The 72,089-nt window shown below is 39.1% G+C and overlaps 3 protein-coding genes and 1 long non-coding RNA gene across 4 annotated transcripts; all 4 read right to left on the bottom strand.

The window, feature by feature from the left end:
• Positions 1–17,080: 17,080 nt before the first annotated feature.
• On the bottom strand, positions 17,081–18,484 carry LOC114278570 (endochitinase-like). Its single transcript, XM_028220653.2, has 3 exons — positions 17,951–18,484; positions 17,678–17,837; positions 17,081–17,589 (listed from the first exon to the last, which is right to left on the bottom strand). The coding sequence occupies exons 1-3, from the start codon at positions 18,387–18,389 to the stop codon at positions 17,190–17,192; spliced, it is 999 nt and encodes a 332-aa protein (XP_028076454.2). The 5' UTR covers positions 18,390–18,484; the 3' UTR covers positions 17,081–17,189.
• Positions 18,485–31,420: 12,936 nt separating this feature from the next.
• Positions 31,421–32,014, bottom strand: LOC145791247 (uncharacterized). Its single transcript, XM_082871578.1, has one exon. The coding sequence runs from the start codon at positions 32,012–32,014 to the stop codon at positions 31,421–31,423; it is 594 nt and encodes a 197-aa protein (XP_082727704.1).
• Positions 32,015–44,094: 12,080 nt separating this feature from the next.
• LOC114265349 (uncharacterized) lies at positions 44,095–45,671 on the bottom strand. The gene is made up of 4 exons (XR_014328682.1): positions 45,544–45,671; positions 45,353–45,428; positions 45,022–45,129; positions 44,095–44,713 (listed from the first exon to the last, which is right to left on the bottom strand). It is a non-coding gene; the product is annotated as an uncharacterized LOC114265349 (long non-coding RNA).
• Positions 45,672–45,763: 92 nt separating this feature from the next.
• Positions 45,764–50,583, bottom strand: LOC114265338 (uncharacterized). Its single transcript, XM_082867918.1, has 4 exons — positions 49,150–50,583; positions 48,582–48,742; positions 46,191–46,251; positions 45,764–46,080 (listed from the first exon to the last, which is right to left on the bottom strand). The coding sequence occupies exons 1-3, from the start codon at positions 49,330–49,332 to the stop codon at positions 46,218–46,220; spliced, it is 378 nt and encodes a 125-aa protein (XP_082724044.1). The 5' UTR covers positions 49,333–50,583; the 3' UTR covers positions 45,764–46,080; positions 46,191–46,217.
• Positions 50,584–72,089: the final 21,506 nt, after the last annotated feature.

Genomic DNA, 72,089 nt, shown 5'->3' with positions numbered 1-72,089 from the left:
CCTTTTGTTGTCATGCCCATGAAGGGCTTTGATGTTATTTTGGGTATGGGCTGGCTATCGTCATACTGGGCTGTTATTGATTGCTACCGCCAGAGGGTCACTGTTTGTACCTTGAGCGGGGAGTGTTTCCATTTCTTGGGGGATCGGGTTGGTAGTGTATTGCCACCGTTGTATGATCCGCGAAGGCGGATTGAGCTTAGTGGTCTACGTGCTAGCTTTTTGAGTGGTGAGTGTGATGAGACCCAAATTGTATTGCCGAGGGTGGTTTGTGAGTATTCAGATGTTTTTCCCGAGGATCTCGTTAGTTTGCCACCTCACCGAGAGATAGAGTTCTCTATTGATTTAGTGCCCGGCACAACGCCGATTTCTATGGCACCTTATCATTTTGCCCCAGCCGAGTTGAGTGAGTTGAAGATTCAGCTCCAGGAATTGCTAGATAAGGGTTTTGTTCGCCCTAGTGTTTCACCGTGGGGAGCACCGGCCCTCTTTGCTAAAAAGAAAGATGGTGCCTTGAGATTGTGTATAGACTACCGGAAGTTGAATCGGGCTACGGTCAAGAATAAGTACCCTATGCCCCGTTTTGATGATCTGTTCGACCAGTTGAAGGGTTCCCGTTGTTTCTCTAAGATAGACTTGAGATCGGGTTACCACCAGTTGAGGGTCAGGGAGGAGGATATTCCTAAGACGGCATTCTGTACGCGGTATGGCCATTATGAGTTTCTGGTAATGCCATTCGGGCTTACCAATGCACCGGCAGTCTTTATGGACTTGATGAACCGGATCTTCCGGGAATTCTTGGATTGATTTGTGGACATTTTCGTGGACGACATTCTTATCTATTCGCCTTCTGAGAAAGAGCACGACGAACACTTGAGAGTGGTGCTTGAGTTGCTTAGAGCCCATAGGTTGTATGCCAAGTTTGGGAAGTGTGAGTTCTGGCTAGGAGAGGTCAAATTCTTAGGCCATGTGGTATCCAGGGAAGGGGTGTCTGTTGATACATCCAAGGTAAAGGCAGTGCAAGATTGGGCACAGCCTAAGAGTGTGTTTGAGATCCGCAGTTTTCTGGGATTAGCTGGGTATTACCGTCGATTTGTGAAAGATTTCTCCAGGCTAGCTTCGCCGTTGACTAGATTGACACGAAAAGGGGTCAAGTTTGTGTGGAGTGAGACTTGCGAAAAGTCGTTCCAAGAATTGAAGGTTAGATTGACCACCGCTCCGGTTTTGATTATTCCGGAGAGAGGATTGGGTTATGCGGTTTATTGTGATGCCTCACGAGAGGGTTTGGGTTGTGTGTTGATGCAAGAGGGGAAAGTGGTAGCTTATGGCTCACGTCAGTTGAAAATACACGAGAAGAATTACCCTACACACGACCTAGAGTTAGCGGCAGTGATCTTTGCCTTGAAGATTTGGAGGCACTACCTTTATGGTGAGAGGTTCGAGGTGTTCTCGGACCACAAGAGTTTGAAGTACCTGTTCACACAGAGAGACTTGAATTTGAGGCAGAGGAGATGGATGGAGTTCATTGAGGACTATGATTTTGAGTTGCACTATCACCCGGGAAAGGCCAACGTAGTGGCCGATGCCCTTAGTAGGAAATCCATTAGTGATGTAGCTTGTATAGCCATCCGGGAATGGGAGATGTTGGGTGCACTTGGCGAGTTTGACTTGCTTCTGAGTGAATCAGCTGAGGCTGCGGCCTTGTTCTCTGTTGTTGCGCAGCCTACACTTGTGACCCGAGTGTTAGAGGCACAGAGAGGCGACCTTGAGGTAGAATTCCTCCGAGAGAAGATCCCAAATGGGAAGGTTGAGAAGGGTTTGACGATGTATCCCGACCTGAGTGTGAGATACCGATACCGTTTGTTTGTGTCGGAGTCTTGCCGAGAGGAAGTACTCCGAGAGTTCCATCATTCACGTCTTGCGGTGCATCCAGGAGGCACTAAGATGTATCGGGACTTAGGTCGCCAATTTTGATGGTGGGCTATGAAGAGAGATGTGGCTGTTTTCGTGTCGAAGTGCCTTACTTGCCAGCAAGTGAAGGTCGAGCATCAGAGGCCAGCGGATTTGTTGCAACCCTTGCCTATTGCCGAGTGGAAGTGGGAGCATGTCACTATGGACTTCGTTATAGGTCTTCCGAGGACTCAGCGGGGTAGTGATGCCATTTGGGTGGCTGTAGACCGGTTGACTAAGTCGGCGCATCTCGTTCCCATGCGCGTGAGAGATTCGGTAGATCATCTCGCTGACTTGTATATTCGGGACATAGTGAGATTGCACGGGGTCCCAGTGACGATCGTCTCAGGTAGAGATCCTCGTTTTACTGCTAGGTTGACCTTTAGTACGGCTTATCACCCTCAGACTGACGGGCAGTCCGAGCGTACTATTCAGATCCTTGAGGATATGCTTCGAGGTTATGTCCTTGACTTTATTGGGACGTGGGAGAGGCACTTGCCCTTGGTAGAGTTTGCCTACAACAACAGTTTTCAGTCTAGCATCGGTATGGCACCGTTTGAGGCCTTGTATGGCCGACCGTGTAGGTCTCCAGTGTGTTGGGCCGAGGTGGGTGATGCACCTTTGTTGGGTTTGGAGTTGGTTAGGGAGACGACGGAGAAAGTTGAGCTTATCCGTAGGAGGCTTGTTATAGCCCAGAGTCGCCAAAAGAGTTATGCCGACCGTAGGAGGAGGCCTTTGGCGTTTGAGGTAGGTGATCATGTCTTCTTGAAAATATCACCTAGGCGAGGTTTGATGAGGTTTGGGAAGAGTGGGAAGTTATCCCCTCGGTTTATTGGTCCCTTTGAGATCCTTGAGAGGGTTGGCGAGGTTGCTTATCGTTTAGCTTTACCGCCGCAGTTGTCCGAAGTGTATGACATGTTTCATGTGTGTATGCTTCGGAAGTATGAGCCGGATCCGTCCGACGTGTTAGATTGGACCGACTTAGAGGTAGATGAGGATGCCTCGTATGAGGAGAGGCCGGTTCGGGTCTTGGACAAGCGGGATCAAGTCCTGCGTGGCAAGACCATTCCTTTGGTGAAGGTTTTGTGGAAACACCACGGAGTGGAGGAAGCCACTTGGGAACGTGAGTTGGAAGTCCGTGAGAAATATCCGGACTTGTTTGTTGATGTGTAACCTTGTATTGGTAATTTGGTAATATCGTTGAACTTTAAGAACATTGCATGTGTCTTAAGTTGTAAAACATTGTGAATGTTTTGCTTAATGGAAGTTTGTTTTAACATTGCGTATGTAAAGTATATTGTAGAAATGCAAGCATGATGATAATGTTGCATGTATTATGGAATTGTGGAAAATGAGTTGAAATTGGTAAATTTCAAAAGAATGCATGTTGATAATACAGGTTGCTATGAATAATGTGTTATGCCTCTTGAAAAGAGATGGGATTGACCGGCAATGGGTCGGGTTGTTTAATATTATGTTGTAATATTGTTGAGAATTGAGAAAATCTTGTTTTTGAAAAACTTGTATTTAATTTCGGTGACGAAATTCTTTAAGGGGGGGAGGTTATAGCGATCCCGGTTGTCCCTTTACTGTTCTGTTGTATTTCGGACTCGGTTCCGTGATGTTGGTAGTGGTACACCTTGTTGTCATCCTTTAATTCCACTTGATTGAGTTTTAGGATGTATTAGGCAGAGTTGTTACAGGTTGGTTAGGCTTTGGTTTCAATTCTTTGTTGCCTAGTTTTTAGGAGGTCCGCTCGAGCGGGTCTTATTGCGCTCAAGCGGAGATTGCACGCTCCCAATTTTTCGTGTCCCTGCAAAACTTCTGCAGGTGTGAATTTTACAATCGAGCGAGTTTCTTTACGCTCGAGCGGTGGCGCTCGAGCAGGTACTTTGGCGCTCGAGCGGGTAGTACCTTTGGGTGTAAGTTCTGGGAGGGGGAAATCTACGCTCGAGCGGACTGGTTTTCGCGCTCGAGCGGATGTACTTTATTCTTGTGTCTTGGCGCTCGAGCGAGTCTTATTGCGCTCGAGCGGACCTAGTTTTTTGTTCTTGACGCTCGAGCGTTGTGTTCTCCGCTCGAGCGAGAATGTCGTATATCAGTTGGCAGCTGGCATTTTAAAATCACTTTTTACATTCACACACTCTCTCTCTTACTTTTCCAAAACGCCATTTGAGGGCTTCTCTCTCTAGAACCTTGTCTTCTCTCTAGGTATTGATCTAGTTGGAGTTGTTTCCTCACCTTTGGCCTTTACAAAAAGGCTGTTGATCGTCGAGGGCTATCTTTTGATCCGAGAAACTTGTGATTTGGAGCAACTTCGTTTTTATCATCTTCTTTGTTGGGTGTCAACTTTTGAGGTAGGGATTCCCACTCACTCTTATGGTCTTTGACCTAGATTTTTGGTTGTTTTGATAAAGTGTTGAAGTTGGGAAATTTTGGTACTTAGGGTTTCAAAATGTGTTAAAGAGGGTTTTGTGATTTTGGGCTCATAATATGTATTTTGGGTTTCAAAATAGTGTTATTGTTGTGGGTTGTAGAAATATAGACCATTGGGTCAATATTGGAAAATGGGGTAGAAAACCTTAATTGGTTGTATAAATTAATTGGTATGATTAATTTGAGAAAATGGTGGTTATATGGAATTGAGTTGGAAATAATGAAATTGACTCATTATATGGTTGAATAGTGGAGTTAGATTTATTAATCACTCACTTTTGAAAACATTGATATTTTATCTGTTGGAGCTTTTATTATCTGTTTAGAAATAATTGCTTGGGCTACCGGTGGAGGGTAGTTTTGATTGTTGTAGACAATGCATGATGATTAGGCAAACTAAAACTAATCAATTGGATATGTCATAAAGTATGACGGTTGATAGAATACATTAACGTTATGCATTGATTGATTGTGCATATGACCTTTGTGTATATACGTTGTGTGTGCGGGAGGAGATATGGGATGTACTCCACGGTTTAGGGGAAGATAGGGGATGGACCTCTAAACCGGATTTTGTTTGGGAAGAGATAGGGATGGACTCCACTGATACAGCTCATATGTTTGTCAGATAATGTGTTGATATAGCTCATATACTTATCTTTGGAAGCGTTGATACAGCTCGTATGCTTATCATTGGAAGTGTTGATATAGCTAATATGCATATCTGTTGAAATGTAGATACAGCTTGTATGCTTATCTGTTGAGATGTTTATACAACTAATATGTTTATATATTGTAAAATGGGAAATGTTTGATATGAGTTACTGTCTCATAGAAATGGTTGGCCAAGTTCTGAGCCGTTGATGTAAATTGGGAAATTGATAAGAAAGGGAAATCGAGATGAAACGTGAACATGGTGGTCATGAAATGGAAATGGGTTATGAATTGATTTATGGAAATTGAACATTTATCAATTGCTAATGTCTTAGTCATTGCTCATCCTGTGTTTAGCATATCTCTACCGGGCGTTGGCTCACCCTTTATGGGACATTATTTTCAGGTACAGGTAGTATGCCACCTCCAAGGTCATAGCTTGGATGATGATGAGAGTTGAAGACTCTTTTTGTTTATTTTGATGTATTACATGTAAATTCAAGCCAAGGGCTTAATATGTATTGAGTTAGTACTCTTTCTTTGTAACCAAGTGTTAACTTGGAAAGCTGTAAGCCCACAGGGCATTTGCTTTTGTTGTTAACATGTAATACAGTTGTAAGGATTACTCTGATGAATAGAAATGGTTGGTTTTTTTTATATCGATGCATGTCTAACGTGATGGGTTTTATGTATTATTTTGAGGGCGTTACAACTTGGTATCAGAGCATACCGAGTTTGAATACTTTGGGTACGTGGGAAGTGATTAGGATCACAATGGGTTTGTCTCGCTTGATAGAGACTTGGATGTAGTGTCATATGCTATGTGTTTAATTGATAACATGCTTATGTGACTATGTGGGTATGGAATTTAGTTTCTAGGATGTTGATTGGATCCTTGGGTTTCTAGGAGTCTTGTTGGAAAGGCACTTGATCAATGCTATTTCTAACTGGAACTCTAGTAACGCCTCGGGACTATCATTATCCGAAAATGAAATTCGTAAGTGCTTATGTGTTTATGTGCTTACGTGGAGTGAATTACAGTTGTCCATGTTTTAGGACGCGAGTGTTTAGTTTTGGCACATTTATGAATGTGCTAACGTTCTTCGTTACCTTTATTAGGATATCAGGACGAGGACGTGGTAGACGTCGCAGACGTGGTAGGTAGGAAATGCCTTTACCGGATGATATTCCGGCACAGCAGGAGGGGGTTGGCCAGGCCAATGTGGCCGAGCCAGCAGGTCAGGAGGCTATGGGCGCTTTAGCCCGAGGGATAGCCGATGCTTTGAGGGAGTCTGTCGGTATTTTCCAAGCTGAGAATCCAGTTCAGGCCCAGGTTGTTGAGGCAGGGCCTTCCTTCTTGAAGAGGGAATTCTTCCGGTCCAATCCGGACGAGTTCGTTGGGGACCCGAAGGAGCCACTTAAGGCTGACGAGTGGTTGGAACAGATGGAGAAGACGTTCGAGATGCTTGGCATCGAGGACGGGGCTTTAAAGGTGACCTTGGCATCCTTCCAGCTGAAGGGAGATGCAGGTCAGTGGTGGAAGTACGAGAAGGGCAGTGTTGGTGGTGCATGGGAGGCGTTTGTGAATGCTTTCCAGGAGAAGTTTTTATTTGCAGCTGCTAGGGATGAGCTGAGAGAGCAGTTTTGCCAGCTTAGACAGCAGGGCTTGTCAGTGGCCGAGTTTGAGGCTACTTTTACTAGTCTGTCCAGGTTTGCACCTGAACTAGTGGCGTCTGAGGAACGCCGTTGTTTTGAGTTTGAGCGAAAGTTGAGGCGTGGACTCAAGCTGAGGGTTGGAGGGTCCTTTATCCGAGAGTACAGACGTTTGGTTGATGCTGCTGCTCATATGGAGATCATGATGCAGGAGGAAGACGAGGGGTAGAAAGGCTCCAAGAGGAGCCAAGATGGTCAGGGTGACGGTAAGAGACAGAGGGGTTCTAACCCTCATTAGTCTCAGGGTGGTTTGGCTAGATCAACCTTTCCAGTGCCGAGTACGGGCTCTGGGAGAGGTAGTCAGGGAGGCTTGACTTGTTTTGCGTGTGGCCAGCTGGGTCACAAATCTTCGGTTTGCCCGTAGAAGGGAGGGGGTCAGCGAGCTGCTTCTTCTTCAGTTAGACCTCAGGGCCAGAGTCAGGGCAGGGGCTAGCCTTTGTCTTGCTATCAGTGTGGTAAGCCTGGACACCTGATGAGGTTTTGCCCACAATTGAGTGCTACTTCAGGTGCGTCTGGTTCTAGGCAGACGTAGAGTTATCAGCCAGCTCAGTCTGTGCAGGGCTCGAGGGCCAATCCGGGAGCTTCGTCATCCCAGTCAGTGCAGCAGTCTTTTGCTCCTAGAGGTGAGTAGGTGGATCAGGGGCCTACAGGGCGCGTGTATGCTGTTACCGCGCAGGATCTAGTACCGGCTCCATCAGTTGTGAGAGGTACCTTCTTGTTTTGTAACTCGGTTGCTAATGTATTGATTGATACGGGTGCATCTCATTCTTTTGTGTCTGCTGCATTTGCATCTGTTTTGGAATTGGAGTTGGCACAGTTAGCATCTCCTATATGTGTGGTATCGCCTATTGGTGGTGAGTTGATCTTGAAACAAGGTGTTAGAGGTTGTGATATAGAGGTCGCCGACCATAGGCTTCCTTTTCCTTTTGTTGTCATGCCCATGAAGGGTTTTGATGTTATTTTGGGTATGGGCTGGCTATCGTCATACTGGGCTGTTATTGATTGCTACCGCCAGAGGGTCACTGTTTGTACCTTGAGCGGGAGTGTTTCCATTTCTTGGGGGATCGGGTTGGTAGTGTATTGCCACCGTTGTATGATCCGCGAGGGCGGAGTGAGCTTAGTGGTCTACGTGCTAGCTTTTTGAGTGGTGAGTGTGATGAGACCCAAATTGTATTGCCGAGGGTGGTTTGTGAGTATTCAGATGTTTTTCCCGAGGATCTCGTTAGTTTGCCACCTCACCGAGAGATAGAGTTCTCTATTGATTTAGTGCCCGGCACAGCGCCGATTTCTATGGCACCTTATCATTTTGCCCCAGCCGAGTTGAGTGAGTTGAAGATTCAGCTCCAGGAATTGCTAGATAAGGGTTTTGTTCGCCCTAGTGTTTCACCGTGGGGAGCACCGGCCCTCTTTGCTAAAAAGAAAGATGGTGCCTTGAGATTGTGTATAGACTACCGGAAGTTGAATCGGGCTACGGTCAAGAATAAGTACCCTATGCCCCGTATTGATGATCTGTTCGACCAGTTGAAGGGTTCCCGTTGTTTCTCTAAGATAGACTTGAGATCGGGTTACCACCAGTTGAGGGTCAGGGAGGAGGATATTCCTAAGACGGCATTCTGTACGCGGTATGGCCATTATGAGTTTCTGGTAATGCCATTCGGGCTTACCAATGCACCGGCAGTCTTTATGGACTTGATGAACCGAATCTTCCGGGAATTCTTAGATTGATTTGTGGTCGTTTTCGTGGACGACATTCTTATCTATTCGCCTTCTGAGAAAGAGCACGATGAACACTTGAGAGTGGTGCTTGAGTTGCTTAGAGCCCATAGGCTGTATGCCAAGTTTGGGAAGTGTGAGTTCTGGCTAGGAGAGGTCAAATTCTTAGGCCATGTGGTATCCAGGGAAGGGGTGTCTGTTGATACATCCAAGGTAAAGGCAGTGCAAGATTGGGCACAGCCTAAGAGTGTGTTTGAGATCCGCAGTTTTCTGGGATTAGCTGGGTATTACCGTCGATTTGTGAAAGATTTCTCCAGGCTAGCTTCGCCGTTGACTAGATTGACACGAAAAGGGGTCAAGTTTGTGTGGAGTGAGACTTGCGAAAAGTCGTTCCAAGAATTGAAGGTTAGATTGACCACCGCTCCGGTTTTGATTATTCCGGAGAGAGGATTGGGTTATGCGGTTTATTGTGATGCCTCACGAGAGGGTTTGGGTTGTGTGTTGATGCAAGAGGGGAAAGTGGTAGCTTATGGCTCACGTCAGTTGAAAATGCACGAGAAGAATTACCCTACACACGACCTAGAGTTAGCGGCAGTGATCTTTGCCTTGAAGATTTGGAGGCACTACCTTTATGGTGAGAGGTTCGAGGTGTTCTCGGACCACAAGAGTTTGAAGTACCTGTTCACACAGAGAGACTTGAATTTGAGGCAGAGGAGATGGATGGAGTTCATTGAGGACTATGATTTTGAGTTGCACTATCACCCGGGAAAGGCCAACGTAGTGGCCGATGCCCTTAGTAGGAAATCCATTAGTGATGTAGCTTGTATAGCCATCCGGGAATGGGAGATGTTGGGTGCACTTGGCGAGTTTGACTTGCTTCTGAGTGAATCAGCTGAGGCTGCGGCCTTGTTCTCTGTTGTTGCGCAGCCTACACTTGTGACCCGAGTGTTAGAGGCACAGAGAGGCGACCTTGAGGTAGAATTCCTCCGAGAGAAGATCTCAAATGGGAAGGTTGATAAGGGTTTGACGGTGTATCCCGACCTGAGTGTGAGATACCGAGACCGTTTGTTTGTGTCGGAGTCTTGCCGAGAGGAAGTACTCCGAGAGTTCCATCATTCACGTCATGCGGTGCATCCGGGAGGCACTAAGATGTATCGGGACTTAGGTCGCCAGTTTTGATGGCGGGGTATGAAGAGAGATGTGGCTGTTTTCGTATCGAAGTGCCTTACTTGCCAGCAAGTGAAGGCCGAGCATCAGAGGCCAGCGGATTTGTTGCAACCCTTGCCTATTGCCGAGTGGAAGTGGGAGCATGTCACTATGGACTTCGTTATAGGTCTTCTGAGGACTCAGCGGGGTAGTGATGCCATTTGGGTGGTTGTAGACCGATTGACTAAGTCGGCGCATTTCATTCCCATGCGCGTGAGAGATTCGGTAGATCATCTCGCCGACTTGTATATTCGGGACATAGTGAGATTGCACGGGGTCCCAATGACGATCGTCTCAGGTAGAGATCCTCGTTTTATTGCTAGGTTGTGGCAGAGTTTGCAGAGTACCTTGGGCACTAGGTTGACCTTTAGTACGGCTTATCACCCTCAGACTGACGGGCAGTCCGAGCGTACTATTCAGATCCTTGAGGATATGCTTCGAGGTTATGTCCTTGACTTTAGTGGGACGTGGGAGAGGCACTTGCCCTTGGTAGAGTTTGCCTACAACAACAGTTTTCAGTCTAGCATCGGTATGGCACCGTTTGAGGCCTTGTATGGCCGACCGTGTAGGTCTCTAGTGTGTTGGGCCGTGGTGGGTGATGCACCTTTGTTAGGTCTGGAGTTGGTTAGGGAGACGACGGAGAAAGTTGAGCTTATCCGTAGGAGGCTTGTTATAGCCCAGAGTCGCCAAAAGAGTTATGCCGACCGTAGGAGGAGGCCTTTGGCGTTTGAGGTAGGTGATCATGTCTTCTTGAAAATATCACCTAGGCGAGGTTTGATGAGGTTTGGGAAGAGTGGGAAGTTATCCCCTCGGTTTATTGGTCCCTTTGAGATCCTTGAGAGGGTTGGCGAGGTTGCTTATCGTTTAGCTTTACCGCCGCAGTTGTCCGGAGTGTATGACGTGTTTCATGTGAGTATGCTTCGGAAGTATGAGCCAGATCCGTCCGACGTGTTAGATTGGACCGATGTAGAGGTAGATGAGGATGCCTCGTATGAGGAGAGGCCGGTTCGGGTCTTGGACAGGCAGGATCAAGTCCTACGTGGCAAGACCATTCCTTTGGTGAAGGTTTTGTGGAAACACCATGGAGTGGAGGAAGCCACTTGGGAACGTGAGTTGGAAATCCGTGAGAAATATCCGGACTTGTATGTTGATGTGTAACCCTGTATTGGTAATTTTGTAATATCGTTGAACTTTAAGAACATTGCATGTGTCTTAAGTTGTAAAACATTGTGAATGTTTTGCTTAATGGAAGTTTGTTTTAACATTGCGTATGTTAAGTATATTGTAGAAATGCAAGCATGATGATAATGTTGCATGTATTATGGAATTGTGGAAAATGATTTGAAATTGGTAAATTTCAGAAGAATGCATGTTGATAATGCAGGTTGCTATGAATAATGTGTTATGCCTCTTGAAAAGAGATGGGATTGACCGTTAATGGGTCGGGTTGTTTAATATTATGTTGTAATATTGTTGAGAATTTATAAAATCTTGTTTTTGAAAAACTTGTATTTAATTTCGGGGACGAAATTCTTTAAGGGGGAGAGGTTATAGCGATCCCGGTTGTCCCTTTACTGTTCTGTTGTATTTCGGACTCGGTTCCGTGATGTTGGTAGTGGTACACCTTGTTGTTATCCTTTAATTCCACTTGATTGAGTTTTAGGATGTATTAGGCAGAGTTGTTACAGGTTGGTTAGGCTTTGGTTTCAATTTTTTGTTGCCCAGTTTTTAGGAGGTCCGCTCGAGCGGGTCTTATTGCGATCAAGCGGAGATTGCACGCTCCCAATTTTTCGTGTCCCTACAAAACTTCTGTAGATGTGATTTTTACGCTCGAGCGAGTTTCTTTACGCTCGAGCGGTGGCGCTCGAGCAAGTAATTTGGCGCTCGAGCGGGTAGTACCTTTGGGTGTAAGTTCTGGGAGGGGGAAATCTACGCTCGAGCGGACTGGTTTTCGCGCTCGAGCGGATGTACTTTATTCTTGTGTCTTGGCGCTCGAGCGAGTCTTATTGCGCTCGAGCGGACCTAGTTTTTTGTTCTTGACGCTCGAGCGTTGTGTTCTCCGCTCGAGCGGGAATGTCATATATCAGTTGGCAGCTGGCATTTTAAAATCACTTTTTACATTCACACTCTCTCTCTTGCTTTTCCAAAACGCCATTTGAGAGCTTCTCTCTCTAGAACCTTGTCTTCTCTCTAGGTATTGATCTAGTTGGAGTTGTTTCCTCACCTTTGGCCTTTACAAAATGGTTGTTGATCGTCGAGGGCTATCTTTTGATCTGAGAAACTTGTGATTTAGAGCAACTTTGTTTTTATCATCTTCTTCATTGGGTGTCAACTTTTGAGGTAGGCATTCCCACTCACTCTTATGGTCTTTGACCTAGATTTTTGGTTGTTTTGATAAATTGTTGAAGTTGGGAAATTTTGGGACTTAGGGTTTCAAAATGTGTTAAAGAGGGTTTTGTGATTTTGGGCTCATAATATGTATTTTGGGTTTCAAAATAGTGTTATTGTTGTTGGTTGTTGAAATATAGACCATTGGGTCAATATTGGAAAATGGGGTAGAAAACCTTAATTGGTTGTATAAATTAATTGGTATGATTAATTTGAGAAAATGGTGGTTATATGGAATTGAGTTGGAAATAATGAAATTGACTCATTATATGGTTGCATAGTGGAGTTAGATTTATTAATCGCTCACTTTTGAAAACATTGATATTTTATCTGTTGGAGCTTTTATTGTCTGTTTAGAAATAATTGCTTGGGCTACCGGTGGAGGGTAGTTTTGATTGTTGTAGACAATGCATGATGATTAGGCAAACTAAAACTAATCAATTGGATATGTCATAGAGTATGACGGTTGATAGAATACATTAACGTTATGGATTGATTGATTGTGTATATGACCTTTGTGTATATACGTTGTGTGTGCGGGAGGAGATAGGGGATGTACTCCACGGTTTAGGGGAAGATAGGGGGTGGACCTCTAAATCGGATTTTGTTTGGGAGGAGATAGGGGATGGACTCCACTGATACAGCTCATATGCTTGTCAGATAATGTGTTGATATAGCTCATATGCTTATCTTTAGAAGCGTTGATACAGCTCGTATGCTTATCATTGGAAGTGTTGATATAGCTAATATGCATATCTGTTGAAATGTGGATACAGCTTGTATGCTTATCTGTTGAGATGTTTGTACAACTAATATGTTTATCTATTGTAAAATGGGAAATGTTTGATATGAGTGGTTGGCCAAGTTCTGAGCCGTTGTTGTAAATTTGGAAATTTATAAGAAATAGAAATCGAGATGAAACGTGAACATGGTGGTCATGAAATGGAAATGGGTTATGAATTGATTTATGGAAATTGAACATTTATCAATTGCTAATGTCTTAGTCATTGCTCATCCTGTGTTTAGCATATCTCTACCGGGCGTTGGCTCACCCTTTATGGGACATTATTTTCAGGTACAGGTAGTATGCCACCTCCAAGGACATAGCGTGGATGATGATGAGAGTTGAAGACTCTTTTTGTTTATTTTGATGTATTACATGTAAATTCAAGCCAAGGGCTTAATATGTATTAAGTTAGTACTCTTTCTTTGTAACCAAGTGTTAACTTGGAAAGCTGTAAGCCCACAGAGCATTTGCTTCTGTTGTTAACATGTAATACAGTTGTAAGGATTACTCTGATGAATAGAAATGGTTGGTTTTTTTTATATCGATGCATGTCTAACGTAATGGGTTTTATGTATTATTTTGAGGGCGTTACAACTTGGTATCAGAGCATACCGGGTTTGAATACTTTGGGTACGTGGGAAGTGATTAGGATCACAATGGGTTTGTCTCGCTTGATAGAGACTTGGATGTAGTGTCATATGCTATGTGTTTAATTGATAACATGCTTATGTGACTCTGTGGGTATGGAATTTAGTTTCTAGGATGTTGATTGGATCCTTGGGTTTCTAGGAGTCTTGTTGGAAAGGCACTTGATCAATGCTGTTTCTAACTGGAACTCTAGTAACGCCTCGGGACTATCATTATCCGGAAATGAAATTCGTAAGTGCTTATGTGTTTATGTGCTTACGTGGAGTGAATTACAGTTGTCCATGTTTTGAGACGCGAGTGTTTAGTTTTGGCACATTTATGAATGTGCTAACGTTCTTCGTTACCTTTATTAGGATATCAGGACGAGGACGTGGTAGACGTGGCAGACGTGGTAGGCAGGAGATGCCTTTACCAGATGATATTCCAGCACAGCAGGAGGGGGTTGGCCAGGCCAATGTGGCCGAGCCAGCAGGTTAAGAGGCTATGGGCGCTTTAGCCCGAGGGATAGCCGATGCTTTGAGGGAGTCTGTCGGTATTTTCCAAGCTGAGAATCCAGTTCAAGCTCCAGTTCAGGCCTAGGTTGTTGAGGCAGGGCCTTCCTTCTTGAAGAGGGAATTCTTCCGGTCCAATCCGGACGAGTTCGTTGGGGACCCGAAGGAGCCACTTAAGGCTGACGAGTGGTTGGAACAGATGGAGAAGATGTTCGAGATGCTTGGCATCGAGGACGGGGCTTTAAAGGTGACCTTGGCATCCTTCCAGCTGAAGGGAGATGCGGGTCAGTGGTGGAAGTACAAGAAGGGCAGTGTTGGTGGTGCATGGGAGGCGTTTGTGAATGCTTTCCAGGAGAAGTTTTTATCTGCAACTGCTAGGGAGAAGCTGAGAGAGCAGTTTTGCCAGCTTAGACAGCAGGGCTTGTCAGTGGCCGAGTTTGAGGCTACTTTTACTAGTCTGTCCAGGTTTGCACCTGAACTAGTGGCGTCTGAGGAACGCCGTTGTTTTGAGTTTGAGCGGAAGTTGAGGCGTGAAATTGATAAGAAATGGAAATCGAGATGAAACGTGAACATGGTGGTCATGAAATGAAAATGGGTTATGAATTGATTTATGGAAATTGAACATTTATCAATTGCTAATGTCTTAGTCATTGCTCATACTGTGTTTAGCATATCTCTACCGAGCGTTGGCTCACCCTTTATGGGACATTATTTTCAGGTACAGGTAGTATGCCACCTCCAAGGACATAGCTTGGATGATGATGAGAGTTGAAGACTCTTTTTGTTTATTTTGATGTATTACATGTAAATTCAAGCCAGGGGCTTAGTATGTATTGAGTTAGTACTCTTTCTTTGTAACCAAGTTTTAACTTGGAAAGCTGTAAGCTCATAGGGCATTTGCTTTTGTTGTTAACATGTAATACAGTTGTAAGGATTACTCTGATGAATAGAAATGGTTGATTTTTTTTATATCGATGCATGTCTAACGTGATGGGTTTTATGTATTATTTTGAGGGCGTTACAGTGTTGTTTTGATTAAAGATATATGTAGCGATTATAAAACGCCATAAAAAATTAACGAAAGTGGTGTTTAAAAAGGCGCCGTTAAAAAAATGCTGTTCAAACCCATTTTTCCTGTAGTGAACCTTGCCACATGCATCAAGTCTTTGTGCAAATCCAATCCAATCCAATCCAATCCAATCCATTCCATTCCATTAAATTGAAAGGCCATTGGCACACACTCCATCATAAGCCACCTTGTGTTGTGGTGGTTTAACCTTGCCACATGCACCAAGTCTCTGTGCAAACCCGATATTAAGGCCACTAGCACACACTCCATCGTATGCCACTTTATATTATGGTGGTCCAATCTTGTTACATGCACCAAGCCTCTATGCAAACCCAACATTACATGCATCTATTGAGCCCAATATATATTGTTTGAAATTCATATCCACCTAAAAGTCTAAACTTGTAAGTAGAGAGTCATCTAATGTATATTAAGACTCACTCTTTTAACCTTTTATCTAGGAGCCTCTATTCTCATTCTACTTTGTTCCAAATGCATTCACTTCTTTGTCTTTATTATACATAGAATGGCGTGCATTTAGAATAAAGTGTAGTAGGAATAGTAATGATGTGGACTCTATCTAATGTGTATTTAGAATAAAATTGAATAAAAATAGCGGCTCCCTTTATCTAATGTGGACTCTACTTTTATAAATATTCCAACAAGTGAGAGTTGCCTTACAAAAATAATAATAATATTTACATTCCACTGTTAACTCTTCGCACTTTAATTTTTGTCTTTTGGCGCATCAAAAATGGAGTGGGAAAATCCTTACCTATAAAAACATTCTATCCCAATTTTTTTACATAGATTTTTTTAATGAATTTTATTTCAAATTTGGTCCCCTTTTCTTACTTTTCATTTTTAGCGTCGTCTACACTAGAAGAACCTAAAACTAAAAAAAAATTAAATATTTACAAATGTCACTTTTTTAGTATTTACCAAACAATAACTCAAGTACAATATTTTCTTTCTTTTTTGTTGGTTTATTTATTTATTTACTTTTTTCACCATAGCGTGGTTGGGTGTTCCAATTGGTGGAGAATTTTTACAGGGAGGCATGTTCGGATACTTTATTTCATGTCCAATTGATATTGCACACATGATAAGTGGAAATAAGTAATTAAATTTGTTCCAAAATTGTAACAAGTCATAAGTATTGATTAATATTCAAAGTATAATCACAAGTGTACGTCTCTTGTACAAGTATAAAAAACTAATCAAAAGACTTTTCTAACAAAATTTTGGGCTAGTGATTAAGAATGTTGAGGAGGGAAACTCTAATTTTGATCAAACGCCTGAACAAGTACTCTAGTTCTTCGAGATCTTCAATACTCAGTTCCATCTTCGCCAATTGATTTTGCAAATTTGCATTGTTACTTGTGCTTTTCTTGTGACCGATGAGTGATTGCAATACACAATCAAATTTCTCAAAATCATTTGTAGTATTGTTTGTTTCTTCATTTAGCGATGCTACAATCTTGTGGCTTATCAATTTGGAAACCAAAGAAAAGCCACCTAGTCTTGATGTCAGTTCTTTTTTTTTTTTTTTTTTTTTTTTTGAGATTTCTTGTTTCTTATTAATGGTTAACTCTTATTTTGCTTGCATGGTTTTCGTCTATTTAAATTTTTTTCTAAAGAACCTTTGAGAAAGCATTAGAGCTTTTGTTGAGTAAAGATGTGAAACTATGTGGCCGAGCAAACCAAAGCTTGAGAAGGCCATTGAGGCAATATAGGCACGACAAATTTTATGGCCGAGCTTCAGTACAAGAAATTCAAAGTCTATGCATCCATTAATTCTTCCATTGATAAAGTTTGAACAGAGCACATACAGGTTATATCTAACCCACACATATATTGTCTGATGGTACCAAGTATAGTGTAATGGAGAGGAAATAGTAGCCAATTTTGTAGTAATTCATGAATGTTCATAAAAGTAATATATATTTGTGGCCAACTTTGATTTTCATTGTGATGTGTGACATTTTAATTTGTTTCTGCTGAAAATATTGCAATCACTCGGAGCCGGAACAGAAAAAGTTGATAGTCATTATTATTGTGCACACTTATTTTAGTTTAGTACAACAGTGGCTTGTGCAGTTTTGAACTGATTGCAACAACGGTAGGGAAGTTGCAATTACATAGAGTCAAGCAAGAGTCCGGTTCCGAAAGGCGACTGGTTGTAGCAGTCAAGGTTGTCACCGGTGCTAACATCAAATATTTCATCACTACAGTACCTCTGATAGAACCCTATGCGATACTTAACAATTGAATCCTCGCCATGACCGCATTCAAGACCGCCATTTATGATGTTTGTGATGACACCGTACCCAGGAACCCGACCTGCCAATTGGTCAGCTGACGTTGGCGTCCAATTTCCAATGATGACATCGTGGCACGAAGGCTTCGGGTATTGTGGAGTCATCCAAAACCATAGAGCCGTCTGGAATGAGATGACTGGGTCAGTTTCTACTAGATCTGGGTTGTTCAAGAGGTCCAATCCCAAGGCCTCTCCTGCTTGTCCATAGTTGTAATTGCTGAAATTAATATATATGAAAACATAAAGTCAAAGTATTTCCCTGATTAATAATAAAAAGCAAAAGCAGAAGCAAGCACTTGACTTACTAGGAAAGTTGGATTGGGCCTCGGCCGTAATATTGCTTGCCGGGAGCACAGGGCCATTGAGTTTGAGATCCTTGATCGCAGTAGTCACTAGGCGGGTTTAATTCTTTAATAAAGCAGTATCCCCACAAGAAACGCCCACCTGGTGCAGCATCCCAGCCACCTAATAATATCATACACATACATTAACCAATCCATATTCATCACTCATTCAATCAATCGTGTGTGTGTGTGTGTGTATGGCCACGGGAAGGGAGTGAGGATGGACTAAATAACCAGTAGTTTGCTGGGAAGTTTGGCCGAAGAAAGCTGCAAGCTCCCTTTCACATGTATCGGTGTCGCCAGTGGTGGCAAAGGCAGGGAAGGACTCGGCCGCGGTTATGAAGGCGTCGTAGGTGTAGAAGTCCTCGCCATTGCAAGTACTGTAGTTTCGATTTGGAAACATTAGATCAAACATAGTGCAAGTAATGAGATTGGTGATATCGCCACCACTTGGCGGGGAAGGAGGAGGAGGAGGAGTGACGGAGCATTGGCTTTGGCAACCAAGACCACAATAGTCATATGTGGTGCCACACCAACCATATTCGCTGCAGCAAAGCCCTCCTGCGCACAGCGCACCCTCAGCTTGACTACCACATTGCTCGGCTGAGCCTTTTGTAATTAGTAATGCGGCCAACAAACAGAGCATTGTCAAGGCCCAAGACCTCATTTTCATTTCTGTTTCTGATCTAAGTTTATGTTAAGGTAAGTGGTTGGGGTTGTCTGTTTATATCGGGTAGTCCTAGGAGGGTTTACAATAATGGTTAGATTATCACAATTTTTTATTATATTTTACTTTATCATCTAAACTCCTGATCTAATAATTCATGCATAATTTTAATAAAACATTAATATATGAAATAATAAAGAGTAATGATATGCTTTATAAATATATATATATATATATATATATCATAAAAAAATTTATGAAAAATTTTCATTCTTGAATTAATTTGTGATATTTTATTGTCTTATATGTATAATCTAAGAATAAATAATTTTTATAAAAATTTTCATGGTATTTTTTTTTTATTTATAAAACTTAACCTTAATAATAAATATGAATAATCACACTCATTTAAACGTCTAAATTAGGAGTGCAATTTAGGCGGGCTCAACCTGAGCAACTCGAACTCAGCCCTATTTTTTTTAGAGTTTGGACAAGATATTTTCAAATTCTATACGGACTTGGGCAAATATTCAGAAACCCGAATTAAATTTGGGCGGGCTTGTGTAAAGATATCAAATAACCCGAGCAATCCGAAATCCGAATTATTCATATATAGATATATAAAAATATTAAATATATATATATAAATTATTAGACATTACATGATATTAAAGTAATCTAGATTATTAAATCATATTGAATATATATTATATATACAAATAGCATAAAATCTTTTTTTTTTTTATTTTCACTCATAAATTATAAAGAGTACTATAGCAAGATCTCTCTTACATTATATAAATTATTTGTTTTGATGGTATTAATGATTTTGTATATAAAAAAAATGTAAATAGAGTTAAAGTTTAATAATTTAATAATGTAGCTGGAAAAAAAAAATTTGAAATTGATTTACAATTCGAGCAACTCGAGCAATTCGGGTTTAACTCGGGTCGGGCTTGGGCAGGCAACCTCAGGTTACAATTCAGGCTTAGATAGATCTCAGCACAATTTGGGCTGGACTTGGACAACCTCCCAACCCGACAAAACCCGTCCGAGTTGCACCCCTAGTCTAAATACACAACTATCGAAGTGAGTGTAACATTACTTTGTCAAAAAAAAAAAAATTTTATTTATTTATTTTTTGTTACAGGAAAATCCTTCCGCTCGTTCGCAGGTTTAAGGCAGCGCCCCTTGCAGATATCACTAATCTGGAAACTTGCCCTGACCTCACACGACAAGCTCCCTTTAAGTCAGAACTCGCGCAACGGGAGAGCATTGAGCCCACACCAAGTGCAATGAAGTTGCTTAAGGCTAACCACCTAACAAACTGTGCTACGCCCAGAAGATTGACCCAAGGGAATTTTGAACTTGAGACCTTAGAGCTTAATCCCCAAGCCTTTGCCAAGTTCCCAACCACCCTTAGGTTACTTTGTCAAATTTTATTTTTGTTTGTAGTGGTTTTTTTCACATAGCACGCGATGCGCATGGAGACACAAGTGGCTTGTGGAAGTAAAATTATGAGGACTTCAAAATGTTGAGTAGTATTGCATTCAACAATTTTTGTCAAGCCCTTAAATCTCTGTAACTCTTTAAAGGCAGTGGCTTCCCTCCGGTCCCAAATTAGACTAGAGGGTACTGTTGGGCCCATGGGGGCTACCACGAGTTCCGGTTTGATAATCCAAACCGTTCAATGTGTACAACTTGTCAAGTACTATATGCCTATAAAAAATCATGTTAATCGGATATTGATAGCTATCTCATTGGATCCGTTTTCTATCAATCATTTATTTATTCACCATTCATTTTTTTTAATACAAAATTGATTTGATCACATTGCTATTGATATCCGATCAATATGATTTTTTACAAGTATATAGTACTCGACGAGTTCTACACATTGACAGTTCAGATTATCAAAATTGGACTCATGGTGGTCCCCCACGGGCCCAACAACACCCTCTAGTCTAATCTAGGACTGGAGGGAAGCTAGGCCCCTTTTTAAAATATAGTAATTTTAATACAAGTTTTAATTAATGTAAATACTTTGAGATAGAAATACTCAACCTACATGGTTTTCTATAATAACAGTCTTTCGTACATTTTTCTTCATTCTTTTCTGATTTTTCTATTTTTTTTTTCTTTTTAGAAGCTTTGTTTTTTTATGTTCAATGTATAGAACTCGTCGAGTACTATATGCCTATAAAAAATCATGTTAATCGGATATCGATAGCTATCTCATTGGATCCGTTTTCTATCAATCATTTATTTTTTCACCATTCATTTTTTTTAATACAAAATTGATTTGATCACATTGCTATTGATATCCGATCAATACGATTTTTTACAAGTGTATAATACTTAACGAGTTCTATACATTGAACAGTTCAGATTATCAAAATTGGACTCATGGTGGGCCCCCACGGGCCCAACAACACCCTCTAGTCTAATCTAGGACTGGAGGGAAGCTAGGCCCCTTTTTAAAATATAGTAATTTTAATACAAGTTTTAATTAATGTAAATACTTTGAGATAGAAATACTCAACCTGCATGGTTTTCTATAATAAAAGTCTTTTGTACATTTTTCTTCATTCTTTTCTGATTTTTCTAATTTTTTTTCTTTTTAGAAGCTTTGTTTTTTTATGTTTATCACTGTTTTCAGAATATGAACACATATGTATTTATATATATATATATATATATGTTGTATTATCTAACTTGTAGGTGTTGATTTTTGACCACACAACCAAAAGGGAAACTCAGCTGGAGAACACCAGCAGAATAGAATGAACTAACTACCTGCCAACAAGGAGATGAGAATTCTACGATGATTCGTCCACCTGGGGGCACTCCAATGATTAAGTCAGTAAACTTTATCTCTTATAGATATCAAAATAGTACTTAAACTCCCAAGAAAAAAACTTACCATAGACCTATGATGGTGCCTTACTTTTGTAATCAACAATGACCTGATCACCTAGAAGACTTACTTTATTGGACTTAGGCTCAATATTTATCTTGGACTCTTGGCTAGATAAGGATAAACTCCTTATGAGCCTTATCCTTATCCAGACTGTGATCATCCCCTGTTCTAGGACTCTTGTCCCTTATTCAGATGCCTCGGGATTCCGGCATTACCGCAGAACATCACGGCAACGCCGTGATCACCTCGGCAATATGACTCATCTATGTGGCACCTTAGTCGACATCTCGGACCATCTTGGCCACATGGCGTCATTCACAAAATCCTTCTCCACAACTGCCCCCTAGGTTCTATTACCTCGGCAACTTGAGGTAGTGCAACCTATATTGTTTGTCCAACCAACATGTCGACTCAAAACTCAAATACTACTCTAACCGAGATCATGACTCATTGGCTTTAAGTAATTAAGATTCAACTGCCAACTTTATCAAGAATCAAGGACCAAGAACCAATTTCTTTTAAGTATTTCAATCAAGCTTGACCTCCAACCGAGGTTCCTACTCTATTATTTCAAGAATTTCAAGAGTTTCAAGAGTTTTAACTACGCATGAGGTGTTACACACAGTCATTTCAACCATTTCCTCAACATGTCCCATCCTTACTGGCCCGTACCGAACAAGCGTTATCAAATCACGTCATTTCTGCCCATGTCGCTTGACAGGTATCTCGCCCAAGGTACTTTTATTACATTTTTTCATCTTTTCAGTTTTCGACAAAACTCCCTCTTTCTCTCTTTGCCTTCTCACTTTTGGAAATTCAATTTCTCTTTCACGTCTCAAAATCTCTCTCACTATCAAACCTCTCTCAAACTGCCATTACTGTTCCTTCGAGCTTCCAGCAATCGTTTGTTTATCACCTTCGGCGATCTTCCCATTACTCCGTCACCACTTGACTCCAGCGATTACGAATCTAGTGGCCATTCCTTCAGCTCTATTTTGTAAGCCTTCAATTTCCTTTTTTTCATTTTTTGTTCTCTACCATTCTTGACTTTCTAGTCTTCAATATTTTCCACTCTTTAATTTGCCACATGCCTTAAATTGTATTTGTAATCACTTCTGTGTTCCTATTGAATCTGTATTCATACTTGTACTCTGTTTTTCTTCATTATTCCTGTACACTCCCTTATACTCATTCGTTAAATGTCATGAATTGATGCTCACAAATTTGACAATGCCTTTGTTTCGCACTTCTTGATTCTGAATCATGTCTTTCTTCAAATTTGGTCGTGTTCTTGAACCACTGCTCCATGCCACTGCACTTGTCACATTGTTATTTTTCTCTATGTTTTTCTGAATCATGCTTATTTTCTACTTTTCTTTCTTTGTTTCTAGATTTTGGCTTCGAATATTGTTCACTTGCATGGATTCCAGGTTTGGGTTTTGACTTAGAAATCATATACTTAGGAAAACTGAAACAAATCCTCCCTTAGATCTTTAAGAACCCTTACCCTAGTGCTCATTAGGGTCTTGCCGAGGTCTTTGAACCCACATTAAACTCTTTTTACACAGACAACAGTACACAAATCACCCTAGCTGAGATCATGGGTATGTTTAAGTGAAGAATAGATTCGCCGACCAAACCTGAGTATTTTCACCAGGAGTTCTCTATCCCAGTCAATGCTCATCTCAGGTTGGCCAGCAAAGAGGACTCTATGATACCAAGAGAGGCCTTCTACCCCTTTCCAATAGTCTCCATTATCGAGGATGGAATCAGACTCCCCTTTGACATTTTCTTTAGAGAAGTCCTTCGCTTCTTTAAACTCAACCCCATACAGTTAGCAGTCAACACCTTTAGGGTCATCAACGATGTTGCTGAGCTAGCATGCCGGGAAAAGGCTAGGATAACTTTGTTCGACCTCCAATATTGTTACACCATGTGTGGCCTTAAATCCAAAAGTGAATATACTTACTACCTGAAGCCTAGATCCACCAAGTACAAGCTCATAGCCGACCTTCCCGACTCCAATAAAGGCGTTGGAGATGATTGTTTGATTGTCTCGGGAAACTGGGAGTTCGCGTCTAATGATGATCTCCATCTCTTCCCATTACGCCGAGGAGTTCTTAGAGAAGATAAGGGTAAGAACTTAGTCACCCCATAGTTCTATTTCTGTAGTAATTTATTTATCTTAAATATATTAATGTTTTCTCATTGTTTCTACAGCTCTTCTCCAGCCATCAAAGAATTTTTGCCAGGAGTATATCGAAAGCTAAGATCTCATCCAACTTCTAGGTCTGCCAATCAAAAAATGCAAGGCACCTATTCTGTTAAACTACATGCCGATATATCGGCCCCTGCTTCGCAACGTTCCCAGAAGAAGCTAAACTCCGCCTTTCATGTCCACTCCACCAGCTACATCTTCACCTAGGCTAGACCAGGCATCCAGTTCGGATCTTGTTGAATAGCTCTCACCCTCTGTCGGAGCCCAACTCGTTCCATCATTCCAGCGCTAATGTCGATATCAAATTTTGCACGGTCCTGCCAGTCGAACTCTAGAGTGACCATTGCCACCACTGTCGAGAAAGTGGGTCACAAACTGATAGTTACAAAGGACCTACTAGCCAATTTACCCAACGCTATATCTATGCAGTCCACTGCACATTCTCAACCTAAGCCGAAGCCGAAGTCGAAGCTAAAACATGTAACGAAGGCCAAGGCAAAGGTTACTATTACTCACATTCCTTCTGATTCTAAAAAGGATCTAGAAGACTCTATCCAAATATCCAAACTAACCGACACCGAGAAAAGGCCAGCCGAGGCTGAATCATTCAATGCATCACTCCTGAAGGAGAAGAGATAGGAGGGCCCAAGGGTTGGGAGCAATTTTCACCTTGACGATACATGGGCGCCAGAGGTCCTTGTTGGTGACAGGCCCCTTAAGACCAGCAATAGCACAGTGGAAAGCCTGGAAATTGGGGCTGCGTTGTCCACAGTCGGTCTCCTACCGGCCAATATGAACCAGGTCGCTGAGTTCAATTAATATGAAAACTTCGCGATTATGATGTGCCACTCAGTCTTGGTAAGTTTCTTAACTTCTTCCTTGCTATTTTCAATTTTCAATTCCTTTATTTAGCCAATTTTTCTAACTTGTTCCTTTTCTTACAGGCAATCCAGTATGTCCACTCCCACGTAGTCATGGTTGAGATGGTGAAGAAGGACCTTATCAAAAAGACATAGGAAACTGCATGTCTCCTTGCTTCACTTAACAAAGTTGAGACCTGCATATGGAGCCTGCTGGACAAAACAAAAGCTACCAAAAATGCTTAGAACAAAGCCAAGGCTAAAGCTGAAGCTGAGGAGGCCGCCACCGAAGTCACCAAGACCGATGCCAAGGCCACTGAGGTCAAAGCAACAGAAGTCAAGGCCAAACTCAAAGAGGCCATCGGGCCAACGAAGGCTGAGGTAATGGTGGCCGATGAGAAAGCGTTCAATGAGGGGCAAGCCGCCGTACGTGACCAGTACAAGGCCCAAGTCAATCTAGCCTGCAACAAAGGCTATTACCTTAGCTGGATGGTGACACTCAAGGAGCTATCCATGCCCGATGACTCGTCTCTTCGAGACATCAGCCGACTTAACTTGTTCTTTCCCCCCTCGCCTGACCAGTTAGAGGCTGAAAAAGAGGTCGCCTTTGAAGATGATGACGCCGAGGCTGAAGAAGCCAGTGTGATCGAGGTCACTACTAGGGCCAAGTCCTCAACTCTTAATGATCAAGTCCTGGACTTGACCGAAGATGAGAAAGACAAGGTCTCCAAAGGCACCTCCGTCCAGAAGGCTACCCTTGAGGCCGAGATCCAATCTGCCGAGAAGAGTCTAGACCAGAGCTTGCTTGAGATTGACGTCGAGATTGCGGCCGAAAAGTCTGCTTAATTGTTTGCTGAGGCTGAAACAATGCCAATTGCTGAGGTAGCACAATATAAAAAAGATGTTGAAGACCCTTAGGATTTTTTTTTTCTTTTCTTGGACCTTTTGGAACTTTGTTGTTTTAAAATCCTTTGTGTTTGAATAATTTTCTCTTTTGTCGGGCCATAGTGCTATCTTTTGTAACTAAACAAGTTATCTTTTATGCCAGGCCGATGTGCCTTTTTTGTGTTTGAACAAGTTGTTTCTATGAATGCAAATCTTCTTTTTTCTTCTAAGTGTCGGATGTTTTCCATGTATGCTCACTGCATTTTCTTTATGCCTTGCATATTGTTTCATACGTAGAATTTTTTTGATCTCTCCAAGTCTGACAACTAGGCTCCTCACCTCAAATACATCCATATGTCGAATTTAAAACTGCTTAATCATCTTGGACAACCATGCTACTATTATTTATCTCGGCCAAACAGCACTTATAAAAATTTCCAATCAACTTTTTACAAGTATTGTTTCTTCACTAGTAGTAACTGTCTTCTAGCAAGACTTCATCTTTCCAACTCTAACAACCTGACTGGGTATCTCAGACAACTATGTTTTGGGTATAGTACAGTACTATCATCTCGGATTGACTTATCTCGGATAGTATCACTTGTCAATGATCTCGGATAACTTCAACTTGGAAAATTTCTTAAAAAAATTCCACTAGTGTTATGCTCATTCCCACTTCTTGCCCCCTAATGTGAACCTAAGTACCACTTATGTTCATATTAAGGATTCATCACATGGTTATTTCTTAAGTCTCTCTTAGACATTCTTGGCCGAGGTCAGCATGCTTGGCTAGCCCAAACGAAAAACTTAAGGCTTAACCTTAGTGCACCAAGGGTACCATACTCCTCGGCTATCCAAACTGACTAAGTCATGGCCAGTTTCGTCATGTTTCTTGTCAAAACATCGAAAACCTAGTTAAACTCTACCACCGTGGCAAGTCTAAGTTATTCGTTATGCTCCATGTCGAAACATCGAAAACTTAGTTCAACTCTATCATCATTGCAAGTCTAAGTTATTCGTCATATTTCATGCCGAAACATCGCAAACTAAGTTAAACTCTACCAATATGGAAAGTCAAAGTTATTCGTCATACCGAAACATTGCAAACTTAGTTCAACTCTACCAAGATAGCAGGTCTAAGTGTAGACACCCCATTTTTGACCGTCCTCAAGACTTGGACGTCACCGCTTGGAACACTCGGTGATTATCCATGTTTGTGTTCGTTTGGAGTTCCCGGAAGTCCCGGCTCGCGCGTCCTGCCTCAGGATCTCCGAACTCGACCATTTAGTGTCCGGTTTCACACCGAACACTTGTGTTTTGCCTTGGAGGGGTAGGGAATGCCTTGTGAGGCATACCCACACACCACCGGCAGTGGCTAGAGGCCACCGACTGGTCTTTTTCTTCCATCGGCACTATTTGTTGCCGGTCGGCACATTTTATTGCCGGTCGGCATAGTTTGTTGCCGGTCGGCACTCTTTTTTGTCGAAATAACATTTTTGGGCAGCCGACCACTGTTCATCTACTTTATGGAGATATTTTGTGCCAGTTGTGATAGCTGGCACCAACTCTGCCTCCCGCCATACACGTGTATGGAGGGATCTCCCTCTAAGCAAGCTTGTTGTATAAGCTTTGCAAGAAGGAGTCTTATAAGAGGAAGGGCTTTCCTCTTTGATCTAGGTTAGAGACTTAGAAGCAAAAACCAGAGCTTAGAGATATAGATACATTCTATCTCTATATCTCCCTCTCTCTCCTCCTTTGTGTGTGTTTCCTTGGCCTAAAGGTGGATTTTACCTTACTTTTGCACCATTACACACACTATTTCACCTTGCTCCGAGATTGAGGGACTTGGGGGGTTGATTCTTGAGTTTTTGGACTGATTTTGATCAAAAGAAGAGGGCTGGACCATTTGTTCTTCAAAGGTTCTTCAAGGGTGAGCATCTTGCTTTATATTCCCCAAACTTGCAATAGTCTTTTACCTATCTTGCTTGTTGATTTAACTTTTGTGTATAACATAAAAAAGGCTTATATTTTCATGCTTTAGAACTTTCATTAAGGTTGTTTTGTGTTTTGAGTGCAAACTCACCCTATTAGGCCTTGTTTGGCCCCTTTTGATGTCTCTTTGGTAAGGCTTTGTTTACTTCAGTGTTTTGATCTCCTCATCACTGAAAAACAGTGTATTTTTTAGTGGTAAAGAAGGTGGTTTGAAGTCTTGCATAGGGGAGGGACACCCCTCTCCCTTCATTGTTTTGTTTCCTTGCCTTTTGGCTTAAAAGGGTAGCATGTGTGCATGATCATTTTTGGCCTCATTTCAGAAGTTTTTTGGGTGTTTTAGGTCATATGTAACCTCTGTTTTTGGCTGGATTTGTGCCTCTTTGTATGCTTATAGTACTTGCTTTGCATTGCTCCATTTGGCTTAGAAGTGCATCTCATGATTAGGCCATGATTCTTACATGTGTTAGCTTAGTTCCATGAAGATTTTGGCATTGTTTTACCATGTTTAAGGTCTGTTGGACATCCATTTCAGTCATGCTTGCCTTGTTTGATGTCATCTCTTTGTGTTTTGGCTTGTAGGCTTTGAGCATTTTGACCTCTGGCATGTGTAGTTTGACCATCCTTATGATTTGGCATCATTTAGGATCCTATTTCAGCCCAAGAATCATGTTTGTATGTGTGCACGTATGATCTCTTTTATGCCTTGAGGGTGTGCCCTCTTATGCCTAGAAATGAGTCTTGGTGGTAGCATTTCATGGGAGGCATTTTAGCTGCCATATTAGGAGGCTTTGGAGTCCCATTTTGCATGTAAAACTCTGTCTTTACTTGTCTTAGTCATGCCATGAGTAGTCATGTTGGTGGGGGGGTGAAATGCCATCTTTTCATGCCTTAGCCTTGGGACCATTGGATTACTTGTTGGCATAGTTTTTTTGTTGTCCACCCTTTTTAGGCACTTTTGGCCGCTGTTTTAGGGTGGTTTAAGGTCTGCCCCTTTATGGTTCAAGGCCCCATTGCATGCTTGTTTCATGTTTGTTGCATGGTTGCTTCATTAAGCCTTGTAGTATATTAATCCCATTGTCAAATTGGTCCATGTTTGCATCACATTTTGCACCTTGCATGCTTAGCATTGCATATTTGTCATGGTAGTTGCATAACATTTGCTATGTCTTGCATGATTGGCGTCATGTTGCATTTGAGCCATGTTTGCATAACATGCATTGCATTACTTGGTTTGGGGTGTCAAACCAAGTGGAGGGATCAAGGGACATTCATACTTCAAGTGATGTAATGTACCTTGATTCTCGGTCACCGGGGCCTTTGACTTCGACATGATAAGGCTTCGGATCTCATTTGTATGTTGCATGCATCTTTACATTAAGTGGCAAATTAGATCCCTTGGGTTATCACGCACCATTGATGGCTCGAGGATCGAAGGTCATACTTCCTTGAGCTCAAAGCATGATAGGAAGCATGACCATGCTCACATGTGTCTGAAAACCCCATGCCATGCACTGTCTGTTCTCTGTTTGCTGTCAAAACTGTCTTCTGCAGGAAATTTCTGCCGACCGGCAGAATTCAGTGCCGGCCGGCAATCTTTGAATGGTCGATAAATCAAAATAATGCCGATGGAAATCCTGGACTGCCGGTGGGAATTCTGCCTGGCCGGTGGTTCCCTGCAACATGCAAGGAACCTGTTCTGGAGTTTTGGCGATTTTCAGAGAGACAGAGCAGTACAAACAGAGGTGGCAGGGGTACGGTACGGTTTTTTCGGGCGAGCCGAGTTCCGAGCATGCATCATCTGCGCATCCCGAGGCAGAGGCTGCGGCCACCCTCTTCTTTCTTTTGCATCCTTTCTTTTAATTAATTAGAAATTCTGTAATAATTTTATTTGCTTACTATTTGGGACTGTAATATTTATTTGTACCCTCCGAGTGAGGGCAATTATGTAATAAGTGTGCGTGAGTGTGTGTATGTCTTCCAACCTCACGTCTTTCTTCCCTTTTATTTACCTGCTTATGATGGTAGATTAGGGCATGTTTAATTTAGCATACCTTATGTTATGCATGCGTGCATTCATGCATTTGTACTGCATGCATTAGGCTCGGTACATCACGCTAACTGCATTTGTACTTCAATTTACAAATCGAATATGTGATAATTGATCGCATTACATACGCCATGCTTAGGTTAACCGAGCCTATCTAAATTGCATCCTGTATGTGTTGCATTAGGCAATTTAACATGAACTAGGACACGTACGTTTTGATAACTAGTTTACTGTTTTGGCACGGAGTACGATGTAAGTATTTATGCTTTAGCATCTCGCATGTGTGTGAATGTTAACATGACAGCATGCTTGCCATGCGGCTAAATGCTTATGTGTTAAACTGTTTGAATGCCTGTGGGTGAAGGTTGGATTGTTTAAGTTGGAAAAACTCATTGAAATCTGTGTTTTAGCCTACTTGCGAGTAGCAAAATCCAAAGTATTTCCAAAGCAAACGGATATGCAATGTTTATTCCCAAATTAGACAATCTAGTCTATACTTGTTTGCTGCGCGCATAACATAGTAATTCTAGGCTAATAACCGGAGTAAGAACACATAAACGTTTTCAAAATAGAATATCACGGTTAGTAGAGGCCGGTCTTCGGACCGGGCGAGAGGGGGTGCTCATAGCTGACCTTCCCCGATCGTACCCAAGTTCCCGAGCCGAGGCAACTTTGGTGATAACGGACACGTGGCCTTTGGCACCGAGTCAGGGTTTCCTAAATTCCCCCTTAATAAAATATTTAGGTGGCGACTCTGTATCTGGCAAAGCAGTCCATGTTTGGCACTTCTTTCAAAATCTGTTTTCTCAAAACGACTTGCCGGATTTGGACTCTTTGGTTCAGATTTAGAACCGTAACAAAATTGAGTCCGAACTATAGCGGGGTCCCTCGAGGACGTGTTACACTAAGTTATTCGTCATGTTCACCATGGGAACATCATCATAAGACTATTCAGTTTTATCGCACAAGTTTCAACAATATTTCATAAAAACAAAATCGAGCTAGCATTTTGTTAATACTTTAACTAATAAAATCTTTACATAAATCTCAAAAAATAGAAATTAATGGTAGAAATACTTTAAATTGCTTGTGTTCCACGGTCTTAGCAACTCCTTTCCATCAATGTCTTCCAGCCGACAAGCAATATTGCCGGTGAACAAGATTATTTGATATGGTCCTTCCCAATTTAGGCCAAACTTGCCCTCCCTAGGATCCTTCTTATTGCCGACAACCTTTCTAAGGACGAGATCCCTAATCTGAAACTCTATGGGATTCACCTTTTGTTGTATGCCCTAGCAAGCTGCTGCTGGTATGGCCCTAGCCAAATTGATGCTCTCTCTCTTCTTGTTTTCCTATTAGATCAAGATCTCGGGCAAGAAATGCCTCATTTGTTCCATTCTCCACTCCATGGGTTTTGATTCTAGGAATGCCGACCTTTAAAGGGATAACTGCTTCGGTGCCGTATGCCATGGCAAAGGGTGATTCTCCAGTAGATCTTTATCGGCGTAGTCCGATATGCCTATAAGACATTAGGCAATTCCTCTACACACTTGCCCTTAGCAGCTTCTAGCCTTTTCTTGATTCCATCCAAGATGGTCTTGTTGGACGCCTCTGCTTGTCCATTGCTTTGGGAAAAGCTAGGAGTAGAATAATAGTTCTTGATCTTGTATTTCGCACAAAAGTTTTTAATCAACTTGCTATCGAATTGAGTGCCATTATCTGATACTTTGGCTCTTGAGATTTCAAATCTAGTGATTATGTTTTTCTAGATAAAATTCTTCACCTCCACATCTCGGATTTTGGTTAAGGGTTCTGCCTCTACCTACTTCGTGAAGTAGTCAGTTGCTATTAGTAGGAACTTCCTTTGACTGGTGGCTTGGGCAATTGCCTAACAAGATCCATGCCCCACTGGGCAAATAGCCACAGACTGGAAACTAGATTCAGATCTATAACTGACTGGTGTATCAATGGTGCAAACCTCTGACACTTTTTGCATTTTCTCACATAGACTTTAGCATCCTTCTGCATGTAGGGCCACCAGTATCCTTGAGATATGGCCCTATGAGCAAGTGATCTGCCCCTAGCATGGGTTCTATATAAACCCTCATTGACCTCCTACAGAAAGACCTCAACCTGGGATGGATGCACACATCTCAGAAGGGGTCTAATGAAGGACCTTCTGTATAGATGCCCTTTTGTCGACAAGCAGAACCTGGCCGACTTCAATCTAGTCTTGTGCGCTTCTTTTCGGTTTGTTGGGAGCCTGCTATCCTTGAGGAACATAACTATGGCGTCCATCCAGCTCGGACCCATCTCCACGCACATTGCTTCGTACTCTGTTATTAGGGGCACTATACTTGGTCTTGACAAATAATCAACCATTATTGTCCTTGCCTTACCTGACTTCATTGCGCTGATGAGGTTAACCAATGTATCGGCATGGTTGTTATCATCTCGGCTAACCTGTTGCAGCTGATAGTTTTGAAAACATGTTTGCACCTTGACAGCCTCCTTAACATAGGCTATCATCCTCTCATCATGGGCTGCGTATTCACCTGTCGCTTGATTCACAATGAGTTGGGAGTCACAAAAGACTACCACCTCGTCGACTTCCACAGTCGCTGCCCATTTCAGTCCAGCAATTAGTGCCTCATAATCTATTTCGTTATCTAAGGCCTTGAACCCCAAACAAATGGACTGTTCTATCATTTACCCATCTGGTGATACAAAAACTACTCTTGCCTCTGCCCTTGTCCATTTAGGTTGCCATAGACAAAGAGGTGGAGGCAGTCGACGATGTAAATGTCACATGGTTTTAGCCCTTCATCTGTTTTGCCGACATGGGGTTCCATGGCCCCAGTTGGTTTTCCTCTTCCTCTCTTGGACATCCTAGGTAGCGGCTTATCAGTGCCCACGTTGGGGTCACGCCAGGAGAAAATTATGCCACAAAGTTGGCCAAAACTTGGCCCTTGATTCTTGTTCTTAGTGTCGCCAGAAATTATGCCACAAAGAGTCGCTAGAAACTGTAGCCCGACTTTTCGTGCTCCTTTCAAAAGATGAGTAGCCCTACATTTCTGACACCACTTGTGGTTCTAAATCTGATTTCACAAGTGCAATGTGAAATAATGAAAGCACAAAAAAGTCTAAATCTGGCCATTCTTTTTGGAAAATCAATGTTTGAATCAAATGTCAAAAATGGACTGTTTTGCCAAATTATAGAGTCGCCACCTAAATATTTTTGGGAAACTTAGGAAACCCAGTGCCAAAGGCCGTTAGTCCGTCATCACCAAAGTGTCTCAGCTCCAGAACTTAGGTATAAGAGGAGAAAGTCACGAATTGAGCACCCCACTCACCTGATCAAAGATCGGCCTCTGCTAATCGTGATGTGATTCTTATTTACATTATATGCTTTTATTCCGATTTATTAGCTATATTACAATGTGATGCGCACACAAGGTATATACTGATTTTCAAAAATTGGAATACCTGATCTCATGTTTTGTTTTGAAATTGTTTTGAGAATTTGCCACTTGAAAAAGTGGCCTAAAATGGACATTTAATCAAGCCATCCTAGTTCAAGGAACTAGCCTTCATCCACAAGCATTCAAACAATTATATCATTTAAGCAATTAGCCTCATGGTATTCATGCTTTGGATATGGCAACACAAACATTCGATACAAGATGCTAAGACCTAAAAGCTCACCTAGTACTCCAAGCCAAAAAAGGGCTAAGAGTTAGAAAAATATGCATGTTCCTAATTAAATGCAACATGACTAAATGCAACGCACACATTATGTATTTTTATAGGCTCGGCTATGAGCACGGCATATTATTTCATCCAAGACATTTGTAGACATCCCATTTTTGACCGTCCTCAAGACTTGGATGTTCTTGAAAGTACATCCGATGATGAGTTTGGTTGCTCGTCGAGCGCTCGAAGTCCGCGGCGGAACGCCACAGGTTTGAGTTTTCCAAACCCTGCATCCATTCTGTCTTATCTTTGGACCATGTTTAGGTCATTTTAGCATGTTGTAGTTCATGGCCTGCTGGCTATCCTTGGGCACTGTTGGCCATGTCTCTTGGCCTGTCGGCCATTGATGTGCCCTGCCGGCTATCAATGAGCCCCTGCCGGCCACCAGTGTATCAGTAGATATTTTCTGATATTTTATGCCAGTTGTTTGCATAGATTGAGCCATCTGCTTGCACGAGTATGGCTAGATCTCTTTGAGAGGATTTTGCATTCTCTATATATAGAAACCCCCTCTTGCATGTGGAGGGGTGAGAAAAATTTTGAAGACAAAAAATTCCTCTCTCTCTCTCTCTAAAATTCTCTCTCTCTTGGTATTTTGTGCCTTAAAGCCTAAATTCTCTACACTCTTTCATGCAAACCCTTGATCAAACTTGATCACCATTGAGTTGTGGCTACTTGAGGCCCTCTTTGAGCTCTAGAAGAAGATATTGGATTGGTTTGGTTTGATTTTGGTGTCTAAATTGCATCATGTCTTCAAGAGGTATAACACTTGTGTTTTAAGCTTAATTTAAATACTTGTTTCGCCATCTTTACATACTGTTTTGAGGCTAGTTTTAACCTCTAAAAATCTTTGTTTTCATGGTCTAAAATGGTGGTTTGAGGTTTGATTGGAGTTAGGGGTGGTCCACCCTTCTTGTAGCTTGCTTGCTAAGTTGTTGTGCTATCTTTCAAAGTTTTTTTTTTAAATCAAATTTTTGGCCTTTCTAACCACTGAAAATTAGAGTTATTTTAGTGGCAAACTCTATTTTGAAGTGCAAAAGTGGAGGGGTTAGCCTCCCCTCCTTGTGTCTTGTTTGCATGTGTAGATAGCTTAACATGTAACCATGTTTTTGTAGCATTTTGTGACTTGATCTCAGCATGTTTTTGCTACTATTTTGACTTGTTTTACCTCTCTTTTGGGCTGGTTAAGTCACTTGAGGCTTGCCTTGTATACTTGTAGTGCAACTGTGCTTAATAGTTTAGTTTGTGCTATGTGTTAGCCTCTTATTGTAGCTTTTTTTAGCTTACTTCAAGCATGTTTTAGGACTCCTTCTAAGCTACTTTAGGACTATTATGAAGTGTTTGTACCTTGTGAGCTTTGTATTGCATGTCTATAGTGTAGTGATCTTCACTAGTTTGGTGTTTTTGGCTTTTAAACATGATTTGCATGAGTTGCATGCATGTTGTAATGTCATTTTGCATGTAATTTCAGCACATACAATCTCTGCAACCTCCCTTATTTCATCACTTTTTTCATTTGTTTTGAGGGTTGGTTAGCCTTAGGGTTGTGTTTAAGCTTGAGATTGAGACTTGTGCTTAATGGTTTTAATCATCTTTTGAGGGTTTCTACTAACCAAAGGCATGATCTCTCTTTTTCCTTAAGTCATCCCTTGGTTGACACCTCTCTCATTAGAGGACTCTCACCTTGGACTAAATGGACTAAAGAATGAGTTGGTAATTAAAATGAGTAAACAAAATTGATAAGTAAAACTTGAGCGAAATAAGCATGTTGTGTTGCATTGCATGTGTTCAATCGAATGTTATATTGAACACAAGGAAGATTGGAGCATTTCATACTTAAAGTGATGAAATGAGCCAATCTCCTTTGTCTCCATCATCCTTGATCATGCATGATATGGGGTGGTCTTGTTGGTCATATTTGTGCATTTATTGAAATTGTACAACTTGGATCTTTGGCCATCATGCAATAAAATCGATTGATTGGTGGTTTTGGATCCAAGAATGCCATTCCTTTGATGTTTTGAGATGATAAGGAGGGGTACAATACAAACATACCCTTTGAAAACCCTCCATTTTCCTCTGTTTGTGCTCTGTTATAGTGTGGTGACTCAGAACACCAGTGGCCGGCAGTGGCTCACTCTTGACCAGCAAGGCACATTTTTGGCCGGCAGAAGGCCGGAAGCAATCAACCATGGCCGGCAGGCCACTGGTGTAACCCTCAGCATTGAATTGGCAAGGTGGAGCAGAAAGATTCTGAAGTGTGCTCAACCCTACAAACAGAGCCTCTCAAGAGCAAACCGAAGGGCTTTTCAGAACGAAACCCAAGTGCATGCATCCTCCACTTCCCAGTGCAGAGCTGAGGCAATGTAGTTTAGTGCTTTACATGCTTAGTTAATGCGCCTTTGCTTTAATTAACTAGTTTGCTAATTAGTTAAGTGTTGTAATAATTAGTAATTAGTTTGCTAGTTATTCATTTGATTTGTAATAATTAGTCTAATTAGTTTAATTAGATTAGTTTTAATTAGCTTAGATTAGCTTAGCTAAATTATTCATTCGGACCCTCCTTCGCGATGGCACAATGTTATAATAAGTGTGTGTGTGTGTGTGTATGTCTTCCAACCCCACGTTTTTCTCTCTTTTATTTAATCACTTTCGATGGTGCCTATCAAGCTACCCTGCCTTTCAGGTCTCAATGCTGCAACAGGGACTTTAGTAGATGTTCAGTTAGCACCACAATCTTTTAGGCTTGAAAGTAGTTGTTCAACCTTTTCGAGGCCATTACCAAGGCCAATGTCAACTTCTCCAAAGATAGGTACCTGGTTTCCGCACTTGCTAGGGTCTTGCTGACATGGTACACTGCCTTCTACTCACCTCATTCTTCTTAGATTACCATTGCACTAACGGCATGGTCTGAAACTACGAGGTACAAAAATAATTCCTCTTCTGGTACCGGGTTCGACAACATTGGTGGGGTTGTTAAGTACCTCTTCAAGTCGGCCAAGGCGACTTTATATTCTTCTGTCCATAGAAAGTCTATGGCCTTCTTTAATAAACTAAAAAATTACTTACATTTATCCAAACTTCAGCAAATGAACCTATTCAAGGCCGCTACCCTTCCAGTCAAAATCTGGACTTGTTTGGCTGTTGTCAGGCTCTTCAAGTCAAGGATGGGCTTGATCTGATCTGGGCTTGCTCCAATACCCCTCATAGTGACTAAGTATCCCAAGAACTTACCGGATTCAACTCTAAATGCACACTTCGAGGCATTGAGTCGAAGCTGATATGACCTGAGGATGTCAAAGACCACCTTTAAGTCAACCAAATAGTTTCCAGGTTCCTTAGTTTTAACAACCATATTATCTATGTAAACCTCCACTGTCTTTTCAATAAGATGTTTGAACATCTTGGTGACCAATCTTTGGTAGGTCGCTCCTGCATTCTTCAACCCAAAAGGCATTACTTTATAATAATATAGTCCTTTAGGGATGATGAATGTCTTCTTCTCTTCGTTTGGGGCATACATTGCAATTTGGTGATAACCTCTGTATGTGTCTAGAACATCCTCTCACGCCCTGAAGTGGCATCTAATAGTTGATCAATCTTGGGCAGTGGAAAACTGTCCTTGAGGCAAGCCTTGTTCAAGCTTGTAAAGTCCATGTAGACCCTCTACTTCCCATTCTTCTTCTTCACCACTACTGTATTAGATAACCAGGTGGGATAATTTACCTCTCTAATGGCCTGTGCCTCTAGTAGCTTGTCTGATTCTTCCTCGATTGCTTGCACATGTATCAATTTCGTCCTTCTTGCTTGCTAAACGACAGGTTTTGTCGACCTGTCCACATTAAGTTTGCGACAGGTGACCTCGGGGTTGATCCCCAGCATCTCATAAGGTATCCAAGCAAACACCTTTATGTTCTCTCTCAAGAAAGCCTCTAGATCTTTTTCTTCTCCTGCTGCTAAACTAGAGCTGAGAATGAAGAATCGCTTATCATCTCCTTCCTACACCAGAACCTTTTTCAATGGTTCTTCACTCTTCTTGGCAGGTTCTTTTCCGAAATCATCCAAGACCTCATGGTCTTCACTTTCAATCTTTGCACTCATTGCTTCATTTACATTATAGGTGTACTTTATTGCTGCCATAGAGAAATTTTTCACTTGTAGTTGGTCCCCCCCTTACTTCTTTTATCCCCCTAATCAGTTAGGAATCACAACAATTAGTGCAACATTGAGAGAACAACCCTCATCACATGTAACCAAGGTCGTCCCAAAATGATATTGTACAGGGAAGAAGTATCTATCACAGCAAACTCTATTATTACCTTCTTACTCCTTGCACACACCTCCAAATTTGTGGCTTCTAGAGGCCATGTCGGCGTCCCATTGAATTCGACCATATGGCTGTCAGATTTCTCTCAATCATTTGGGTGGAGGCCAAGCTCCTTGTAATATCTGACATATATAATGTCACAAAAGCTTCCTTGGTCAATCAGTATATGCTTTACCTTCTAATCTCCAATCTTCAGAGTTACCACCAGGGCATCATTGTGCGGATGCTACACTATATCCAAGTCGACCTCAGTAAAAGAAATCATCGATCCTTAGTATTCATATGTTCTGGGTTTCTTTTGTTGGACCTAATATACATGTTGCAAGTGTCTTACTCTCTAGGTCTCCCCTCGAACTTCATTCATATTGACCTTCGAGTGAATCACATTTATTACCCGAGGTCCCTCTGCTTGCTATGGTGGTGATGGTGGTGGTGGTCGTAGAGGTGGTGCTGCTAGTGCCTAGATTAGCCTCGCATGCTCTTCCCTTGTCTTCACTTCATCCACTAGGTCTCTCAGGTGACCCTATCTAACTAGATCTTCCAAGTGTGACTTCAGAGCCTGGCATTCTTGAGTCAGGTGCCCATTCTCATTATGGTAGGCACAATGTTTCCCAGTGTTCTTGCCCATGAACTTGCTAGGGATCTTCTCTGGCGCTCTGTAGTACGACTGATTCCTGATCCTCTCCAAGACTTTATAGATTGGGATCTGAAATACAGTACTGACTGCCTGCATAGCCCTTACTCCTATTTCCTGCCTGTCAGCACCGACATTCCCTCGACCTCACTTCGGCGAGTCGTTTCTCCTTTTTTGTTTTGGAGTCCTTGCTCCTTGTGTGTCTTCCTTTGCTCTGGGATACTTCTCAATCCATGCCATGAGCTCTTCCATGCTCTTTGGCAAAGTTTTTGCAAGTGATTTCCGAAGTGAGCATTTATCATCCAAACTGTTTTTGAAAGACATGACCGCCAGCTCTTGGTTACAAGCCGGAATTCTGTTGTATACCTCATAGTATCTCTTGGTGTAAGCCCTGAGGCCTTTGCTATCGCTAATCTTCAAAGCCAATAGGGAATCTACCCTCAGTGGTTACGACTTGTTCGTAACAAACCTGGCCACAAACATTTCAACTAGGCCTTCCCAACTCTTCACAGTTTCTTTCGGCAACTTATGGAACTAATCCAATGTTATCTCCCCAAATAATGAGGGGAATACTTTGCATAGCAACTGCTCATTCCCGCTCCACAAAACTATTGAATTTAAATAGAAACCAACATGAAAGTTTGGATCAAACTTACCGTCATAGATCTAAAACCTCATGTTGAATCTCTTTGGGGCCTCAAACGTATCTACCTCCACCGAGAATGGCGTCCTCGGCATGACGGTGATTGTGATCTTGGTGTTGAGTCTCTTTCTTTGCAGGTAGTCTCTCAAATCCTCCTTTATCCTACTGGGAGCTCAGCTATCAGTAGATTTCAGGCTTTCTGGCGTGCGACTCCCAGTGTAATTGTGCGTCCTCTTGGACTTCCCTTCATCCATTGCATCAAAACAAAGTCCCTTACCTTGGATCTGTCGAGATTCTTTGACATAGGTCCCCTTGGTTTGTGGTGTCCTCTATGACTCACCTCGCATTGACTCTGTTTTCCTAACATCCCGTGATGGCCGATGTAAGTGCTCGTGTCCCTTGCCATGCTATGGGACCACTGGAACTGTCTTCTATCCTCCTTTTTGGGCATCATTTTTTACTGTTGGTGCCAGTGTGTCTTGTAACAGTAATGGTGGTTGCATTACGTTGTTTTGTATCATAAAGTTGACCACTGTCTGTAAGTCTTCCAATTTGTTTGGCATTCCTTTCATCTTCTCATTCCTCTTCAAGCGTCTATCCTTTTATACATCGAGGTCGCTTTCATTGTAATATTCATCTCGACCTCCCTTTATCAGGACATTACGCTTCTTGCCGGCGTTATTTTCCCCAAGATTTGGTTCTTCTACTCCTTCATTACGATTTTCTTCTCTGGGATTAGAATCCACATGCTCTTCCCCCTTACTATGGAAATCGTCCCCAATATTTTCTTCTTGCCCGTTGTTGGCCATCTATTCTCCTTAAGTTCCCACAGGCGATGTCAAATCATGGGTGCTGATTTCCAACCACACAACAAAAAAGAGAACTCAGCTGGAGATCATCGGCAGAATAGAATGAACTAACTACCTGCCAACAAGGAGATGAGAATTCTACGGTGATTCGTCCACCTAGCGGCACTCTGACAATCAAATCAGTAAAATTTATCCCTCACAGATATCAAAATAATACTTTAACTACCAAGAAAAAACTTACCTTAAACTCACGAGGGTGCCTCACTTTTATAACCAACAGTGACCTAATCACCTAGAAGTCTTACTTCATTGGACTCAGGCTCAATGCTCATCATGGACTGTCGACTAGATAGAGATAAACTTTTCATGAGCCTTATCCTTATCTAGACTGTGATCTTCCCCTGTTCTAGGGCTATTATCCCTTATTCGGATACCTCAGGATTCCAGCATTACTGCAGAACATCTCAACAACACCATGATCACTTCGGCAGCATGACTTATCCACGTGGCACCTTAGCCGACATTTCGGGCTATCTTGGCCACGTGGTGTTATTCACAAAATCCTTCCCCACATAACTTTTATATATTTTCTACGTGGAACGAAGTGTGTATTAGCGGAAAATGAGAACAAATTTTTTTCCTTACCGTCATTTCGTAAGAAATTGACACTGAATCAAAAATACAATAAGTTGACTGTTATAATTTCATGTATACTGACCAAAACGAAATTTGATGTAAAGCAGAGAGAAGCAAATTTATCCAAATTTGTACTATATAATTTGAATTAACAATATCACCTACTACTAAGTAATAAAAATATTGTGGACATAAACTGCAGGAACCACCTCATTGTATGACATTAGCCTATTTTGAGAAGTGGATTAAAAATTACTTTGCAATTTTTAACCCACTTCATTCTCTCACAAAAAAATCAAAAAGAGTCAAAAAATAATTTTTAAGCATCTTTCTAAAACAAGCATATGGTGGTCCTATGTAGTGGCATTATTTAAATTTTTTAAAAATAAAAAAAATATTTAAAATATTAAAAAATTTAGTAAAAGCAAAAAAATATATATATATATATATATATATATAAATAAATAAAATTCATTTAAAAAAATAAAAATAAAATAAAATGATTGATTAATTCTTTTGGTTTTCGAATTTTAAGTTCTTTGAATGGATGCAAAGAAAGAACTCTCCAAAATATAGTTCTTGATTTAAATTTTTTTTTAAAAAAAAAAAAAAGGGAGCATGTTACATGTCATGAATGACTAAAAGTTGAAATCATTAACATGAATAACTAAAATTATTAGCATAAATGACTAAAAGTTGAAATCACTAACATGAATGATTAAAATTATTAACATAAATGACTAAAAGTTGAAGTCATTAACTTAAATGATTAAAAGTCGAAATCATTAACACGCTCAATCCATTTTAGTACGGCTCCGATTGTCCCAAGCAGGTGAAATCAATCAAAAAAAATTGAGCAGTTGCTTTCACTAATACTAACATACAAAGTAAAATAAAAAAAATTAGGGAGGCATTTCAGAGTTGTTGGGTGGTTGTGGGCTCATTGTAGAGCCCGCATTGATAATTAGGACGGTTCAATATGTAGAATTTGTTAAATGTTTTATTTTTATAAAAAATTATATTAATCAGATAATAATTATCACTTGATTAAATTATATTTGTGTCAACGGTAAATATAATTTTAAAAATAAATTATTGACATAAATGTCATCTAATCAAGTGACTATCAATACCAAATCAATGTAATTTTTTGTAAGAATAAAATATTCCACGAGCTCTACATATGTAACGGTTCAGATAATTGATACAACCTCCATGATGGGCCCACAAAGACCCAACAACACCCTCCAATAGAAAACCCAAGTCCAAAAATTATGCACAAAAAATCATTTAAAATAATGTGATAATAATATTTATATAATTACTCCGTCCGCCCTATATTGATAGTCTCTTTTAAAAATTTTAAACTTTTTAAAAAAACATAATCATTATATTTTGAATTCAAATTTTAAAAGATTAATTCCAAAAATACCATTCTATTCTTATTTTTAAATATTTTATAATTACTTTACAAGGGTTAATTTTGAATACTTCTAAATTTAAAATTTGATTTTTTAAGGTGGACATGTATTTTGGTATAACAAAAACTGAAATAATGGCCAACAAAATGAGATGAAGGGAGTATAAATTATAGTTGTAGACTTTTCGATTTAAACATTTATTACACAAATGGGAAAATTATATTTTGTAGATTTTTTTTATAAAAAAAATTTATCATAAATTCAAGAAAAAAATTATAATTTTTTTAATATTTGTAAAATTTATTACTAATTTAAAAACATTTTGTTAAATATATACTAAAATAAAATTATCCCAATAAAAATTCTGTTGATATAAAATTACTCGTACAATAGGTAAAAATTATTCTTGGACCACACATTTTAAAAAGCAAGAATTCTACCTCTGAAGAATGAAGGTGAGGTAAATAAAGTTAGAAAAATGCTATGGATATTAATATATTTATTAACAATCTTACTAACATATTTATAAGTTGATGTGGGTCCATCAACTTATAAATGTGTTAGTAAAATTGTTAATAAATGTATTAGTATCTCCACTATTGTTGATGAAGTAAAGTAAAACAGCAAATTATAATTTGTTTTTTTTATAATAAATAAATTTAAGAACACAAAATTAATCATAAAATTAAATACAAAATGCATATGGATAATAAGGTTTTTAAAAGTGAAATTCATAGATTAATAATTATGTAAAAAATTATCTACGCATATATATCCTATATTTAATTTGGGTATTCAATGAATGAAGTCAAGATATAAGGAGAGAGAACCACAAGAGCCGCTCTTGGCTTCATAGTCATTGATTATCGTGGCTAAAATTTGTAAGCTATGTGAAGAATTATAGCATGAGGAACACACCACAATTTTTTTTTTTTTTTTATGGATTTAATTTTTCTCATGTTTGCATTTTAATATAAAAAAATTTGAGGAGTTTGGAGCTTACCACAAATTCTGTTTTGATGATTTAAATCATTTATTTTGTAAGACTCTCAATGTATATCATTCATAAAAAATTAGATCAATCTAATAATAATATTTTCAAGTTTTTGTTTTTGACTCTAAAAAAATTAAAAGTTTATTTTAAAAATATATTTGCTATCTATTTTTTCAAAGAGAATTGTGGTAAAATGAAAAGCTTACAATTATTAGATCAAACTAGCTTTTTTTCATGGATGATATATATTGAGTCTTATAAAATGAAAAATATGAATTATTGAAACTGGACCTGTGGTAGGCCTCAAAGGTCCCTCAAGTTGTTTCATATTGAGATATGACTATGAGAAAAACTTAACCTTTTTTTCATATAACGAAAATGTTTTATAAATTTTTGTCACCGATTCATATTATCACTTAGAGCTTGTTTGAAGAATAACTATTTTAGTGATTTTTTTAAAAAATATACATAAAAATAGAACGAATAATTTGACAACTTGTAATGACTTTTAGCTAAAATTTGCTTCCCAAATAATACCTACGTAGGATGTATGTGATTGGGTTATGTTTTTAAAATAATAATCTAAGACAAACACATACTCGATGATATATAACACTCGGACCCACAAACATATGCAACAAGCGTGTCTAATGTATAATGTTTGAAACTCATATCTACCCGAAAGTTTAAGATAGTAAATGAAAAGCAAATCTAATATAAGCTTGATATGGGCAGCTGGAAACCTTCACTGCTAGAAATTGGACTTTTAGTGGCGTTTAAAAAACGCCGCTATATCTATCAAAAACGCCGGCAATTATTTTTGTGGCGTTTAGTACCAAACGTCGAAGATGCGGCCGTCGCTGTAACTTTGTGACGTTTCAAAAACGTCGTGATATTAATATAAGAGGCGTTTTAAAAAACGCCGCTAAATGTCCTACTATATGCACGCTGACGTCACCAACAATATTTAGCGACGTTTTGAAAACGCCGTGGTATCTGTTTTAAAAAATATGACCGTTAGTATATAGGGTTTAGGAGGCGTTTGTAAAAACGCCGTCATATCCCTTTCCCTTTTTTTTTTTTTTAAATTGTGCTAATTTTATTTGATTGAATTTAAAAAATGCCTGTAATAAAACTAACATATAAAACATTGACTCTCATTCAAATACCTGTAATAAAACTAACATAGAAAATAATAACATTAACTCCCATTCAAATACTTGTAATAAAACTAACATAGAAAATAATAACTCCATTCAAATAACAAATGAAGCATTAATTCAATATCTCATTCAATTAATATCCAATCACCATTACCCACAAAATAACATTTCCAAAATCCAAAAATCATGTTTCAACATTAACCACAAACTAACATATATCAAAAAATCAAGTTTTAGCATAGAAGTTATAGTCATCACTGGTCTATATGCCTGCATCAGAACATAAACTGCAATCAGATTCATCAAAATAAACAAAAATTGAAAATCTGTACCCAATACTTATAAACAATACTTAAAACTTGAAGAAGCACTAACAAAAAGATTTTATCACATACGAAGAAGCACTACAATTCCAAGAATATAAATGCAAAGAAGCACTATGGCTATGCCTCACGGATGAATAGGAAACAATTTTATCCATTCATCATGATTAAAAGGTAAATCATAGGGACATAAAAAAATTAAAAAGATTAGGGATTGATAAAGCAGGATACTTTTTATACTCATCTCACATGACTAAAAAATTAAAATTAAAATAGAACTTGTGATCTTACAGATTAGAGAACAAAATGATATTTCATACAAATCTCAACAAGCTTAAACATTAAGCAAACAAAGGGATTCATTGAAGACTGAAGAACGAAAGTGGATTCAAAGATTCAAGACTTCAACACTAGCTGAAGCAGAGATGAGGGCTATGAATGTCCTTGAAAAACAACAAATGGTGATTTAGTAAGTGGTCTAAGTTGTAGAAAAAACATAAAAATGTCTATTTGCACATTTTTTGTAATCAAGACAATCAATATGATAACCGAAATTATTATTTTTCTTGAATGTTATAAGGAGAATTTTAAAGGATATATATAGTTTCTATTTTTTTTTCTTTAGAATGCTTTGGTACCTCAGCTATCATGTATGACAAATAGGCCAGGCGCATCATGATTGCAACTTCACGATCTGTGGAATGTCTATTAAGAAAGAACAATGATGTCAACATAAAAATCAAACAATACTAGAAACTGCTACCGGCAAATGATGTCAACATAAAAATCAAACAACATAAAAATTCAAAATCCAAAATTTAGTAATGTATACTAAAAAAGCAACCTAGTTATAGGCAAATGAACACTCAAAAAGCAACCTAGTTATAGGCAAATGAACTATATATTTTAGCATCTCAATTGATAATTGGTTAGCAATTGCTATTACTGTTGCTTGTTGGTTGACATCCACATAAAAGAAGCTCTGCACAAAAAGGAAGGGATAGGTAATGAACCTCAATCCATGATGTCAGCATAGGTCTTCCTGTAGTGATGTCATATTTCTTTACATCCAGCAATAAGGGATAAAATCTTTCTATGAATGGAGCATATGCTATGTCGACCTGCAACATAGAAATTTTGACACAGATTAGGGGGTTCCATTACAATTTACAAATTGACTATATATTCACCAACTTCTTGGAAAGTATATATTAGTTCGCACTTCTTTGACTACAATGCATAAAACAACTGCATTTGTAGTTTAAGTAATACATAATAATTTTAAATATAAAAACAGTAAAGATGGAAAACTAATATCCAATTAGTAGAGTGCAACTAACTTACTAGACTGAACTGACCAAGGAAGAAAGGTCTATCGTAAATTTGAAGAGAGCTGATTCGAGGTAATCAAAAGCAGTACCTATCAAGGTTTATTAGAGCGGGTCACATTACGATTCATATAAAATGTTAAATTTCTTTCTAGATCGTAGTACTTCAAAAAAAAAAAAAAAAACATAGCACGTCTTGAATCTTACTGATTTCATTTTCAGATCCTCCCTTCAGTGAAGTGATCACGGCCAAATTAAAGGTGTTTGTGTAGGATAGCAACTCCTCAGCAAATTCTCACTCGGTGGGATCCTACAGACATTTGATACGCTCTAGAATTGAAATTTTTGAAGCGATAAAGAGTTGAATTTTATGTCAAGAGTAAAAAATCTACTTACATCAGGGTAAAGAGCCGGTCCTTCAAAGTAGCTATCAATATATTTTAGCAAATCAGTGATGGCACCTACTAATTTTGAAAAGGAAAAAAGAAAAGAACCTGCAAATATCATAATCCATGAAACAAGAGGGCTCTCAACATATTTTGTGATTTTTTCCTCATTTGATAGATATAAATTTCTGCAATTTTAAGAAGAGAACGAGGAACACAGAAATTACCAAACAGTATTTTCCGAACAATTAATTATGGTTGAGAATGTAACCTTATTTGGTGGGTAGACTTTTTCCTTGTACCAATCTGGCCTATTTTGAAGATCAATAGGAACTAATTTGATCTTCTCTTGTAGACCCTGCACAAAGAAGTAAAGAAATTTCAAATCGAGAATTGCAATAACATGAATAAAAGAAAAAAGAAAAGAAATAGTAGGGCAGAAAAATTATCCATAAAATTTAACACAACCTTGTAATTTCGTGCAATCCAAACACGCTACGCATACGGACAAATGTAGGAGGTGTACAACCTTCAGGAAATAAAAATGGAACACGGTGATCAGAAAATGCATGAGAACGCGCAAAAACACACACAAACGTGAAACACACACACACATGTATCCCAATTGAAAACCAGCAAAAAATTTCAAACAGTGATAGTAACATATTAACTTGGCATGATTCAAAGTTCAGACACTGATAGTGTGTCCTGTGCAATTTGATAACCAAATCATTTGTTTTATCTGTCTTGATGTTTTAGCACACAAAATTGCACCACGAATATATTCTGCTAAAATGTAGGCTAAATTTTAATCCACTCACAAATGTATGTGTCATATAAAGCTGTTCTATACATAACTAGAAAAGGATGCACCCAATACACAAGCACCCACTTTGCAGCAGGGTCTAGAGTGATAATAAATCACACACACTTAAGATGGAAAAGAAGAACAAATGCACATGAATGATAAATCACACACAGACACAAAGAACACAAATGTCACCCCCAAAACTAGGTTATGTCCACGGCTGTTGTCATTTCACTGAAAATGTCTCCTCTCGACTATATATTCTTTAAAAATTAAGACAATAGGTCATAAGTGCGGAAATAATAATAATAACCATCTTCCAAATTTATGGTTGAAATTCGCAATTGAATGGTTAGTGTCTATTAATTATAGGATTCACACTACCCAACAAATTATACAAACTAACGGTAAGATGCATTTATAATTTTATATTTACATTCTCGGATAGTTTGATGAAAGAGAAAAATTAATTAGCACATTTTCTGACGATTTGATGAACAGAGTTATTAGATGTGACAATTACTAGATTGAAAAGAAATTATTCAAAAAGAAAAAGCGTGACAGCATTCACACCTGAATAGCATCCCTACAAAAAGAAAAAACAAATGATTAGAACCAAGAACCAACTCACAATAGCATCCCTATAAAAGATGAGTAATAAGACAATAAGACAACAGTATTGTTCCATATTGTTCCAACCACCTACATGAAGACAAATTTTGAATTCCAAGGAACAAAAGTAAAAACCAGAAATCTTCCACTGCAGAGAAAATATATGAGCTACCACCACAAATTACCACAAGTATAGCATACCAATATGTAACAGAATTCGAAACCAACTAAATAAAATTTACAGGCCAACAATCTCTAGATCAAGGAGAGATGGGCAGGCTGACAAAGCTGCACAAAGTGCTGCGTTATCCATTCTTTCAATATTGTAAAGGTGCAACCTCCTCAAAAGAACCCTTCAAATTCCAAGACAAAGAAACAAAGTCAATATAATATATATATATATATATATATTATATGGCGAGAATTTCCCTGGACATGGGCACATGCACCAATAAGGAATTTTAGATAAGCCCAAAAAAGCCCCATCGTGCTCATCACTAGTTAGGTTTAACCCAATAAATAATACAAACCGTATACAATTAGCCAATTCCACACTACCTCAGCTCGGGCTAGTGGAGTATGGCAAGCTAGGATTTAGGTTTAATATTAACTTGGAAACCTATAAATTGAATTCAGCCTGGCTGTCTGTCACCGTACTTCCACGTCAAGATGCTTTCCACAGCAATGATGGAAAATCCTAGCAGAATACGTCTTCTATTCTATTATCTCTTCCAGAACTATTTTGGTTGTGCTGGGACTTTGAAGAATCAGTAGGTAGTACATTAACTTGCCAAGAGAATTGGTTAAAGATTCAGGAAGTTGGTAAATGGGTAGCAATTGGTTGTCCAAGATCAATATGTTCAGGTAGCATAGCTTATGATGGGTTAGGTTTCTTGATACTTGCATCAAGTTACGATACAGCTTAAAATCTTTATCACTAACATCTTTAGCCATTATTAAATTAAAAAAATAAAATGATCTTTAGCCTGCGTTTACATGCCCCACATAATTGAACCAATGCATTAGTTTCCAGAAAGCATTTGAACACACATGTATAAAAGCTGACCATTATCAATCCTATAAAATGTAAATTAGGTCAGTTGCTGAAATTCTGAAGCACTCTTTATTTTAAGCAAGCATTATAAGGACTGCCAGAAGCACAAGAACCACATCCAAATGCAATGTAACAATGCCTTATTTCAAACTTTCAATTGTCTTTAGATGAGCTAATACCCATACACAATCTATCATATTTGTTACAAACTAATTTCCGAGTCTCTTTTCCATAAATGTATATAAAACATCTAACCATGTATAATTTTTAGAAGCACAATTTTATAGAACAAATTAAGCTTAATTGCATTAGAATAGTCAAGGAAACAAGAAAGAATTGAACTATTAGGATAATTTGATCGATTAAAACTAGAACAGCAGCTTACCTAATACGATTGGGTATGGAAACTTTAATTGTGAATAAGTGATCACCACGTATTGATGGTTTGTTCAACTTTGGTGCTCCTTTCTTTGCCAGTACAAGCACATCTCCAGGTTGGGTACCCGAAGGAATCTGTAGATCAGTAGTTCCTTCAACTGTCTTAACCTGTTTAAATGTCAAGCAATCAACAAATTGTTATTCAGTTGGAGAATCCAAGGAACTTTGCAAGAAATCTGCATTCAATGCCCCATCCTCTGAGCTTGCAGCGGTGACAAAGGAAGTACTTCACAAAAACCACTGAGTTTAGAGATGGAGAACATGCGAAAAGAGTGAGTGAGAAAACCCTCTTTGGAAGCTTGGTCGGGAGTGAAGCCACCTTGAAGTGTCTGTCTTGCCATCTTGGGTCCAGGGGGACTCTAAACTATGTGTTAGGCTTTGGCATTGAATACAAGCATGTGGCTAAGATAGTAATTTAAATTATGTGACTCTAAACTATGTGTTAGGCTTTGACATTTAGAAGCATTTAAATTTTATTTTTTACTATACTAACAATGGTAAGATAGTAATTTTACCTTAACAGCAGTGCCCAATATGGCATCTAGATAACTAATTGAAACAGATGAACGTAGATTTATGCCATCTCTTTGGATCTCTGGAATCTCCTCAATATCAAAGTAGACATAAAGATCACCAGGAGGGCCCCTGCTGAAAAGACAACAACAATTAGTGTTCCAAAGAATCTGAATCACGTCCATGAGTTTGATACCTTCTAAAGTGCTGTTATAACAGAACTCTTAAATGGAAAGTGTGAGTTTTGTGTCAACCGAAAAAGGAAAATGGAAAGTATAATCTCAACATAGAGGAAAAAATGAAATTTTGAATAACCTTCATATGAGGACACAGATATCCATATAAGAGAAGAAATACAGACCCCTACCTATTGATATTTTTTTTAATGACAATTATAACCTCAATTAAAATTACTATAAAGGGCATAAATTAAAATGAAACACCCACCCTTAAAAAAACAACACTCATAATTGAACACCCAACCCTAACAAATCAAATTGAACACTGACCTTCAAATCAAATTGAAAACCTGCCGATAAAAAAATAAAATTAAAAATCCAAAGCACATGATCTATCATTCTAATTTTCCATGTTGTCTAATCATCAAAGTTCCACAAAGACATTTCTTTGCTTGCACATTTGGAAAATGACAGTTTCTTTTCTTGATTCTTGCAAACTAGTCGAATTTTTTTTTTTTTTTTGGGTTACAGATGTTAAGGCGTGTTGGTGGAAAGGTGGTCATCAAAATATTGTGAACACAAAGTTGTGAAGTCTGTTGAAAATAAGAAAGCATACTGGAAAATCTCTGGTCTTGCTAAGGAAGCAGTAGATTACATATTTAGTAATACAAACTTAATTTGAATAACTTTACCCATATAATATGGGCAACAACCCAAAAATTTTTATCAGAAATATACCACAGAACCAATGACTGAAGCTGAAAGATACATATTGTAAAATTCAGCTTGGCAATTATACACAATTTTCTTTTGTAACACATCTATTCTAGAGCTCTACTCCATTGAAAAGTAGGCAGGCATCAGACCTGCCTAGCCCTATGCCACCTTTACCCAAATTTTACTGTAAATTCTATCACATCATGCACATGTATTGACACGTATACCCAGTTAACTGCATCCAGACCTTAAGCTTCAGTTCAGTTTTTTTACACATTTCCTTTCTTTGGTCAATTTACAGTGAAAACAACAATTTTGCAAGTTCCATTCCTATATTTATCAATCAAAATCGAGTATGTTTCTCAAATCTTAGCGTCTGCATCATACAGGAGGTAAGATTTGAATCAACTGATCAAAAGTCCCAAATTCAAAGACATCCAACAGCAAAGCAAGAAACCATCCGTTGAATGCTCAAAAGCACATACCTCAAGATCTTGTATTTGAGTGAGAGAAAGAGAGAGAAACTAACCTCTGATCGAAGAAAACGAAGAGTTCCAAATCCACAGAGATAAATCACGGAGCTATGCTCAAAATCAAACTTCGAAATCGCAATCCGAGATGAATCACCGAACTGAAGAAAAATCGAAGAAGAATCACTGAACTAAAGAATAATCCAGAGAGATTTGAGTGAGAGAAAGAGAGAGGAACTAACCTCTGATTGAAGAAGACGAAGAGTTCCAAATCCACGGAGATGAATCACGGATCTATGCTCAAAATCAAACTTCGAAATCGCAATCCCGAGATGAATCACCGAACTGAAAAAGAATCGAAGAAGAATAACTGAACCGAAGAAGAATCGAGAGAGAGAGAGAGAGAGAGAGCAAGGAGTGAGTGAGAGATTTGAGTGAGTGAGAAGGAGACGGCGGTGCTCAAAATAGGGTTTTCAAAATATAAGTCTAAAGAGATAGAAGAGGGTATGAAGAGAGACAGGGAAGAGGGTGTGATGAGAGACAAGGTTTGGAGGCGCTTTTTAAACGTCTTCTATTTGCAAAACGGTACCGTTTTACCTAACAACAAAGGCGACGTTTAAAAAATGCCGTTAATCATCAAAAAAAAGTGACGTTTAATAAAACGTCGTTAATTAAACGCTGTTAAATCCTCATTTTCCTGTAGTGCTTCTTTCAGCCCTAATAGCATGTATTCAAAAGTGTGGAATGGAATTGTTGCAATTATAGAGCAAAGACCTAGATTGTATAATTTGTATTTGAATAACTTTCAACTTAGTGTTGGGGATGTGTAGACCGCCCAAACTCCGCTCCGCGCGCGAGGGCGCGAATTGTAGTTCGTAGTTACTACAGTTCGGACTCCTGTCAAGGTTCTGAATCTAATCTCACAAAGTGCAATGTAAGACTGATAAATCACCAAAGAGTCTAAATCCAGCAATTAGTTTTGGAAGATCAATTTTGAATCAAAAAGCACCAAACATGGACTGCTTTGCCAGATTTCAGAGTCGCCACCTAAATATTTTGTTATGGGAAATTTAGAAAACCTTGACTCGTGCCTAAGGCCACGTGTCCGTCATCACCAAAGTTTTCATGGCTCGGGAACTTGGGTACGAGAGGGGAAGGTCTTGAAATGAGCACCGCTGCTCGCCCAATCAAAGATCGGTCTCTACTAACATGATATGTTATTTTTGAAAACACATGCGTTCTTATTTCGGTTTATTGGCTAACTTACTATGTGATGCGCACAGCATACAAGTATAGACTAAATCGCTCAAGTTGGAACAAAACAACTCATGTTTATTTTTCGAAAATGGTTTGGAGTTGCTACTCGCAAGTAGGCTAAGACGCGGATTTTGCCACCCTCAAGTGGGCTTAGAAAACATGATTTTGTCACTTCAAGTGGGCTTAAAACTTACATTTTGATGAATTGTTCCAATTCAAGCAATGAAGTCTTCATCCATAGGCATTCATGCAGTTAATCACTTAAGCACATAACCTCATGGCAAGCATGCTATCATGACAGTCACTTACATACATGCAAGGATGCTAAAGCATAAACACTCACAGTGTACTCCGAGCCAAAAAAAAAGCTAGTTAGTAATCAATGCATGATCCTAGCTATGTTAACGATGCCTAATGCAACACATGCAAAAATGCAGCTAAAATAGGCTCGGCTGGCTAAGATGGCATGTGATTTACAACACTTCATACATGTATTCAAGAAAGCCTATTGAAATGCGATGCAGTTTGAATGATGCGTCGAGCCCGGTGCATGTAAGACAGATGAATGGATGCACCCATGCAAGCATAAGTATGCTAATTGAGATATGCCCTAAAACTAACCATCAAAAGCTGGTAAATAAAAGGGAGAAAGACGTGGGGTTGGAAAACATGCATCACACACACGCACGCTTATTACAACAGTTGCCCTCTCGACGGAGGGTCCGAATGATAAGCTAACTAGCTAATCTAAGCTAATTAAACTAATTATTACAAAACAAAACTAATTAACTAATCCTAGTTAACTAATTAGTTATTACAACACAAATTGATTAGCTAAGTGCATCAGCTAATTAAGTACAAAAACCAAAGCATTAGCTAGCTAAGCAAAGCAGCGAAGTAAAGCAATAAGAAGAGGTCCTAAGGGCGAGAAGTGCATGCATGCTCGGTCACCTCGTTCAGAAATCCATTACGATGCCCCAACTTGCCTCTGTTTGCATTTGATCTCAGAACACTGCACAAACCTCCAGATAGCTTCTACCTCAACTTAGAGACCTCCAGGAAGGTTGCGGACCACTTAATGGTGGTGTAGACCACCTATAGACCACTTACACATACTGCAGACTAGAAAAAATGGTCAGCCAGCTACTTTTTCTAGTCTGTTGACCAGAAAATCCTGCCAAGCTCCAATTTGCTGCAACAGAGAACAAGAAGGGGCACAGGAATGTATTTGCAAGGTATGTGTGCACAACCACCCTCTCTATCATTTTTTAAGCTCAAGGGAGTGCAGTTCTCGACTCTCGGGCCACCAACGGAGCATCACAATGCACGATGGCCGAGAAGCCAAGTTTGCACGATTCAATGTCAATGAATGCACAAATAACACAAAAGGGCCTTAACCTCTATCATGCATGATCAAGAGGGTCAGCGACCGAGAAATGAGGCACGTTTCATCACTTCAAGTATGAATCATCCCTCATTTCTTTTGTTTGAATTGACGTTCAATCCAAAGACATGCAATGCAACTCAAGTATGCCAAACACAATGCAATGCAACAACATGTAAAACAACATGAGCATGCCAAGTTAGAGTCCTTAAGCATGAAAGCTAGTGAAGGACACAACACAAGAGCTATGTAATGCAATACTCCATGGACCAAACCAGTCCCAAATAGACCTCATGCATGCCAAGATAAAGGCCTAAATGCTCTCAAATGATGGTATGAAAGTCAAGATGGTGATGTTCATGTAATGGCTCATCAACTAAGCATAAGAGCATAACTCTCAAAAATGATTAAGAAGTGATAAACATGGGAGTATGGAAAAGATATAAGCTCTGAAATTCCGTACCAAATAATTCCAAGGCATGCAAACATCACAAGTATAGCATGGTAGGTGCCTCAAAACTCAAGACTAGTCAAGGCATTTGCACTATAGCTATACAAAACATGAGTCATATGGCCAAGACAACCCAAAATCGTCCTAGAGCATGTCAAAATGATGTTAAAACATGTATGGACTAGAGCTAACACATGCTAGCTTGAAGGGCATGAAGCATGAAGTATGCAAGGCCAATAAGGAGGATTAAACTACACCTACCAAAACCAAGCATGAGATGACTTCACCAACAAAAATCAGAGTTGTATTATGGCAAAATAAGACCAAAAACATGTTGATATGGAAACCCAAAAGCTTAGGTAAGATGGCATACACAATGGCTCATTTTTAAGGCATAAAGCACCAACCCTCCAAAGCATTGAATGAGTGAAAGATGTGAGGGCATGACCACACTACATGCACTCAAATCACATATCAAATGATGCTAAATCATGAAAATAGCCTAAGCAATGCATGCTAGTGACTTGGAAACTCAAAGCTAGTGAGCTAGAATGCACTATGGCTATACAAAGCAAGGCATGCATGACCAAAACAACATAAAACAGAGCTTAATCATGGTAAAACATGAGTAAAAGCTTGCTGGAGTTGAGCCAAAAATATGCTAGAATGATGATCCAAAGCGTGATGCATATTAGGCTAGTTTGTGGAATTACACTACAAGTGCAAGGAGCATGCGAGAGGTAATCAAACCAACCCTAGACAGAGCTATAACATGCTGAAATAAAGCCTAAGACATGCTAAGATGGAGCCAAAACATGCTAGAAAGACATGCTACTTTGATGAGCCACAAATAGGATTACACCACACATACAAAAACATGCAAGAGGTGACCAAGACAGCCAAAAACAGAGTCATGGAAGGTCTAAAAGGTCACAAAAAAGTGCTCAAACAAAGCCTCAAGAAGATAGAACTACATGCTCTTTTGATGAGTCATCAACACAAGCATACAAGAGAAGAGGAGGGGGGACAACCCCCTCCTATTTAAGACCTCAAAATTGAGTTTCCACCACTGAAATTCCTCTGAGTTTCAGTGGTAGAAAAGCCAAACAAAGGTGATCACAAAGGTCTAAAGTGATGGCCCAAAATAAGGCAAAACAAGGCACAAAAGGGAGTAAATCACCCCCAACACCAACAAAGCCTTAAACAAACATTTTTAATACTCAAAAATGAAGCTTTTTACAGTTGAGAGTTAAGCCAAAATAATCATGCAAAGGTGGTCTAGTAAGCAACTACAACAAAGCTTTACAAGGATTAAAGACTCACCCTTGGAGAATCAAAGCAAGACAGCAACGTTTGAGGCAAAAACCAAGCCTTGAGCTTCAAACAAACCTCCAAGAACCTCATCCCAAAAGTGAAGGTGTTTCACTATGTGTTTGTGTGTAAAAGTGTGAAGAAATGACACTTTAAGGCACAAAACAATGCAAATATAGAGAGAAGAAGCAATATAGAGATAGAGATATATCTATAGCTCTAAGCAAGTTTTTCTAAACCAGAGAAAAGAGGGAGGGGGCTCCCTTTTATAGAAAAATCATGCAACAAGCTTGTTGAACAAGCTAGGAGCTCCAAGCAATCCCTTCATACACATGTATAGAGGATGCTTTATGTGCCCAATAGCTGGCACAGCTGACAAGAAAATATCTACAGAAAAGTGCAGGAAAGCTTCCGACCAGTTGAAATGGTCGGCCAGCTACTTGCACTGGTCAGCCAGCTACTTTTTCTGGCTGGCAAGAGAAAAAAGTGGTTGGCAAGTGGCTGGCAAGTTTCCAAATTGAAGCCCCAGAAGTAAGTTTTCCAATGGTGGCGGCCTTGCATCAAAATTCCAACTGTGCAAAAAGTTATGCCTGTTTTGGTGAATCCACTCCGTTTCGATCCTACCCAGATTTATGCCGAACTTCTCCTCAACTAGTTTTCTTCTCTCCTCTCTCATTTTCATCAAATCCAAATCCCTAAACAAGGTGTTTTGAAATATTTTTTAAAGATTTCATCTCTCTTTCATTCATTTCCACTTTGTCCTCGCTTGGTTTACCGAAAAGCGCAACATTTAACAAAATGCGAGGATCGGAACATCGTAGAATCATTTTTCAAAAATATTTTGAAAGAGATAGTTTTAAGGTCTAAAAACCATTCAAAATAGGGTGTAAAGTTGGGATTTGACTCTCTTCTTGCCAAAAAAATCGAACCTTTGCACTGTATAACTTTCAACACCAAGTAAACCATCAGTAACGCCCAAGTCTTAAGGGCGGTCAAAAATTGGGTGTCTACGGTTGCCCCTCTTTGACAGAGCTCAGAGCCATGAAGTGATGTGAGTGAATGTCAAAGCCCAGAGATGACCCATTTTTGACAAGGCCGAAGACTTAGACAAACAATCAAAATACGGATAAATAAATGGTTGCGCCCACGGGCTACCTACGTATCCCTTTGCAAGGAATCAAACCAGCATAGTTTAGGGGTAGAATGCAAAAAATACACAATATAACAAAACAAAACAATGTAAATGATATACAATGTAACGAAACAATACAAATGATATGCAATGTAATTGAGATAATCAAACCACAAGCAGTACGAAACCACACGAATATCATAAAGAGATGGAGATACAAAATCAAACTACGTTTAACATAGAAAAGGTGCCGGAAACCTCAAACCACAATTCTCTTAGTGGGATAGGTGTGTGCACAGGCAGAACTATGTGTTTCGCAGAAAGAATATAAGTAATTGGGTGGCATGATACAAGTGAGGAATGATCTGCTAGGGAAAGATCGTGATCCTACATGCTGAATGCAACAAACTACAATGCAATGGATGCAATGGATGAAGTGAATAAGGCGCGCGGCCAAACCACATTTCTACCTAGAAAAGGCATAGACACAAAACAGACCACGTCTAACACGGAAATGGTACCGACACCCTCAGACCACAATTCTCTTAGTGGAATAGGCGAGTACACATAATCATAGAACCATGCTTTAACGCGAAAAGTATGGGCACATGCCAGACTAAGCTTAACATGGAAAGGATGCAGGTGATACAATGGATATGCAGTAGATGCATGCGATAGATGCTATCTACAATGCAACAGACCTAATAGATAACCAAATACAATGTAGCTGGGAAGTGAAAGTACCTTGCAGGGGCAATTGGCGATGACTCACCTCATGCTGCCGTGGATCTTTCGCTTCTTCTTGGTTGAACCACAGGTACCACTTTTCTCCCTGGCTATGGTCATAGCTTTCCCTATTCTCCAACAGGGTGACAGACTAGGTTGGTTCAGTATCCAAAATTGAGGCGCATACCTGCTACCTCAACCTATGGGGCTTCCATACAGATTTTAAGCCGGGGATACACCCTTAGGTATTTAAACCAGACTTTAGTCTCAAAAATCCCAAACCTTTACGTTCTAGGCATCGGCCATTTGAACTCTAGTTTCCACCGTCTCAGTTGATCTCCTAGGAACTCACAGCAAACACAGGCAGATGGCTATACCAGACCACCAGAAGTCGTTCGGGCACAACAAACACCAAAGGAATTGCACCTTCAAAGGATTTAAGGTCTACTAGACCAGAGCGTGCACAAAACAGTGCGATGTAAGATGCAAAATTTAAGGTCTCCTAGACCGGAGGAATGCACAAAACAATGCTATACAGGTGCACAAAACAGTGCAATACAAGTGCACCGGACAGTTCGATGCAATGCACAAACAAGTGCAGGTAAAGTGCGCAAAATAGCGCGATCAATGCACTAACAAGTGCAGGTATGGTACGCAAAAAAGCGCGAGCATTGCACTAACAAGTGCAGGTAAGGTACGCAAGAAAGCGCGAGCAATGCACTAACAAGTGTAGGTAAGGTGCGCAAGAAAGCACGAGCAATGTACTAACAAGTACAGGTGAGGTGCGCAAGAAAGCACGAGCAAGTTCTATACAAAGGATACAAGCATTTTCTATGCAACATGAGAGCATGTAATGAAATGCACAAAGAGTGCGATGCGCAAGAAAGCGCGAGTGTAAACTGCACAAACAGTGCAATGCGCAAGAGAACGCAAGTGTAAATTGCACAAAACAGTGCGATGCGCAAGAGAGCGCGAGTGTAAACTGCACAAAACAGTGCGATGCGCAAGAGAGTGCGAGTGTAAACTGTAGAAAACAGTGCGATACGCAAGAAAGTGCGAGTGTAAATTGCAGAAAACAATGCGATACGAAAGAGAGCGTGAGTGTAAACTGCACAAAACAGTGTGATGCGCAAGAGAGCGCAAGTGTAAACTACACAAAACAGTGCGATACGCAAGAAAGCGTGAGTGTAAACTGCACAAAATAGTGCGATGTGCAAGAGAGCGCGAGTGATAAACTGTAGGATTTTAAGGTCTCCCGGACCAGAGATTGCACAAGACAATACGAGTGAGACACAAAGTGTAAGTGCACAAAACAGTGCGAGTGAGATACAATGCACAAGAAAGTGTGAGGAAGGTGCACAAAAGAAGTGTGATGAAATGCATCTTCTATGCAAGTAAGGTGCACAAAAAAGTGCGATAAAATGCATCTTCTATGCAAGTATGGGGGCATTTTCTATTCAAAAGACACGAGCATTTTCTATGCCAGTATGGAAGAATGCATTTTCTATGTAACATGGAAAGCATATTCTATGCAATATTGAAAGCATATTCTATGCATGAGACAGGCATATTCTATGTAACATTGAAAGCATATTCTATGCATGATTGAAAGCAAAGCATATTCTATGCAGGGTCGAAAGCAAGCATATTCTATGCATGAATCATAAACGATACGCGACACGCATGCAACAGAAGTGCATATGAAAATGCACATTCTATTCAATAGAGGGGCATCAAATATGTACTTTGGTGCCTCTGACTTACCTCTCAGAGGACTTGGCAACACGCTCAGCTTAAAAGGGTACACCCTGTCTATATTGGCGAGAGATAACATCTGCATGTGAAAACCACAGGTGCTGCTTGGACTGCCATTTTGGATTGAAGCAGGCTTAAGCTTGGGGTCGAGATACACTCATACTCCAGAAAAATGGTGAGGCCTGAGAAGGTGCACCTGGAATGCAGTCTCTGAATTTGCTGAAGTTGAAACATGCTAAGATGCTCCACATTTTCCCTCTTTTCTTTTGCTTTGCAATTCGGAACCTAAATAGCTTCAAATAGGTCCTTGTTCTACTGTTCTCGCATGACCTGGGTTGAACCCTGCAGTTTATGAAAGAAAAAAACCTGTTTTGTACAAATATGGAGAACGACACAGCACTCTGAGCACAAAACGATTCATTTTGAAATTAAGAAATGTGTTCTTAACTGGTTATTGAGCCTACGACTGAACATAGCACACCACGACTCAACAAAGGAAAACAAAAGTAAAACAACATAAACACATCTATTGACTCTCGAAACGACTCAAAACAAGAACTGAGACAAATAAAAACACACACACAACACTCAGATGTGTTACAAAGACGAGAGACCTCTCAGTCTACGGGGAGCCCACAGCTTCTCCAGGTATTGTTTCCCACCCTTTCTTATTTATGATTCTCACATCACTTTGGCACCCTATCTCTTGTTTTCTGAAAAAGCCCTTTTTCTCACTTTTTCTCTCAGCACACATCTCTCTATTCTTCAATCTCTCTGATTTTTTATCCCTCCCCTAGGTGGTTGATGGATAAACAAGAAGTTGCGGGCTCTTGCCCTTGGTATTCTGCCAGATTCTCTTTCTTGACGTCGGTTGACGATGCGCTCGGCCAGTTTGGATGTGATGAAACCTGTCCAAATGAGGGAATGGAATATCCTCATCCGTTCTAGCTTGTGCTTCGCACTTGGCTTGATACCTCGTTGCTTGGAGGATGAGAGAGCTTTCAGCCCTCTACTGGTTAGCTTCAGTTGTGCCCTTTCCGGTAAGTAAGGTGCCCTTTCTGGCAAGCATGTTGACAACGGGGGAAAGACAGAAAACCTGACTCAACTGTGCCCCTAGTTCATCATTTTGACCATTTTTTGTTTTTGCTTTCTGCTAAAACAGTTTTGACCAACATGAGAGTTAGATTAACACGCTTGTTCAATTTTCTGATTTGAAATCATGCAAGTCAGGTTATGAGCACTGAAAATTTTCCTTTTTTGGGTCCAAGAAATGGTCCAGTTTTGGAAAAATAGAGCAATTTTCAAGAAAATTAATCAATTTCATCAAAAATTCTCAAAACTATTTTTGCAAATGGCCACTGCTCGACCAACACAGAATCTACTCTTGAGATGCACAACCTCATATCCAAAACAATGGAAAATTGCCCCTTGTCTGAATGGCATTACACTGCACCAAATCTAGCAACGAAAAGTTGCCCCTTGTTTGAATGGCAACTCATGGCAACGGAAAGTTGCCCCTTGTCTGAATAGTGCCGCAACATACTGTAACCAGTCTGAATTGTAGTTCATAGCTACTACAGTTCGGACTCCTGTCACGGTTTTGAATCTAATCTTACAAAGTGCAATGTAAGACTGATAAATCACCAAAGAGTCCAAATCTGGCAATTGGTTTTGGAAAATCAATTTTGAATCAAAAAGCGCCAAAAATGGACTGCTTTCCTAGATTTCAGAGTCGCTACCTGAATATTTTGTTTTGGAAAATTAGAAAACCCTGACTCATGCCTAAGGCCACGTGTTCGTCATCACCAAAGTTGCCTCAACTCAGGAACTTGGATACGAGAGGGGAAGGTCCTGAAATGAGCACCCCCGCTCGGCTGATCTTTGATCGGCCTCTACTAACATGATATGTTGTTTTTTAAAACACATGCGTTCTTATTCCGGTTTATTGGCTAACTTACTATGGGATTCGCACAACATAAAAGTATAGACTAAATCGCTCAAGTTGGAACAAAACAACTCATGTTTGTTTTTCGAAAATGGTTTGGAGTTGCTACTCGCAAGCAGGCTAAGACACAGATTTTGCCACCCTCAAGTGGGGTTAGAAAACATGATTTTGCCACTTCAAGTGGGCTTAAAACTTACATTTTGATGAATTGTTCCAATTCAAGCAATGAAGCCTTCATCCACAGGCATTCATGCAGTTAATCACTTAAGCACATAACCTCATGGCAAGTATGCTATCATGGCAGTCACTTACATACATGCAAGGATGCTAAAGCATAAACACTCACAGTGTACTCCGAGCCAAAAAAGAAGCTAGTTAGTAATCAATGCATGATCCTAGCTATGTTAACAATGCCTAATGCAACACATGCAAAAATACAACTAAAATAAGCTCGGCTAGCTAAGATGGCATGTGATTTACAACACTTGATACATATATTCAAGAAAGCCTATTAAAATGCGATGCAATTTGAATGATGCGCCAAGCCCGGTGCATGCAAAACAGATGAATGAATGCACGCATGCAAGCATAAGTATGCTAATTGAGATATGCCCTAAAATTAACCATTAAAAGCTAGTAAATAAAAGGGAGAAAGACATGGGATTGGAAGACATGCATCACACACACGCATGCTTATTACAACAGTTATCCTCTTGACGGAGGGTCTGAATAATAAGCTAACTAGCTAATCTAAGCAAATTAAACTAATTATTACAAAACGAAACTAATTAACAAATCCAAGTTAACTAATTAGTTATTACAACACAAATTGATTAACTAAGTGCATCAACTAATTAAGTACAAAAACCAAAGCATTAGCTAGCTAAGCAAAGCAGCTAAGTAAAGCAGTAAGAAAAGGTCCTAAGGGCGAGAAGTGCATGCATGCTCGGTCGCCTCATTCGAAAATCCAGTATGATGCCCTAACTTGCCTCTATTTGCATTTGATCTCAGAACACTGCACATACATCCAGATAGCTTCTACCTCAACTTGGAGACCTCCAGGAAGGTTGCCGACCACTTAATGGTGGTATAGACCACCTGTAGACCACTTACACATGCTGCAGACAAGAAGTCGGCTAGACCACACTACGTTGAATGAGTGAAAGATGTGAGGGCATGACCACACTACATGCACTCAAATCACATATCAAATGATGCTACATCATGCAAATAGCCCAAGCAATGCATGCTAGTGACCTGGAAACTCAAAGCTAGTGAGCTAGAATGCACTATGGCTATACAAAGCAAGGCATGCATGACCAAAACAACATAAAACAGAGCTTAATCATGGTAAAACATGAGTAAAAGCTTGCTGGACTTGAGCCAAAAGCATGCTAGAATGATGATCCAAAACATGATGCATATTAGGCTAGTTTGTGGAATTACACTAAGAGTGCAAGGAGCATGCGAGAGGTAATCAAACCAACCCTAGACAGAGCTATAACATGCTGAAATAAAGCCTAAGACATGCTAAGATGGAGCCAAAACATGCTAGAAAGACATGCTACTTTGATGAGCCACAAATAGGATTACACCACACATACAAAAAGCATGCAAGAGGTGACCAAGACAGCCAAAAACAGAGTCATGGAAGGTCTAAAAGGTCACAAAAAAGTGCTCAAACAAAGCCTCAAGAAGATAGAACTACATGCTCTTTTGATGAGTCATCAACACAAGCATACAAGAGAAGAGGAGGGGGGACAACCCCCTCCTATTTAAGACCTCAAAATTGAGTTTCCACCACTGAAATTCCTCTGAGTTTCAGTGGCAGAAAAGCCAAACAAAGGTGATCACAAAGGTCTAAAGTGATGGCCCAAAATAAGGCAAAACAAGGCACAAAAGGGAGTAGATCACCCCCAACACCAACAAAGCCTTAAACAAACATTTTTAATACTCAAAAATGAAGCTTTTTACAGTTGAGAGTTAAGCCAAAATAATCATGCAAAGGTGGTCTAGTAAGCAACTACAACAAAGCTTTACAAGGATTAAAGACTCATCCTTGAAGAATTAAAGCAAGACAGCAACGTTTGAGGCAAAAACCAAGCCTTGAGCTTCAAACAAACCTCCAAGAACCTCATCCCAAAAATGAAGGTGTTTCACTATGTGTTTGTGTGTAAAAGTGTGAAGAAATGACACTTTAAGGCACAAAACAATGCAAATATAGAGAGAAGAAGCAATATAGAGATAGAGATATATCTATAGCTCTAAGCAAGTTTTTCTAAACCAGAGAAAAGAGGGAGGGGGCTCCCTTTTATAGAAAAATCATGCAACAAGCTTGTTGAACAAGCTAGGAGCTCCAAGCAATCCCTTCATACACATGTATAGAGGATGCTTTATGTGCCCAATAGCTGGCACAGCTGACAAGAAAATATCTGCAGAAAAGTGCAGGAAAGCTTCCGACCAGTTGAAATGGTCGGCCAGCTACTTACACTGGTCAGCCAGCTACTTTTTCTGGCTGGCAAGAGAAAAAAGTGGTTGGCAAGTGGCTGGCAAGTGTCCAAATTGAAGCCCCAGAAGTAAGTTTTCCAATGGTGGCAGCCTTGCATCAAAATTCCAACTGTGCAAAAAGTTATGCCTGTTTTGGTGAAGCCGCTCAGTTTCGATCCTACCCGGATTTATGCCGAACTTCTCCTTAACTAGTTTTCTTCTCTCCTCTCTCATTTTCTTCAACTCCAAATCCCTAAACAAGGTGTTTTGAAAGATTTTTCAAAGATTTCATCTCTCTTTCATTCATTTCCACTTTGTCCTCACTCGGTTTACCGAAAAGCGCAACATTTAACAAAATGCGAGCGTCAGAACATCGTAGAATCATTTTTCAAAAATATTTTGAAAGAGAGGGTTTTAAGGTCTAAAAACCATTCAAAATGGGATGTAAGGTTAGGATTTGACTCTCTCCTTGCCAAAGAAACTGAACCTTTGCATTGCACAACTTTCAACACCAAGTAAACCATCAGTAACGCCCAAGTCTTAAGGGCAGTCAAAGATGGGGTGTCTATAGGATGGCAGTAGGATTAGCTTTTAGAATGGTAGTGTGACGACCCAAACCTGCCCCTATAGGTTTAGCGTCATAACCAGCTAGTAATTCGTGATTAACAAAGGCCTGCTTAACAGTAATACAGTAAAAAGGGCTGGTAGAAGCCAATAAGTCATATAATATATCGTCCAATGAGCTGTGAGAACTTACATGGACAAACAAACTTAATACAATATATACACACATTCACTTAAGTCCATGTCATACTTATACACAAATATAAAAACATAGGTTAGGCAAATAAATTCCATTACCAAACGTAATATTAACAAAAGTCATAAAACATTCGTATCACTTGAAGACAGCTTCAAAAGGGTGAATTTTGAACCACCCAAAAAGCCTTGACACGTAACGGTTCGAAACCTTATGATGAGGCGCGGTAGTTGGCTTGACAAAACGGGGTTTAGGTCGACGTCGCTAAGTTCGATCCGATGCCTGATCACCTACATACACATATAAACAAACAGTGAGCTAAAGCCTAATGAATAATCTCAATGTAAAGAGGTTAATTGAATGAGATTCATAGCTCATAACAATATAAGGTTCTTGGCATAATTCAAGCATCCTTCGAAAACGAATAATGGTAGATATGGATCATTAAACCTTTCTTAGCTTACCCAATAATTATCAAACCTTGACGGGACACCACACAGAACTTTCACAGCGGAACGAATCAGTTATCAGATATATGTATATTTAAAGTACATACAGCTCATCAAACCTTCAACAAACCTTTTATAGTTTAACACATAGCATGGTACATTTCCAAAAGCATTATTAAGCCTTTGACAAAATGTCACGCGGAACGTTCATAACGAAATGAAGCATTCGGAATGCCCTCAATGGACAGCCACATACAAAACGTCCATATAGGACGACCTCATACAAAATGTCCTTATTGGATGACTTATGCTTTGAACGAGCTCACGTTGTGACGACCCTATCACGTATTGTCACAACCCAAACCTGCCCCTATAGGTTTAGCGTCGTAACCGGCCAATAATTCTGGGATTACCAAAGGCCTCTGACCTGAATATCATGATAATAGAGGGGCTGTGGAAGCAAATATACAAAATACAATGTCCATTGAGTTGTACAAACATACATGGGACATAAATTTTAAACTTAAATATATATCTATGACGTATAAGTCTTGTAACATCTTACAGATAGTATCATAAGGGACTTAATCCAGCGTACAGATAGACAAGAACAAAATAACAAAACATCCATAACATGATTCATAAAACTTGACTTCTTAGACGGGAACCTCCCCGGAAGGCACGGTGGCTGGTTGACCCAAAAACTCTCCAGGCCGCTGCTTAGGCCTGGTCATGTGCCTGCTTACCTGCATACATAATATAAAGAGTAAAGGGAAGCCCAATAAATAATAACAAAGTAAAGGGTTTAATGAATGATGTCCCATAATAGATTTAGAAAGCAGAAATAGATTCATATTCTTATTCAGAGTTTAGAAATATATACTTATTCAATTCACAGAAGATCATCCGTGGTACACCCATTAGCGCTAACAGATCATATACAGAGCATTAAAGGTCATACTTAACCAATTCCATAAAGGAACTTCCGGTATCGAGAACTTGTAAAATGCTTATGCCATGGTATTGTTACCCCTGGGCGAGGGCCATGAGACCATGATATTGTTACCCCCAGGCTAGGGCCTTGTGCTAAGAATGTCACCAGTACTTGTCAGAAATTAGACAATCATTTATCGTACAGAATATAACATTTCATAAAACAAATCTTATTTCATCATACATAAAATAAATAAAATTAAACATAGCTTTACTAAGTTATTACTTACAGATGGCTCCAAAGTAACAGACAGAGTAGACAAATCAGATAATTTGCAGTGCATGACCTACATAGATACAGAACGAATTCGTACTGAATTATAAACCCGGAATCATTAACTTAGTTCTTTCTTATCTTGGTGTGTTTCTACTTCTTATCATCATTATTATGTCTTGATTATGACCAAAGAATGTCTAGGATGCAATGAGAATGCCAAAATGCACTTTGAAACACTTAACAAAATTTGCTGAAAACAGGGCCTTCGCTCCAGTGCAACTTTCCTCACTCAAGCGGAGGCTCAAAGATGCGAGTGGTCGCTCAAGCGCAACTTCAATCACTCGAGTGGTCTGTAAACTTTGCAAAAGTACTGGTTGCTTGATTTTTTCGCTCGACGGTCACTCAAGCGTAAGACTAAGGTCCTCGTTCGAGCGCAACTCGTGTCACTTGAGCAGTCTGCAAAAATGGTAAACTTCTGGGAGCATGCATTTTACGCTCAGCCAACTTCTTGTCGCTCTAGCAGGAGTGCCAAAGAAAAAGTGGTCACTCGAGCGCAAGTTTTGTCGCTTAAGCGGAAAGCAGAATTCTGGAATTTTTAGATTGTACTCCCAAGATCAAAAGTCGAATTCAAAGCCTTCAAATACAACTTTTGAGCCCCAAAACTTGAGAAAACATGACTAAACTTGTAAAACATCAAGAATTAAGAATCATTTCACAAAATCAAGGCTCAAGAGTAAGTCGATTGTTCAAAATCAAGCTTGAAATATTGAAAACATTACATGCATGTAAATTCATTGAACTTAACCTTTCAAATCATGCTCAAACAAGATAAAGTAATGGAAAACATGATGAATTCTTAGAACAAAGCCAAATTGAGGACATACAAGAGGAAATTCTTTGAATTCAACTTCAAAATTATAAGAATTATGCATGCATGCATGATACACTCTCATAGTCATCTATCCAAGCTCAATTCTTGTCTTAATATAGAATTTCTTTTGAACTCATGTGTTAGCTAACTTAATTACATCATCAAAAGCTTGAATTCTCACCTAAACTTTCCAATTGAGCTTCAAGTAGTCCAATTCTTGAGTGATCAAGCTAATTCTCCTTAGTTCCCCTCAATTCTCTAGCCAGTCACTTTGGTTGAACTCAATTCTTCCTTCCCCCCCCCCCACTCTCTCTCTCTCTCTCTCTCTCTCTCTCTCTCTCTCTTACGTGTAGTCTTCAAAGATGAGGGATTGAGAGTGTAAAGTGTATAAAAGGTGTTGGGAGTGGCCTTATATAGGCTCATTAATGAGTCTTAATTAAACTTGGCTTATGCTAATCAAATGGGCATTATTTATTCTAATTATTTCATTCCGAATCGAATTTCAATTGGACCAACCATAAATTTCTAAAAATTCCAAGTAACACACAAATCAAGTTAATTCTACGTTCTATGGCCGGTAAGGTCTTCAATTCACAGAACAAAACAAAAACATAAACATATATTTCTACGATAGACAGATAGATACACAAATAATGCAACACATATGCAAGTAATTCAAAATTTCATCTTAATTACTGATTAGGTACTCTTAATCATGGTTTAAAAGGTAATCATAGGTCAGGGTTGTTACACATATAATAATTAACATTTAATTAATTAAAGAGATTTGAACTTTAATTCCCATGATTTGGATTTAATTTGGAATTTATGAAAATCATGGAGACTGATTCGTATAGGATCCTATTGAGGATTTTTTTTGGAATTATAAATTGAAAGCCTAAATGGCTCCAGAGGGTATAATTGGTGAATTGAATTATTTTAATTTCGAGTATCGAGCCATATGGGAGTTTAAATTAAACATTTGATTTAGTTTTGTAAATGGAGATTGGATTAATTGGATCCGAATTGGAGTTAAATAAGTTATACAAATTAAGAATTAAGATTATTATAAATTAAATTTACTTATGAGGATCCAATTTGAATATGTAAATTACTAAGAGGAATTTTGAATTTGATCTGAAATTGAATGCTTTAGTGATTTGGGGAACCAAGATTAATGATGGAAATGAGTTTAATTTAATATTTGGAGCCTTTTGAGGATTTGATTAAAAATCTGATTCAGATCGGTAAATTTAATTATGATTGATTGGGCTTTAATGGAGTTCAAATTAGATTAATTAAATTATGTGAAACTTGTGATTAGTTATGATTCATTAAATTATGCACTAATCAAGATTTTTTAAAAATTAAGTAGTGTTTAATTAAACTAATATGTGATTGGTATACTAAATTAGTACTACTCAATTAATTAATACTTTGGTGAGCTTTGAGAGAATTCTAGAACATTGGAGCCTTTTAGCTATATGTATATGAATATAGAGTGGGTGTTCAATCTATTACTTTGGCTGGAGCATAGAGTGGGTGTTCAATCTATTACTTTGGCTGGAGCATAAGTCGAGAGAGAGAGAGAGAGAGAGTCAACACATTGCTGGAAATGGAGAAGAGCTCAAGGAAAAAGCTATGGATTAAAGAAAGAAATGAAGAAAAGAAAAGAGGAAGTAGAGGAGAATCAACCAAATATACTGAAATTAAAGTTGGAGGTATGGAATTTATGTTTGATTTTGCAAAATCCTTGTGTTACACTTGAAATTAAAGATGAGTTTGGGTTCAATTTCATATAAATTGGAAGAAATTAGAAAACAAAGATGAAGGGATTAAGTTAGGTTCATGATTATGAAAATTAATTATTTGGGGTTTGATGTTGTGATCTTGCATGAAAATAAGCCTCATTGTTACATGCATGAGCAAATTAATACTCTAATTACAACATGCATCATGGATTTTGAAGAATTTAAGATAATCAATTTCATGTTTTAAAGAGAAGAAGGAAGAAATTTTATAAAAATCAAGTTTATAAAAATTTGGGATTAATCCTAAAGTTAAACAATGTTTTGATTTTATTATGAATGATAAGAATTGGTTTAATTTTAATTTTGAATCCATGCATGTAATTCAATTTAAAAGTTTTATTCAAATTAAACATATTTTGAAACATCTGTAATTAAGTTTTGGATTAAAAAGTATGAGTTTATAAAGAATAAGCTTTAATTTTATATTAAAGGAGTTTTGATATCAATGGTTTAAAATTGATCAAATTTTCGTAATTATTTAAGAGTTGTATATTTCTAGACAAGCCATGTTTAAACCTATGTTTTGGAATTATATTTTGAAAGCATAACTAATATTTTAGAACTTACGAGTTTGAAGTTAGGTTTGATATGGATGAAATAAATTACATTCAAATTTGGACAAATTAAAAAGGTTTTTGTATTGAGATTTGAAAATTAGTCATGCGTACATTTTTATCAATGACATTACATGTTTAAATTGAGTCATGCATGAATCTAAATTTGAAATGAAATTTGAAAGCTAAATCTTCAATTTTGGAACTCGGTAAATTTATAGATCGCTCGAGCGAACGTTACGAGTTTTGGAACTCAATAAAGATTAATAAGGCAACAATCAACATAACTTAGTTGGTTATGGAATAAGTCATTAATTTAATAATAATTGATTAAGATGCCAAGTAAGAAATCGGTCTATTGAAAAAGGACTTAGTAATAAAATAATATGTGAAATGAGAACCCGATTCATTTGAATAAAGAGAGAATACGCATGGTAGAACCTCAGATTACTTAGATAGAAAAAAAGACAAGAGAAGTTAAGTTTGATCAATAAGTTATATTGTATTTCAATGTGTATACACTATGTGTTTGTGTAGGTCACGCGCTATCGTCTGTCTGATCCATCTATTCTGCTTCTGGAGCTATTTGTGAGAAATAACTTAGTAAAGCTATGTTCAACTTTATTTATTTTCTGTATGATGAAATTAGATATGTTTTCTGAAATGTTATGTTTTGTACAATGAATGATTGTCCCATTTCTGACAAGTATTTGTGGCATCCTTAGCATATCTGTTAGCTGTTACCCAGTATCGGAGGTTTCATTATGGAACTTAGTATATCTGTTATCTGTTACCCGTACCGGAGGCTCCATCATGGAGCTTAGCATACTTATTATTTGTTACCCAGATCCAGAGGTTCCTTTATGGAACTGATTGCTCATAACCACCATCTGTTCTGTATTTGTTATGTATCTATTCTGTTAGCGCTAATGGATGTACCACGTATAATTAAGCATGAACTCTGATTTATGTATATGATTTGAACAAGAATATAAATATGGATTTGCTTCTATTTCTGAAATAAAAATGAATCTGTTTTCTGAATATGATATGGGACATCATTTATTTAAACTCCTTTACTTTGTTATTATTCACTGGGTTCCAGCTCACTGTATTATTTATGTATTTAGGTGATTAGGCGTGTGACTAGGCCTAGAGCTTCTGCCTAGACCCTGTCTTGTCAACCAACCTATGCGCCTCCCGTGGAAATTCGAGACGTGTCAAGTCATCTTGGCTATATGATTGCAGTTTAAGTTTTTGTTTATTCTATAATTAAGGCTAAGTCCCTTTTTGTCTTGTCCGTATAAATGTGATGACATAAGGTGATGTATGATATATGTATATAAATTTAAAATTTTTATGTCCCATATTTTTCTACAGAGCTCAATGTAATGTTTTATTCCAACTTAGGCGATCTAGTCTATACTTGTATGTTGTGTGCATCATGTAGTAAGGTTAGATTAATAACCGGAATAAGAACACATGTGTTTTCAAAAACAAAATATCATGTTAGTAAAAGCCGATCTTTGATCGGGCGAGCGGGGGTGCTCATTGCATGACCTTTCCCTCTCGTACCCAAGTTCCCGAGCCGAGGCAACTTTGGTGATGACGGACAAGTGGCCTTAGGCACGAGTCAGAGTTTCCTAAATTTCCCAAAATAAAACATTTAGGTGGCAACTCTGTATCTGGCAAAGCAGTCCATGTTTGGCACTTCTTTACAAAAATCAGTTTTCCAAAACGATTTGCCGAATTTGAACTCTTTGGTGATTTATCAGTCTCACATTGCACTTTGTGAGATTAAATTCAGAACCGTGACATTGAGTCCGAACTGTAGTAGCTAAAGAACTACAATTCGCGCCCTCGCGCGCGGAGCGGAGTTCCATGGCGGTCTACAATCTATAACAGAAATTTTCGAATTATATGGAAATGTAATCACATATGAATAGCCTCAGTTTCAAGTAGACATCTTGGATACCAATTATGATAGTAATTCCAAAATAGAGGGGCACATCGGACTCAAAACAGAAGCGTATTAGAGTCACAACAGAAGCATATTTCACAGAAATTCATTAAACCTTTTGTAAGTGACAGATGTTGGGTTGTGCTCATATAGTAATAGACAATCATATGGATCAGAGCAGAACTTTACATACTTTTTTTAAATTAAGATTACCTTCTTTTTTTTTTTCTTTTTCTTTTAAACAACCTTTCTTATATTCTTATTTCAAAGTGGTGATTCGATTTCACAACAGGTCTACATTTTATGCAGTCTCATTAGCTTCCTTATTTACTTAAGATTACACTTACATAAGTAATTCAAATTACATTGTCTTCATACTTATTCCAAATCTTAGACCTATATAGATATATTCATTGACTTTGATAAATTGTCACATGGTAACTTAGGCCTAATATTTTTTTTTCTTTTCTCTCAAGCATTTTCAAACTATTACAATTAGTCAACTAAAATTCGTATATTCCGAAAGGTTCTTTAAGAATTATATGTTCGTCATTCTAACAAAATTTATTTTCTTATTTTCCATTAGGCTTTCTTTTTCCGTTTAACACTATAGTTGAATTTCTTCACAATGAGTTAGGTTATCTAAGTTAGGATTCAAAACCTAAATTCAATTATGGGTCTAAATGATCATCATATCATTCGTTTCTAACCACTATTTAGATACGAAATTACTAAATCTCTCTCTCTCCTTTTTTTCAGGTCTATATTTTGACTTAATAGCTTAAGTAAATTACAAGTGTCTCCTTTCGAATGTTATTAATGTGATATGATATGATCTATTTTCCAAATTGTGTTAAGTCTTGATCTCATCCTACTAATTCTGACAATTTCGGGTTAAGTCTCAAATATCCAAGTAATGGATCCTAATTGTATCAATTGTTTATGAGATCTCTTATTATCTTATTGTTGTTCATGTATGAATATTACTTTGTCTTCTCCTTTTTTTCTTTATTTTTTTTCTTTTTTATTATATTTTTTTTTAAGGGGAAAAAATTCTTTCAGATTCGTAATTTAGTATCACTTGTCAATGATCTCGGATAACTTCAACTTGGAAAATTTCTTAAAAAAATTCCACAAGTGTTATGCTCAGTCCCACTTCTTGCCCCCTAATGTGAACCTAAGTACCACTTATGTTCATATTAAGGATGCATCACATGGTTATTTCTTAAGTCTCTCTTAGACATTCTTGGCCGAGGTCAGCATGCTTCGCTAGCCCAAACGAAAAACTTAAGGCTTAACCTTAGTGCACCAAGGGTACCATACTCCTCGGCTCTCCAAACTGACTAAGTCATGGCCAGTTTCGTCATGTTTCTTGTCGAAACATCGAAAACCTAGTTAAACTCTACCACCGTGGCAAGTCTAAGTTATTCGTTATGCTCCATGTCGAAACATCGCAAACTTAGTTCAACTCTATCATCATGGCAAGTCTAAGTTATTCGTCATGTTTCATGCC

This window comes from Camellia sinensis, chromosome 5 (genome assembly GCF_055761805.1).
Source record: "Camellia sinensis isolate YWXY chromosome 5, ASM5576180v1, whole genome shotgun sequence".
NCBI classification, from domain to species: domain Eukaryota; kingdom Viridiplantae; phylum Streptophyta; class Magnoliopsida; order Ericales; family Theaceae; genus Camellia; species Camellia sinensis.
Note: the sequence above shows the minus strand (reverse complement) of the source record. Positions and strands in the feature narration are given on the sequence as shown.

Coding starts and splice junctions, on each gene's coding strand:
- LOC114278570 (XM_028220653.2), bottom strand. CDS start 18,389: ATGAAAATGAGGTCTTGGGCCTTGACAATGCTCTGTTTGTTGGCCGCA. Junction 17,838..17,950: donor AACTTCCCAGCAAACTACTG/GTTATTTAGTCC, acceptor TGATATTATTAG/GTGGCTGGGATGCTGCACCA. Junction 17,590..17,677: donor GGCCCAATCCAACTTTCCTA/GTAAGTCAAGTG, acceptor TATTAATTTCAG/CAATTACAACTATGGACAAG.
- LOC145791247 (XM_082871578.1), bottom strand. CDS start 32,014: ATGATAGAACAGTCCATTTGTTTGGGGTTCAAGGCCTTAGATAACGAA.
- LOC114265338 (XM_082867918.1), bottom strand. CDS start 49,332: ATGGACGTGATTCAGATTCTTTGGAACACTAATTGTTGTTGTCTTTTC. Junction 48,743..49,149: donor TATTGGGCACTGCTGTTAAG/GTAAAATTACTA, acceptor ACATTTAAACAG/GTTAAGACAGTTGAAGGAAC. Junction 46,252..48,581: donor TCCATACCCAATCGTATTAG/GTAAGCTGCTGT, acceptor TATTTCCTGAAG/GTTGTACACCTCCTACATTT.